Genomic DNA, 72,089 nt, shown 5'->3' with positions numbered 1-72,089 from the left:
GTAAGCACCTCTTTTACGTATTCAAAGATTATAGGATGATCTTTGTCATAACTACTTTTTCTAACACATTTAATCCAACAAAAACAAGCAAACTTTCATTTATTTTAAAAGGGTTTATCAGTAGCATTAGTCTTCTCTGCATACTTTGTAACTCTGTTACCGTAATTATCACAAAATGAAACATATATTATATGTTTTTATATATATATATATATATATATATATATATATATATATATATTATTATATTATTATATGAAATATATTTTATAAAGCAGTTCAGGAATTTTATATGTGAAACAAGGGTGACTCTTGATTTGCTTGCAAAGGAATGATGAGTTATATTATGATGTCATCAATGTACACAATTACATCCCAACTTCTCCAATGACTTAAAGACAAGCATAGTCTATATCGTCACCAGCTGCCCCATACATGGGTCGGGATGTGAGTATTTTGGAGCTGTTCAGTCACGTTTCTCCAGTCCTGTATTTCATGGTTCCATACATCAAATAAACCTATTTAATACGGTTTAGAGGTTAAGATAAGCAATATTTACGTATTAGAAGACCGCATTATCTGTATATCATGTGAGCAGCCATCTTAACTCATGTTCCCAAGACCTTTAAAACTGTGTCGAAATATGTACATTTCCTCACGTTCCATTTTATCTAAATGTCATTATTTTAAAAGGAATAAGCAACCAAACAAAATGTTTCTTGGGGATTTTTATAATGACATCATTGTGCCAGGTATACTGTATTTTAACAAAAAACCCGGTTACTATGAACTATGGTTTATCTTAGGAGACATGTCTGGGGAGATGATCAGCTGGGACGCCACATTTCATGGCCTGAGCCTTTTCATTGTCTTTGCCTCAAAGTTCTTTATGAATTGTTACAATACTATAATAGGGACACATTCCCATCCATTGTGACATCATTGTATCCTATAATGTTTCCTCCACTAAATTTATGGATGAGAACTGCTATAGTGTACCCCGACATCCATAACCGAAGGGTATAGCCGCAATGTATAATCAGGCAGGTTCTAATAACTAAGTGGGTCTTAATCCAAATCCATCACAATACCTTTATTTGATTTGTTTCTTAATCCTAATGCCCTCTTGTCATATGCTAACCGCAACATCAGAATTAAGCCGGGCTGTCATCCCAGCATTTCTCAAAATGACCACATTAAAATAATTCCACTCACTAATTGCCCGAAAGAACACAATGTATGGCTTTTCACCGGTCCGGCATCCGAAACATTAGCATTAAATCCCGATGAGATGTTTGTGTTTACTTATCAATAAGTTACATAGTTGCTGAGATGAGTGTCGCCGGGATTAGTTCTTTTAACTCTCGTGTACACGGTTCATGTATCCTGAGTTCTGCAAGGTTCTTCTTCTTACATAGTAAAAAAGAAACAGATCTGGTGCCAAGGGAGTGACATCCCGTGATATAGAAACCATCAGAGGGACAGTTCCTACAGCAAACAGGGTAAACAAACTAATACGGCTTCTCCGTCACAGCAGCTGCGATTGTAGTTAAAAGGCCAGGCGTTGCTGAGACCTTGGATGCCATATGAATGTTTCTCAAATATAAATATCTCTGATGCCAACAAGTAGTGGATTGGAGGGATAATCTACCAGCAGATGAGTGTGTATCGTCTGGCGTGTTGCATATCTGTGTATTGTATTCAAGGATGCTAGAAAATTGTACTGAACTAGGCTGGTTTTACTCTATCCTCATTCCCTGGGCTCCAGGGTTCCTTCTCTTAGATACCCCGTAGCTTAGACCCAGGACCTATAGATTCCACCCTTGCCAGTAAACCTGCTTGAGACTTAAAGTGGTAATACAGTAGTAATACCAAACCTCCCAACTGTCCCGGTTTCCATGGCACTGTCCCATGTAGCTGCCCTACTGTCCCTCTTTTGCAGGCATTGTGGAACATAGGCCAGTTCTGACCCCCTCTGACTGGCCCAGGGAGCTGTAAAACCGACGGCCATTACAGACCCTGCATGGCCACCATCCTTTGCTCTGAAACTGAGCGTGGTGAGATGGCTTTCCCTGTAAGACAGGTGAGCCGCCATACTCTGACTCTACTCATTTCTAGTGTCGGTCCTGCTCCTGCCTGCCTCTTGCCCCCTACCCTGAATGTTGGGTGGTATGGTAATACAGTTTGTATTTAGTGTTTCCTCTTCAGTCTGTGTGTCAGGATTCAGCCCCAGCCCTGCAAACTACCAGGCATGGCCGCCCCTTTAAGAGGTCTGCCTGGAGTTGCTCTCCTTTCCACAGCGTGCTGTTTTGTGAAGCTTTGCCCTGTTTCCCTTATTCACCTGAAGATCTCAGTTTCTCTCTCTTCTCCCCATCTCCCGTTTGAGATATCCTATGCTTGCTTAAAGGAGAAGCGTCTCTGCTCCTCGGCTCCTCACTCTATCCCCTGTGTTGCTTGCCTTGTTCCCTGTCCTTTGTGGCGTCCTGTGCCATGTATGTCTTGTCTGGTTATGTTTAGAACCCGTGTTCTGTGTATTTATGTTCAGCTGTGTTGGTTATGCTATATCCAAGCCTTTCTCCTATGAAGCCTATGTCATTACCACACCTGACCTAACCAACAGGCTTTATACCCTGCCTCTCCCACCTGAAGGCAATGTCATTAACACACCTGACCTTATCAACAGGCTTTATATCCCTGCCTCTCAGTAACAGAGGTGTGAATTCATTAAGTTACTTTGGGGCTATAGTTTATGCCCAACTCGGGATCTGTTTCTTGGATTTACCATTTTGCCTGCCTGCCTGCCTGCCTGCCTGCCTGCCTGCCTGTTACCTTTTTGACCAGGACTGCCTATTGGATTTGCCCCCTTTTGCTTGTGTCCTGTCCCAGACCCTTTTGGATTCTTACCTGGACCATTCTAACTTTGTACCCCCCCAGCAGTCTGTATACTTGATATGCCTCCTACTCGGCTATTTCTGGTGAGATGTATCTGCTTTGTTTAATATACCTATATTCAAACATTCAGCTTGTGTCTCATTTGTGAAGTGTGTGTCTATCACTGTGTGCCTTCTTACCCCCCTGCCTGCCAACATCCGATAAGGGCTGAGATACGATGAGCCTGACACTGTGCTTCTGCAGAACGCTACTGCCGTACAGAGGTCCATGAGAAGGACCTCGGTGGAAAGAACCTTTATTTTCAAAATCGTTAAGCTAGAGGGCAATGTTACATTGTTAATGTTTGATCGCAGCAGCAACTTCCTAAACTCTGATCATCGAACATCATTTTCAATATTGCTTCAAACAGGAGTAACACACACACACACCCATGTTTCAGGCATCATAATGGAATGAGAGGCATGTCGTAACTCAGGCATAAAATTGAAGTCTGTTGTGTGATAACTTGTTTTATTAAGCCGGAATCTTCTATGTCACAAAGAAAAACATCTGGGTATTACTTTTTAAGGGGAATCTGACATTTATGACAAATTTTAGTATTTGTAGCGTTTCTTTTCAAGCTGTGATTCATACTAAAGATATGACACGGCTAATCTCTTTTAGAACCAGAGGATTCCCTTTTGCTTTGCTTCGAAAGAGGAAAAAACGGTCACAACAGTGAGTTGATGATGAATGATGTTATACATTTAAAAAATGTGAAATAATAGTTTTTTTTTTTAAATAAGCAGTTTATGGAATAAAAGGAAACTTTACTTGGAAAACCATGTTTGACTTTGATGTAAGATTCTACAATTAGACTGTAAAAGGACAGGCTGTTTTGTTGACCGGTGATCCCGTTATTCCAGGCCCACGTTGAGATCCACACAATGCTTCCATCTCATTTGGCCCTCTGGAGTGACCGGATGAGTTCTCTCCTCAATTTCTAGATAGTGACCTCCAAAACCACTCTCCAAAAACATCTATACCTCTCAAGTGCTGTTATTATGGCCAACAAAACGTTGACCAAACGTTCATCTAGGATTTAGTAGAGGAAAAAAAAAAACTATGAACATTCTACTGACGTTAGAGATATTCTAGTGGGTTATCTGTGAGTAAAAGGACATTTTGTTTAAGACACAGAATAAAAGTTTCAGGACGGGCTCCTCTGTCTTGGTCCTATCACTTGGGTTGAGGAGCAGAAGATACAGACCTTGCTTCACCACCAGCAGCCCATTACGGTACCAGACCCACCATAAAGAGAAAGGAAACGCAGAAGAAGCCAACAGGGACCTTGAAGCTAGTTTGATATGTACAGGTGTATGCAGACTTAAAAAATCAAACCTTTTCTAAATACCCTCAGCCCACAGCTACGGAAACTCAAACGAGACAGGAATAGTTTGTTTCCACAAGTAATTGAAGCCAAGGGCCACAAACTGAAGTTGAAAGTTATTCATTTAAAGACCGTAAAGGTTATTATCCTCGGGGAAGATGATCATTCCTCCCATCTACCTGACAGGGCAGCAGATGTTCCTGGGGAGATAAGAAAACAAAAAGTGTTAGAGGTGATGTTTTCACTTCAACGTGTTAATTTGCGATAGTACAGCTTTAAATGACCTTTCGCAAGGCATTCTATATTTCTCTCCACCTTGAGCTTTTTTATAGTTTCTTTAAACGACTTTCTTTGTAGTTTTCCGCTTGTCTTAATCACAATCGACGCTAATGACACTTTTACTGGAAACCCTATGCAACATTTGTTTTTTACCCTCTTTGAATGATCTCAAAAACCCCTAACGCAGAAGCATTCCGATTGTATTGACGATCACTCGTCTTCATTATTCATAATGTATACATCTTTTTGCAGTAATCTCTGTGGCGAGGTGCTGTGTAACGCTGCTGCATTCCATACATGTAAGGACTCGGCCACTGTTTTATTGTGTATTCAACCCTATAATTAATAGGCAAACTGGAGACTTTATGCCTCTCAAGCGTCGAAAATCTAGGTTACCTGGCAATGTATTTGGCCAAGTGCTTAAGAACTTAAATGGTCTGTACAAGAGGAAATTTGAAGCTTGTAACAATGTACCTTTAAGGCATATATTTAAGAAACAAATAAATAATTACAATGGTGGGAAAAATGGAATTATACCCAACAGACACCAGGCTGTTGAAACAATGGAAGGCTAATGCGCTCATAAACCAAGGCAAAAGGTATTAGGGTTTCCCCGTCAGAATATTAGAGGATTGCATATGTTCTAATGTATTTTGGTTGTCAGATGTGTTTGCTTTAGGTTAGGGAGATATATCCAAGCCACGACTGGCCAATGCCTGGTGGGCTGCTGGCTGACGTTACTCCATACTCACCCGATTAGCATTTTTAGAACCATAGGTGCTCTCCATCAATTAAAAGGATTGTAGCCTTTCCATGTAAGATGTAAGGAGAGGGGTCTCTACAGATTCAATGCTAACTCACAAAATGGAACGTTTATTAGTGAACCAATAAAGGAAATAATAAAGAAAAGACAACTCTAATGACTTAAGTCCCCAACACACCATAAAATTAGGGTCCTGCTTGTGACCCTCGAGGACTGGAGTTGGGCAGCCGCATGATAGACCAGGTAGCTGTCGGACAAACGGAGAATGCATCAGAATGAGACAATAAACCAACATCTAATTACGTCAAGAAAACGCAAAGCAAGAAAGGAATAGTCTCCTCGCCGGGCCTGGACTCTACAGGAGGAGAAACGAGGAGCGCGAGATGAAGGCTCCTCATCATCCATGAGTCCAAAGTATGTTGCAGTAAGTTGGCACGTTTCATCTTCCTCCTGCAAGTGCCTTGACATCAACCTATGTGATAGACATTCAGATGAGTGATTTAATGCACCGGGTCAAGTTTCAACATACATGTTTATTCCATCATGGTATTTCTACTGCTGACGCAAAATCGGGGGTTGGCATCTACATAGACCATGGCTTACCTCGAGCAGTTGTACCATGGAGAAAGAAGACACCTTTTAACTTTGCAAGGTCTATCCTAAGAAAACTATTCCGTGGTTGTATCAATCACTTAATTTCTGCTACATTTGTTCATCGCAGACCATGAAGAAAAAACACAATTTGTTTGAAAAAACACAATCTGATTTTTTTTTATATAGATTCCTAAAGTTTTGACAATGATAAACTCACATCCTGATTACTTCTTTGTTAAAGTCAAAGAAGGCGTATCTGTCCATTTATCACCTTCATCGGTGAACTAACTTTAAAGACTGGAAAATGATAGGAATTTAAGAGTAATGTAACCAACAATGCAACAAAAAAAATAAATTCTACACAGTAAAAACATTGCTTGGTGGGGAACACCCAACGATTTATGCCTTGGATTAGACTAATGGCTTCTTGGGCAACATGGGCCTTTCAACATTTAGAATGTTCTTATACACCGTGTTTCGTTAGCTGGAAACAATATATTCATAATGATATTCTTTGTGATGGCGAAAGGAAAAGTATGTACGGTATAACGGTGACCTTCAATGTTGAGTCAACATATAGTTCTAAATCAAGAAGCATCCCCGGCTTTACTATAGATCTACAGCTGCTGTAGAAACTCTGGAAAGGATCATGTATATCTAGAAATAACTCCGCTGATAGCCGACAATGTGCAAAGGCTTTTTCTTTAGGTTAAGTTCAGTCCGGTTATACGTCACGCCTCGTGCGTTCATGTTACATTTCACTTGTGTCTTTATTTTAAAAGCTTACATTTTCACACTGCATATATATATATATATATATATATATATATATATATATATACACACAGGGGTGTAACTAGAAACCACAGGGCCCTGGTGCGAAAATGGCCCCGGGGCCCCTCAGCTTCTACAGCTGGCCATCATTGCCCCCAAACAACTTGTCTGTGCCCTCTTTGCCCCATGCCTCCCCTTCCAACATATACTCTGGCGCACATATGAAAACACAAACAAATTACTCATACTTACTCATACTCATATACATACATTCTAACACACACACTCCATCTCACCCCACCTACACATTCATGCTCACACACACACAGTGACACATCCGTGCTCGCATACATACATACATATATATATATATACATGAATACAAACATACTGTATATTATTTAGCTTTTGAGCCCTGGATGTATTTGCCACCTGGCTAATAGATTACATTCGTTTTAGAGCTTCTGTTAAGATTTTGGGATGAGAAAAAAATAAATAGCCTCTCATATTTCTTGTCGTAAATAAAAGTCGTTTTCCCACAAATGTTTTTTTTATATGCGTTTTTTTTTTTAACACAAGAAAGGCAATCTATACAATATAAATAATAAATAATGGAGATTTCCCCATCTCTATAAACGCTCGGGTCAGAGAAAACAGGTAATAATAATAGATTATGGAAAAAAAAAGGAAAACCACCCTCAGCCAAAATGCTTAATTTTTAAATACTTTTTAGACCAGCCTTGGGACACTGTTTTCCCTTCCCTTAATTGATCGAAATATAATAATTCCCCTGGTACATTCTCCTCTTGAATAGCTCGATCCCAAAGTACGTTAATAAAATTCTAGGAAAACTTCAAAGTGACGATTACCTTGCGGTTTTTAAGTCATCTGAAATTGGCTGGCGCTCCGACAGATATTTTAGCTTTAAACCGCTGGTTTATGCAGCATGTAGTTACCTGCAGACAGAGGTTATAATAAAGGTATTTTAATCGCAGCACGGCAATGGCTCAGCTATTAAATGGTTATTACTATGTTTTCAGTGCTAAAATGTTCATACAAGATGCAGCACGTTCGCCTTGTTACACAATGACTCCTTTACGGGCAGGGCTGGAAACAATGGAGAAAATGGCGGAAAATGAAAATTTGGAATATTTTTCCTTGCTATCATGAAGCGTTGGAGTTCCCTGGCTGTTATTGGACGTTGTACGAAAGGGGTGGAGTCTTCTCAGAAGTAGGAGGTGCTACAATTAATCCGCCAAATATGGCTTGGGTTTAATCTGCATTATAAGGGACCTCAGCCTTGACTGTAAACGTGAGGAGGAACAAACATAGATACTATTATAGTTACAGGATATCCCGATTTGGCTGGGACAGTCCCGGCAGCAGGATTTGTGTCAAGGACTGCTGGTAACAACCTATGTTTAGTGAGACCGATTGATTTTAAACATATTTAGGCCAAGTCAAGAAAAAAAAAACATTACTATGGTTACGCCGGATAAAATTATATTTTTCAGAGTTAGCTAGAGTGAGTTTCAGGATGCCTGTGAGGCTGAAACCCGTTCCGTTTCTTCTACAATCTTTCTCTTTATGTGTTTGTTGATGAGGAGATACACCAACGGCTATCTTAAAATGAACAGAATTGTCTTTTATCTACATGAATTTTAATTACTTGCACAAAACAGAAACTACTTTTGTTCAGTTGATAGGGATAACTTCCTTCCTGCTGACGCACATTTCCATTAAAATTTAACAAGCGTATGAATGAACACGTAGAGCACGGAAGATGTAATAAAGTATATTATTCCTTAACGTTTTCGGTTACTATGTATTTAGATTTATATTGGCCTGTTGATGGCTGTTTGTTTTGAGAGTCTGCAAGGTTAAGCTGTGGCGGGGCACTAAACGGCAAGCCATGTCTCTAGGTGATTGTAAGATAGTCGACAATCTCAATGAGGTGCGGTGAGACAGTAAATTATAGGATAGGTTTTTTGCTTCGTATTGGTGGAGACTAGAGATTTTACTTTAATATAACCATGATAAAATAAACCATGAAATTGTAGAGGGACCTCTCAGCTATCACGTGCATTAAATTGATACGCTGGTTGGATTGCCCTTTTAATTAAGATAACCAAAAGGAACCCTTTAATTTTGTTAGGGGGGTTGCTAAAAAGCATGAAACCCTAAATTCAATAGAAAGTGGGCCATACCAAGACATTTTGGACAATGCTCTGCTTCCAACTTTGTGGGGGCAATTTGGGGAAGGCCAATTTCTATTCCAGCATGATTGTGCCCCCCGCGCACAAAGCAAGCTCCATAAAGACATGGTTGGATGAGTTTTGTGTGGAAGAACTTGACCGGCCGCACAGAGCCCTGACCACAACCCCATTGAACACCTTTGGGATGAACTGGAACGGAGATTGCAAAGCCGGGCGTCTCATCCTTGAACGGGGGGAAATTCCAACAGAAACTCTCCAAAATCTTGAGGAAAGCCTTCCCAGAAGAGTGGAAGCCATTTCATATTAATGTCTATGTATTTATAATGTGATGACATCAAAGTCCCTGTTGGTGTAATGGCCAGGTGTCCAAATACTTTTGTCCATATAGTGTATCAGTAATGGGTTTTTCTTCACCTTCTGGATCGGAAAGATAGCTCCATCAGAAGACAATCAGAATTGTTGGAACCCTACAATAAAATTGGACTTAACAGTTCTGTGTATCTCATGGTATAAAGTGTGAAAGCTCTATCCAGTATGTTGATCAACATCATCCTTCATTTCTTCCAACCTTGTCTTAAACTTAAAATAATTTCGGTCTGATATCTTGACTGCCTGGATATATATATATATATATATATATATATATATATATATATATATATATATATATATATATATATATATATATATATATATATATATATATATATATATATATATATATATATATATTGCAACACTTTGCTCCAAAATCTGCATCTCTGCTTCTGGGAGCAGCTGGTGCCGTTCTTTCATGCAAAAGATGTAATCCGGCAAATCAAGCGAATGTCAAAACATATTTTTATGAATAATTTGAGAAACACTTGTTAAGTATTATGCTGACAGCACATCGTTAGATATAAGGGATCCCCTTGTGTCTCTTAATGAAAGGAAGGTCACATTGAGGGTTCCGTGAGGATAATTGACTTTTTGTGAGGTCCCACAACATTGAGGGAGATGAGTGCATATATGCATCTCAGATGGACCTGATGATTATATACGCTCTGGAACCTGGAAAGGACATGGACGAGACTTGGCCTTATTGTACCATAAGTGCATTACTCATCTCTAAGTATATTTTAAGTATACCTTTTAGAATTCTAATGTAAATATTTGGAACAATATCCTGTCCAAACAACTTTTTCGGCAAAGCAACATGTTGAGAACTTGTCATTGAACTCATCGTAATTTCAAGATTTCCTATTAAGTTTCATAACTGAAGAAATATCTTACTTACCTTAAATTTATAACCACTAAGGGGAAAATGTATTCTGTTATTATTTGAAAAAATGTCTTTTCAAAATTCAATCATGACCTGTTTGATTGTTGCTTAAAAGTCTAGATAAGGTTGGCAACATCTCCTTGTACGTGCGAGGCGCCATCTTTGACCGTTACCAGCAGTGGCTATTCCTTTCTTCTGGTGTTCCTTATTGAGCTGGTGATACCTTCATAGTATTTATCACTTGTTGGGGAATAATTATCACCTTTTAAGTGAGGTCCAAAAGCAGTGAACCCTATCTAAACTAACACGCAGTAGCAATGGACATTTGCCTTTCCTTGCTCTAGAGCCCTTTGGACATAGTTTTCCTGGTTCGTTGACGTTCTCCAGAGGACATCCATATCTAAAATGATATTAGATTAGCACTCCCGCCCACCATTTATACGTTTTGCCTTGGATTTTGAGCTTCTTCTACGAGATTCAGTGCCCTTTATTAGATTATTCAGATTCTTATATTATTCTATGTGGGATTTTATTGAATTAAAACAAAAATCATAAAACAACGGTGATCCCATCTTGTCCAGTTTTAATGCTACTTTGGTAAAAATGATTATTGATTTAAGGTGCAACATGTGTGGGCTGCCGGTAAAGGTTTTGTTCTATCATGTCTGCCGCTCTGGGAAGAAAAAAAAGAGTTTTGGCTAATGCTGAAGGGATAAAGTTCTTTTCCAACACAGTACTTTCAAAACATGAAGAATATTGGAGGCTTGTGGAAAGGCCGATCGCAAACAAGTTGTAACACAAAACCTAGGAATCGTAAGAAAAAGTTCAGTTCCTTTTAGAAAACTACACGTAGAGGAAGAATAAGAAAGATGTACTTTACAGGGCTCGTGGGCTGTTAGCTAGAGATGTCCATGTTCTAAGAATAATATTAGATGCCACTTTACGCCCTGTCCAAACATTCTGTCCCACGTTTACACGACCATATATATATATCACCTGACACGGCGTTAAGCTTATGACACTAACAACGTTTGCCTTGTGACATCAGCGAGTGGATATTTAAAGTTTTTATTCTCTTTTCACGGGAATTCCGGTGGGAATCTCCGCAATAAAAAGGAGATGTCGCTGTTTACCCAGCTCCGCTGTTTGTCTACTGCTTGGTAAAAAAATATAATCATCCATCTCAGAGACTCTCATTGGAAAAAAAGAGTTTCTACCGACAATGACATCATAAGCAGCGTGACACGTGTCGCATCGCATGCAATGTGACTTTGGTGGATGGAAACCTTGGGGTTTGTTCTTGTATATTTCACCCGACTCTTCTACTACTACTGTTAATTAACAACCAACTGGGGCTGAAAACACAACGAAGGTATTGGAGAAATCCCACTATGGCCAGTTTAATGCGACCCACTCGATGAAATAGGACGCCATATGCAAAACAAGGCACATTTAATGTTATCGTTAGTGCTGGACGTTGTTAGTTTTAATGTTATTGTTCATTTTGAGTCTCCCCATATTATAACAGCGCTACGGAATACTACATTAATAAAATGTAGCGTAATAATGAGGGTTCTCCTTAGGAATCATAGAATCCGCCCGTTGCGAGGAAAGATCCTATACAGGCATTGGAACTGTAGGTAAGATAAGAGAGATCGGGGCTGATAATAACACTTCATTTATGTCATCATCCGTCAACTCTAAAAGCCCCCAGCAAAATCATGTCAATTATCACCTTTCCCTTCAACATCAGTCATCCATGACATGTTAACCAGACGGGCAACGAGGATGTAAAGGGGCTGGGAATAACTCTTTTGTACATTAACACCATTTTCTTACACTTAATGAGTTTTTCTATATCCAAAAAGTGTAGAATAATGATTAGAAATCCATAGCCGAAGAAATAAAAAGGATGTGAACCGAATTAACACCTAGAAGAACCATTCAAGGTGCCTCCAGAAGTCCATGTATGACAGGTTTCCAAACAATAAGAGGTCTCTGGGATGTGGAATGATAGCTCCGTACATTATACAGGTGGGTTCTATACATTTAAAGTGATGGCGTTCGTAGTTTGTTACATACATGTTATGTTAGGCACAGAAGGTAGAACAATTCCTAAAAGACCAGGATACAGATTTTCAGGATGGTAGGAATTGAAGTAAAAAACATCAGAAAAGGGCATAATTACTCTAAACTATTTTTATATAATCTGCTTTAATTGTTTCCTTGAAATATGCATGTTTTTCATATTCTAATGGTATGGTCCAGGGGAGGTCAGCAACGTTCAGGTCCACACAGGTGGCCACACAGAAATAAAGCAATAAATACCATATTGTCAAAGAAGGGTATAGTTCCTTTAGATTAACATCCACGGTAGAGAAATCTCAAAAGCTCATGCGACGCTCAACCTTGTTCTTCCGTGAGTATCGTCACCCTTCAAACCCATCAAAAAAATTGAAAACAAAAGCTGTTCCTCCTAAATCTCCGATGTTTGCTTTGGGACAACCTTGGAACGGACCCAGCCTTCTTCCTTCCTGAGAACCTTGTCTCTGAGACCGTTTTAGCTTCCAGCCCTGCATATAAAGCACCGTTTCCGAATATGACCCGATGTCACAATAGCTCATTCTCTTCCCCAAGCTAAGCCCGCGTTCGTTAAACACGCCGGTCCACGGGGGCATAAAATATCTTACTCATTCGAAATAACCGTCTCAGATAAAGGAAAGAACTTTCTTTTTTTCAGTCTCAACGGGCTTTACATGTTATGAATTGACGTATTCGTCCGATGGTCCTCTTTAAAGGTCTAGTTAGCTTGAGCCATAAAAAAAACGTAACAAACTTAATATTCATGGTCTCTCTTTGGAACTCGCTTAAAATATACAAAGAACGGACAGATTGGTTCATTCATCTACGCATCTATGTTTTACAATATTTTGTTTTTAAAAAAGGGAAAGCTTAAAGTTGCTCAATCTGAAATATGGAACACGTCTTCTGAGAAGAACCACAAAAAGTCTTTGTATAGAACGTAAGGTGCGTCCAAAGATCTAGACAAGGGCACTATATTTAGAGGCATGTGAAAAGGTCCGCTTATATGTAAAGGGGAATATCCTGCTCTCCCGAGAAGTCATACAATTGCTCGCATCATACAGGGGACGGCGAATTCCCCAACACTTGTGAATTCTTATCCGTTCCGTCAAGCCGCCGAAGTTCATTGTAAGCGTCCGCGGTTTTGTTTTGAAGGAATGCGAGCACGAAAGTGTTTTTTTGGAGGATTCTTGAAGAATGTTGGGGAATGGTTGCCAATAACCGTACATGTGTTTCCTGGCAATTTGTTTTTCAGGAGGGAAGTTTGGCCGATCGGGGAGACGATAGGACCAAAGCAGACAATCGCAAACTGAATTCTGATTATCACACCAGTCAAAGTCCGCCATTAATAATATAACAATGGGTTCTGCTATCAAACGAATGCCATTGTGCCGCGGTGATAACGCCGATTTGGAAAAAAGTTTAAAGGTCACGGCGTGGTGTGAAATAATAAAGCTTTCACGACTAATTTAACCAGTCGGTTCCGTGAATACACCACTCTCATAACACACAGCCAGTGCCGGCTTCCCGAGCGTTATGGGAATTTGAATCCAATGCAGATGCAATGTGTACAGTCTTTCCGTTCTGCATTGTTGCTTTTGTATGCGCGATGTACATTTTTGGGTGGTGTGTGTTTTGTGGGGGCGTATTTCTACATTTATAACATTTTTTTTGAGTCACATCAAGCATTTCTGGTGGTGGGGGGGCTCTAGATCCAACCCTGCGCTTTGTCGAGCACCATCTGCTTTTTTTTGGGGGGGGGGGTTGGGTTTCTCACCTGGTCTGCATAAACCTGGTGTTTTTGAGTGTTCTAAGAAATGGGTAAATCTAATTTTTAGATGTTCCAGTCTGGATTATAACTGCCCAGTTTAGTTTCGTTCTTTCCACTCGAAAATAAGTTAATCTTCCTGTCGGTTGAAAGATACATATTAAGTGGCCGGAACGACCGGCTGCCTGTATGAAGAAATACATAAAACACCCTTTTCCCAAATCTTGAGCGTGGTTCCCCGTGCAGTCTCATGCTTGCCTGAACAGATACGCTTGCTAAATGCCCACCTAAGCATCTATTGTCTATTATTTTCTGCAGGGAACATAACACGCGCCGAGTGCGTACAGGGGAGACGCGAGAACAAACAATCTGTGGGTGTTACGGAAGTCGTGTCACGAAGTGGAACTCGGCCAGCAGTTCAGAGTAAGTTTGTGCCGTTCCAGGCGTGACCTTGGATTGCAGGAGGTGAACGCGCCGTGTAGTATAACGGTGCCAAGTCTCTGTTTAAAAAATCTTGATAACTATTGACATAATACTAATAACTAATCAAAAAAAATAACGAATAGTAAGATTTTGCATTTTTTGCCCCAATTACTAGTTTTAAAAAAGATGGAAAATGCTGGATGCTTAAGGCAAAATCATACCAGTTTCTTCAGTTTCTATGAAACCAGGTTCAAGAATAAATTAGGCTTTTTGGGGTGAATGATCCCGGAAAAAAAGGTCCCACTCAAATTTTGTTCGAAAATGCTCAGTTGCCCGAAAACGAATGGGCCCAAAAAGGACTGAAAAATCCGTTTGAATAATTTTTGGCCCATCTGCCCGTCTACTGGACACCAATAACGAGGCACCTGTGTAGTAGTGAAGTATTGAGTCCCCAATACTTATGCCTTAGATCCCTGTGTTTTGGATGGTATTCGCTGAATTTGCGCTAAATTCTTGCTTTTTTGTGTTAGAATTCTCAGTCCTCCCTTTTTTAGGGCAATATCACTCGCCTGCGCAGGTAAAACTTTTATTTTTCAATTATGTCTTTTTTTAATGCCTTTTTTGTTCCAAAGACTCCTTCCACAGCCTCCTAATCCCTTCTAAGCAACAAGGTAAACCCGAGAGTGAAATTTAAAGCCACGGAACTGATTGTTAAAAAACGTGTGCGTTATTAATCTGTGTCTCGATCCATCATCTGTTTGCACCATGGTATTTCCTTACTTATAGCTTCTTAATGCTATTCTGTTTCTAGAAGTCCACCTGTCTTTCGCAGGAGGGGGGTCTCCAAGGTTTACGAGGCAGCTGCTCCAAGAAGCCGCAGTGCATTCGGAGACCTAGCGGTCCAGAGTTAACCAAATAGCCACAAACCGGGGGCCTGATCTGCAAAGCTGTGCGCCTTCCATTAGAGTTGCCAGAGCCCTTTTGCCTTTACGGGTGTCATTCAGCACAAAAACAATAAAAAAAGGGACTAAGAAATAAAATACACTCTCGACATTCCTCTTTGTACTAATAATCTTCTTGCCCTGGAAGTAACATTATATTTATTCACATTGCCTTTTATATAGAATATTATTATACGTATTATTATTGTATATTTTATATGTCAGGGGCCGTGGCCGATGAACTATTAGATAATATTATGTTGGATTATTTAGTGTTACTCTTTCGACCCGTACATCCCTTATTGTGCTAATACGTTCCCCTGGTGTTCCTGGAGTTATGAAACCCTCTGGCGGGGGCTCACACTCACTTCCGGCGTGTTGAAACACCTTCCTCAGACTCACATCCTGGGTAATTGGCCCGCATTGCACTAGATATCACTATTGCCCCAGGGGCACAAACACCCACGATGATCTCAGCCAAAGTAGTCATCGTAGCCACTCCGGAATGTCATCGGGCAACATGTGAGGGAAATACAAGCAAGTTTAAGCCACGCTGAACAGTAGACAGAGCAAAATCGGGGCTTAAAAGGAATACATTCCAAGCCTTTTTTTTAATGGGGCATCAACAAACACTTTATCACCCCCTTCCCTTACCATTCTCCTCTCCCACCCAACGCCAACTCTTACATATTTCTTCTTATGCTTTCATACCCTCCATCAGGGCTTTTGGTGGACTCGCATGAACCCAAGCTCCATGTCCTCTATGCAGACCATACGCAAAAACCATACCCAACATACCCTACACATATATTGTATAGGTGTTACACGCACACCCCTGCACATTTATATGCCATACTTGCAACTTCCCTAATAGACCTGAGGCTTTACCCCAACAAACATTTTAACTACCATCACCCCACCACCGTCAACGATGTAACCTGTTGGATTTGGAAAGCTAGCGGCTACGCCGACCATAGACTTATTCTAGACATTCCCGTAATAACTGAAGAGCTATAGGTAGACAAGATCATTTTAGCAAGTTACAGGAATTGATATGGATTTTTTCTGCTTCCCCGTCCTTGTTGTTGTTGGTTTCAACCTTAAAACTTGGACGGATTTCTCAAATCCCAATGAGGCCATGTCACGAGATTCATGCATGCGCCAAAAAGGCAATGTTCAATACTGGCTTCTTCTATAGGCTGGCAGCTGAAGATATATGAAGACCTTTTATGAAAGGGCCGATTAATACAAAGATCGCTTCAGCTCTTTACGTAATTGCCTTAAGTATTGCCTGGACTGGAAATACCCCTAGTTAACTGTATTTTCTTTGGAACGAGGGTATCATAATTAAATTGAAACGTACAAAGTACATTAAAAAATAGAGACCTTGAAACTGTATTCATCAGTGGTAGAAATTTGGAAGAAAGCGTGGCTTTCACAGGCCCAGGACGCGGCCGCATAACAGGGAACTAATCACCCTGTTGGACTATCGGGCTCCCTGTAGGTCCACCGGCCCGGAAACACTATGGAGGACTGTGCCGAGTGAGCAAGAAACAAAAAAGAGGAGGAAAAAAAAAGAGAGAGGAGACTTCCCAAAGGTTTCTCAGCCTGTGGACTCGTATGGTCACCATACCAGAACAAAGAGAAAGGCAGAAGAGAGCCAAGAGAGCCAGACAGAAGAGAGACAAGAGAGACAGACAGAAGAGAGACAAGAGAGACAGACAGAAGAGAGACAAGAGAGACAGACAGAAGAGAGACAAGAGAGACAGACAGAGGAGAGACAAGAGAGGAAAGAGAGAGAGAGACCGAAGAGAGAGAGACCGATGAGAAAGACAGAAGAGAAGAGAAAGACAGAAGAGAGAGACGAGACAAGACAAGGAAGGGATAGAAGATGAGAAGATAAATTAGATACAAGATAAAAAAGGATAGGGCAGAAAGAGGATGGGAGAGAATGAAAAAAGAGTATAAAGAAAAGAAGAGAAAAATTAGGTGCCAGAATAGAGGAACAAAAATTAAAAAAAAGCTTAGAAACTTTTTTCTAAATTGAAATCCTACAATCACCCCGCAGAAGGAAGTCATAATTGGACTGACCTCGCCCACTTAAAATTGGGGAAATCTGTCAGCATTATTTAGCTCAGACAAATTGTTCACCGCTATACAACTGGTTACACAAAAAATAAACATAGAGAGACAAAAAAAAGAGAGGAGTGGAGTGACCCGACTGTCAGACCGAGAGGGTTACCAAGGACAAACGAGGAGTTTTACGTTTTAGTCATCTGAAGTTCACGCGAGGTTGGGTAAAAGAATAAACCAGATTGACAACGTACTAGGGATACAAAACTCACTGATAATATCTTTGCTTCTGGCCCCGGTGTATTTTTAAAATTCACAGAACTTACCTTTAAGCCCCATTTTTCTTTTTCTTTTTTCTTTCTTTTTTTTAACTAGTTATTCAAGATAAGAGAAACAGCAATCAACGTACAATATCAAATTCCACATCAAATGTACAAATGTAAATATTTCTTAAATATCTGCAATAAACACAATGGGGGGAAAAAAATCTAAAACCCGCAGTTGCTCCCTTAAGCGTGATAACCATTAAATGCCTGAACAGCATGTAAAGTACTCGCATACGTTTTAGTTGGGGGAATAAATTTACCTGGAATGCAATCGTTTGATGATCAGCCGAACGTCACGGGCCCCTGGGATGTTTTGGGCTCGGATAGTTTGTTTCCGTTCGTGACATATTCACGCTGTTTCTCCAAGGGTTTGGTTGACAGCGTTACACTTATCCAGTGTTTGACTTCTTTCGCGTCTCTTGACATCTGGTAATTCTGAATCCCCTCATACCTCATCAGTTAAAAACAGTGACTATTTGGGGACGTAGGGCCACACATACGGGTGGTTATGTATGAACAGTAATAGCACCACTCTTCAAACTGCATAATATTAACACAGCAGCCAACAGAACTGCTGACGGGACCGGTTTATTAGCCGATACAGTAATAAGATACGTTTTTATCTTTGCACCAAGCTCATTCTCTCTAGAGCCATCGTCTTGGAAGGCTTACAACTTTACGAGAGCCAAAATCTCACCTGCCCTACGGACTACGCATCGCCCAAGGCTCCTTCTCCTTAGAGGAAGCGTCTGGTGCTGACCTTGCATGATGCGGAGTGAAAGTACTACGATTAGATTCTGTATAAATATAATCCAATAGTCCTTTTTTTTTCTAAGCAATTTCCTTAAAGCTCATTTAAGAAGCAGAAGCTGAACCTGCCTGTTTTACTCTTAAATTTGACCGAATCAAAAGCCAAACACGAGAGGACTCCGGTACCCCGACGCGCCATTACGAAGGCTTTAACGTCCCAGTCGCTGTTTATCCCAGCCTTTTGAAATAAACCGCACAGTAGATTTTTGTTGGTGACCTCGTATTAGCCGATTAACCAGACTGTACTCCATTGACCCCTAAATATCCTTCATCACATCCAACATCTACAGATTCTCTGCTACTAGAGCTTTATTATAACGCGGTCTTCTGATTCTTGGCCGAATAGTAAGCATGAAACTGGGGCAGATTTTACAGCTCTATTAGCAGAAGAGTGTGACCATTCGCCAACGTTCTAAGTCTGGAACTCTACATGAGAATGCATTGAGCTTCCCACGTTCACCAGTTTGCCGTTCTATGACAGTTTAATAAAGCAGGGGCTTGGAAAACAATTAAATGAGCTATAATAAATATATTTGTGTTCACTGGGGAGGATCCTCTTTTTAAGGAGGGGGGGTGCGCTCCTAAGTGGATAACTGAATCTGTAGATTAGAAAAAGCTGCAAGCAATGGAAAATTCCCCTGATATTTGCACTTAAAGAAGATGAATGTGAATGTGGGATATATAAATCCGTGTGATTATCCGACTGGATTTGGAAGATCCAAATCCCTTTGACCTCTATGCTTTGGAGAGATGACCTTGTTATGTTTTAGCGGCGAATATATTTTGGGAAAAGTGACAATTTGGATAGAATATATTTCAAGGTCAATATAATATACTTAAGGTTAAAAAAATAATAAAACCAATAAAAGCTCTATTATATGTAATATAAAATAGAGATAAAATTGATATATTGACACAATAATTCTAAACATAAATCTCAGTCTGTTTAAATTTGTTATTTTTTCTATATTCTAACTCCCAGAATGTTTTGAACCAACGTTAAAACGTGCAGTATAAAAAAAAAATAAAAAAAATAAAGTATTCAATAAACAAAAAGGGAAATTAACATTGTTATAAAATGCTTTAATAAATAGTTTTTTTCTGAAACATTTTAAGAACGTGTCAAACAAAATTCACTAAACAGAAGATCCTGCCAAGCAATTCATGTATAAAATAATTAGTTTCAAGCGTTCATGTTCATTGGCCGAAGGATATATATATATTTTTTTTTCTTCACTGGTTTGCAAAAGGTGTTATATTGACCAGGAAAAAAAAATCCGCTGAAATTAATAAAGCTTAAAAAAAATATGAGGGGGCGGGGACGCAAAGACCCAAAAATTGAATTCATAATTATGAATAACCATTTGAGGTCAGGTAATTCATACTTTTTTAATGGATAATATTTTAGTTGAAGTTGAAGAAAAAATAAAAATAAAAAAACGCAACAAAGAGAAAAAGAAAATATTGTTCCCTTCATCAGGCCATTAGTTTAAGCAAAAAGTACAATGTAATACCACATGTAATCAGCATGACCACAAGGAAACGCAAAGTCTCCCTATGATGTTCGGCTAGGTGTAAAAACGTATGCTCTCAAACATCCAGAACAAAAAGAAAAAAAAGGGAGCGATAAACATCTCTATATAATATTTACATATAACTGTTCGGTGTCACAAGGTATGTACTAATGACCAACAGACTAACATTGATTATATTAACATCCCTTACTAAATGTGGACATTAAAAAAACTATTATATATATTTAATATATATTTTAAATATATATAAACTTTAGGTGGGAGCGAGATTTTTATTGTAGACATAAAATCTCCCTTCTGTAACATAAATTAAAAAGGAATGGCATGTCAAAAAACAAAACAAAAAAAACTCAAATTTTGTAAGTTAATAAATCAAATATACAGAGCAATTCATTTAATTATATACATATTTACACACAAAAAAAAAAAAAAATGTTTCACAATTAGAAAATAAACAGTGTTTCTATGAGGAGGCCCTTTACATGTCTGCTTAGGATTCCAAGCAGAAAAGGTAGTCTTTGACAGTTGCTATAGCAAAGTTTAATCTCAAGGCACTTGTCACATACATCAATACTGCAGTCCTAAAATAAAACCACACAAAAAAAAAAAAAAAAAAAAAAAAAACTAAAAAATTAAAATAAAATAAAAAAGGCCACATTTTTAAGCCACAGTTTAAAGTTCTGGGACACGACGTAAGGCAAATTTGCAAAACGTACATAAACAAATCTAGGAAGAGATGGGTATAACACACATTAACCCCCTATTTACCTAAGATATTTATCACAGTTCCCCTGGAAGAAAGGGGTTGTCAAAAATAAAAAAATAAAATTAAAAAAAAAAAAAAAATCATTTTCCTCAGCCAGGAGGCTTTTACATCCCACAATTAAATTACAAACCAATACGAAAAAGTAAAATACATTCTGTAAACAAAATGCCGTCTTCTATATATTTAACTTTACATTGCAAATACAGATATACCTTTATATTTCCTCTTGGCCTTTTGAAAGAGGGGGGGGTGTGGGCGGTCGTAAGCAAATTATAAAAATAGCAACTATCAAAGAGCTTCTTTGTTTTGTGATCGGTCTCAAATAATTTATAGAAAGGCAACGCAACAAATAGAAAATTATAACATTATATAAAGACATTAACTCCGTATTTTCAGCCCCGACGTGGTGTTTTTTTGTTTTTTTCCTGCCGTTGAGAAAGGGTCTTCCTAGCTTGGCTACAAAACCAATCGTAGACCCCCCTCGAGCAGCCGGAGGGCTAATGCATGGGAGATGAATTCTGTCTCCACTCCGCGGCCTCAGTGTAGGAATAGGGTCCTTTCCCCTGTGTATGGACACAGCTTTTGCTTCCTTCAGTGGGACGTATTCACATTTTTGACGCATCTGTTGTCGATTTTGTCGTGACTTGTCCGATGTGGTTTCTTTACGGGGGAACCTATGGAACAGTCAACATCCCCTTTCACTGGGACAGTTTTTGGGCAAGACAGAGAAGTGTATTTGTCTTCTACTTCCACCTCTCCGTCAAACTCATCCTCTCTCTCTTCTTCCTCAACATCGTGAGTTCTTTTCTGATTGAAAAGTAAGTTTTTGCATTCGTACTGAATGTCTAGGTTGTTGTAAGGCAACCCAATCGGGTTCCTAATGGGATTTAAAGGCTCGAGTTGGTTGTTTGCGTTGCTCTCTTCTTGGCCTCTTCTCTCGCGCTCTTTTCTCCTCTTCCGCATCCACCAGACACAGATTATTATGCAGGTCACCCAGACGATGCTAAAGACGGCACAGAGCACGGGGACGAGGTAATCTGCAAAACACAAGCCGACCCCAATATAAATCAGCAGGCAGACAGCTGTACTGCGGCACGGTTATACACGGCGATATACAACCTATATGCTATGGGGGAGGTCGGCAGAGATCGCAGCGGAATCGTCATAAACCCTAAAGTTTAGCTCTGGGTACCACAGATGAAACATAGCGATGTGCGTTTAATTATAGCTTCTCCGTTGGGTTCTGTCGGGAACTGGCTCGCCCCCCCCCCCCAGATTAAGCAATACCTCCAGCTTTACACAATGTATTCTCTTTAAACACTGAAATCGCTATAGCAACAAAACAAAAAGGAAGAACACCAGAAATACCACTGTTAAAAATAACTGGTATGTTGCCCTTGGAATGGCTGGTGTTTGGGGCAGATGAGTCTTACCACGGCAAAACAAAAATGGACATTTAAGAAGCACCGGCCTCTACGTATGGGACACGGGATAACATGTAAGGTCATCAGGGGAAGCCCCCCCCCCACTTAATGAAGGGTGGAACGTAATGCTTAAAACGTAGCGGGAAGACGGAAATAAATCAATACTAATAAATTTACCTGAATTGTTTTCTACAACCGCCGTTTCAACTTTGACCTCGGTGACAGCCAACATTACCGTACTGTTTTGCCGTTTGGTGATCGCATTGACGATGATGTTGGCAGCGTTCTGAATAAGACTGTTGTCGTGATCATCGGTTTGCGAGACGAACGCCTGAAAGGTGTAGCACGTATATAGTTACTATACAGTTACGTATATATTACACATACATTACACAGGCATACGGCCGACACAGCCCAGAAGATGAAATGCATTCAACTTCTCTCCAATTACTGCTGTATAGAAAGCGCGCCTTAGAGGAGGATGCGAGGAGGCTCCAGTGCTTCTGGATACAGAATGTTTCCGGAAGTAGTTTGCGGAATCGGAGGACACAGAGTTCCGCCAATATCTAACTGGGATCGGTGGAGTTTACGCACAATTAAACAATGTTCAGCCACTTACTATAGCAACCTCGATAGCCTTTTCTGCCGAGTATGACGCGTCGCACAAAACTATCAGCGGCCTCTCCTTGGATACGGTGCGGATCGATGGCAAATATCTGATTTCCGAGCAAATGTTTTCAACTGTAGTTCCCTTTGACGAAAGGTTAAAAAAGTACAGGTCAGCACAAGAAAGAGGCGATTGATTCCACAGGCCCTTTAAACATTAACGTGTGTTAATAACCAACAGCATGGACAACAAACCACAAATACATCATTGTGCTCTCATAAAGTACACCAGGGTGTGTTATTCAGATGAAGGAACGGATTGGTTGGTCTACATTCTGGTTTTCCTTCTCTACAATTCCCATAATTCCCAACAGGGGCAAAACTGCTAAGTGCCATGGGGCAATAGGGGTTTAGCTGAGCTGGAGGCGAGAAGAAACATTTAGGAAGGGCCAACCCATGCAAGAAGCAGAGCTAAATCTTTGAAGGATCTCGGCAGGACCGGCCCATCATTGGTGGTGCCAGGGAGATGAAATGTAGCTACATGTGCGCCAATTAAACAGTCCATGCTCATAATAGGCATTTGGTCCATTCTCACCTGGGGCACTTTGTCGCCGTTAAAAATTAAGGTTATCCGCGCGCAGTTATTGTCCAGGTATCCGGAGTTGGGCAGGCATTTCAGGGCCTTGGGAGAGTTATCCGGAGCATTACATTCTCCCCATTCGCTGCACGGCGGCTGAAAGCACTTCGCCGCGGACATTCTGGGTTCGCAGGACTGGCCGGGGGGGCACTGGTCGCCGTCACGTTGGTTTCCCAGCAGGCAAGGCCTCCGACCGCACCAAGTCTGCGCAAAAAGCGAAAGAAAAAAAAGTCTATGAATGGCGAAACACCATAAATCATAAAAGTGCTAAACATAGATGTTTTTTTATGATTAAGCCTCCAGAGGAAAGAATAAAGCGACAGACAGTATTCTGGAGACAGAGAATCTCATTTTACTAAGTGACGGCAGAAGGGCTTTACCTTCGTGCAATCAGCGACACCATCCAGGCACTGGCAGCTATTGCACTCGTCGTCCCATTTGCTTCCATGCGGGAAAAGCATCCCTCTGAGCCAGCAGGACCTTCCGAACCCGATCACTTAAATAAAAAAGACAGGAAATTAAAACTACCCTATAGACAGCAGAATTTGATTAATACAAGAGCCACTCTTATGAGCCGAGCATCGAGGGAGTTGGTGTATCAGTTAAATATCTTTGTAAATGAATAATATATATATCCCAAAGTACACCGGTCTACCTAACCAGTAATTTTTGATCTACTTCAATACTTCCAAATCAGCAATCGACAATTGGTTTAGCGGAGTCTCGGGGTTTCCGGTTCCGCGGAAGTCATGGCAGAATTCTAACAACAAATCAGAAAGTACGTGGGCTTCACTGGTTTCGTAAGAGTATAGAAAAGCACCTTCTTGGCATCGTGATCCAGCTCTTCCAGAAGGACAGATGCACCGGTAGCCATTTATTTCATCCACACAAGTGGCGCCATATGCACACGGGGAGGACTGACAATCATCGATATCTGCCAAAGAAGAGAAAAAGGAATGGTTAAAAAAAATCTTAGAATTTCATTATATTTTTTTTACCAAGAAAAACGAGCTGGAGGCAGAATTTGACAGCACGAGGTCCCGAGCACAGCCGAAGCACTTAATAGCTGTTTAAAACCTAAACTATTCGAACGCGTCTGCGATGCCCCATATATCACGGTAATATACACATCTCACGGGTGCGTAAGTTCAGAGAGTTTAAAATAATAAACATTTGAGGTTTCAGGGCTGGCACTGGATAATTCAGGGCACGGTGCGCCGTATTGAATAAAACCATTGCCAATTCGCATTCCTGAACTAAATAAATGAGGTCACCGATCGACAGAACAATGCACCCGTCACACGGGGAAGCTGTGAAGATATATGGACAGGTCTAAGGGAACCATATTTAAAGCAGCCGTAACGCGGAATGACTTACTAATTCGACAGTCCGGCCCGGCAAATCCCGGCGCGCACTCGCAGCGAAACCAGTTCACCCCATCGACACAGATACCTCCGTTGTAACTGTCAAGAAACATAAATATTATTCGTTTTAAGGTTTTTTTGTTTTTTGTTTTAAGATAAATCCAGGGCATAAACACCACTGGGACAACCGCATGACGGTAAACCAAGAAAGACCCCTAATTTATCATTCAGGGTCTCATTATGAAAATAAAGCACCAACACTTACCAGGGATAGGGATTGCAATCATTGGTATCTGTAACAGACAAAAAAGTCAGGTTAAAGCAAAGCAGCTTTCATTGTGTCTCGTTCTCTTATCACATTATCCATTAAATACTAATAAGACCCCCGAACTCCGCTCCCCTGGTAAACCCGATGGGCAGGCAGTCAGTGCCTTAATGCAGAAGTGTGGTTCTCCAAGCAGAACGCTCGGAAGCTGTTAAAGGCCAGCGTGAGACGGAAGAAGCTTCTGCTGGCAAGCCTTAAGCACACACACAAAATATTTATACGCAATTTAATTTCATTTTTTTTTTATGTCCTCCGGCTACTTCCCATCCCAAATGAGTCAAACGAGCTGGCGGAGAAATGAAAGGATAGAACACGTTCAGGAGACGCACCCAATATCCTAAAGGAATAAAAAGAGCGAGAGAGACGTGAAGGCTTACTCTGTGTGCAGGTCCGGCCCTCCCAGCCTTCTTTGCACATGCAAGAAAAGGAATCCGCGCTGCCTACGCACGTCCCTCCGTTCGAGCAGGGGTTGGGAAGACAGCTGCTGTTCTTCGCTGGATACACATAAAAAACAAAACAAAAAACAAAACGGATCAAGCCTTGAAAAGCAACTTTTACTTGCTAAGAAAAACACTAAACCTCGGCAGGAGGGAAGCCGCAGAACACAACCTACAGCGGACAAGAAGAAAGCCGACCGGAAAGGGGCGTTTTCGTTAATAAAAACAATATGTTTACCCGTACTGGATTCTCATAGACCCATTCCGCGTGTTTTTACTCTACGAACAAGGATCCGCCATAAAGAGAAGCTGCCGCTACGAGGTTTGGTTTTTTTTCTTACCAAGGTTACACGTGGCGCCTTCCCAACCCGGTGGACAAAGGCATCGGAAAGAGTCCCCGGCGTCCTGACACGTCCCGCCGTTGCTGCAGGTGTTCGAATCGCACTGATACTCGCCTGGTGTGGAATATATAAAAATAAAATATATCAACATAAACCTAATCTGAGTTTTTAACTAAAAAGAAAATAAAATAAATAAAAAAGTCCCCCCAAAAGCTTACGTGAATGGCAGGTCTTTCCTTTCCAACCATTTTTGCATTCGCAGACGAAGTCGTTCACCAGGTCGACGCATCGCCCGTCGTTCTGGCACGGGTTCGGATTACAATCGTTGTAATCTAGGAAATATTTCCAAACAGGCAACCCATTCAAAACTGCTTTATACTCACAGAGCCAATACACACAAAACTAAAAAAAAAAAAATAGAGAAAAAAAAAATAAGGCTTCTGAGCCCGACTTACTTATGTCGCAGAGTTCGCCACCGAAGCCGTTGGGGCAAAAACACCGGAAAGAATCAATCTCGTCGGTACAAGTGCCGCCGTTTTTGCACGGGTTGCCGAGACAGTCGTTGATATCTAAAAAAGAGATAAAGAGGAGTTCAGCTGAGAGCATCAGGAAGCCTCGGCATTGTTCTTCCACCCATCGTACGTTGAATACGTTCAAGAAGCCCGACTCACTCTCGTGGCAGTAAGCGCCCGTGAAGCCCCCGTCGCAGGAACAGGTGAAGTTTCCTCCTGGTAGGCTAATGCAGCGTCCGTGGGGGCCACAAACGTTGGAGGAGATGTAACGGACACCGTCCCGGGTGGCATTAGTCGAAATCGCTATTGTACAGCTGTCTATGACTAAAAATAAAGAGAGGAGGCATTAGCGACACCGAGAAGCTCGCTGACAAAAACCCAGGACTGCGGGCTCCACGTCGAAACCCGAAATAGCAACAAACGAGTAGCGTTCGTACGCCAGAGTACCGTGCGACATACTTTCCCCGGCGTGTATAAATATTCCGGCTCCTCGCATGCAGGGGTGGATTAAGGATGGGGCGAGAAACAAACGGAACTCGCGCCGTGACCCTCCTGCATACATAATAAACATCAAAACCCTAAGATCGCTTGCCTTACCTTTGCAAGGGGCGTCTCTACAATGATCCTTGAGATGGGAGCAATTCTTTCCGTCGTAGTCATCGGAGCATGCGCAGTAGTAATCGCCACCCATGTTATAGCACTTGGCGTTGTTCTGACACGGGTTAGGTTCGCAGAAATCAATATCCACCTGCAAGAGAAAGAAAAAGCCTTTATTTATGAAGAATATAAACATGCTCCGACAAAGCGTTTTGCTTGCAGAGAGAGAGAGAGAGAGAGAGAGAGAGAGAGAACGCACTACCGTCCAGACATCTAAAGCATGCGCGGCTGTCGACGGCGAGGTCTGCTCTTACGTCCCATTAGAAAAAGGAACTGGTTAGAGAAAAGTGCATTTAGAGCACTAATTCGATTTACGCTTACGGTTCAATCCTTGAACAATTAGAAGAATCGCGAGGAATTTTGTAGCCTGGGGTTGGAAGCTCGTCTGCTGCTCCCATTAAAGCAAAAATGCCCAACTTAAACAAAAGTTAAAACCATGTAAACGCGAATGCTCTTATATCCTTTTAAGGCAGACGGGCTTAATAGATGGGCTTCAACTTGTCTTCTCTGCATTTATCCGAGCCAGACACACATCTATCACGAGGTTAAATGCTTTAAGGCATCACCTTTCCCCCCCAAAACAAGAAACGTACAGTGTTCTGCTGACGAACATGAGGTTTCCCTTGGTTTGTATAAGCAAAGTACCAGTGCTGTGATTACATTATATATTATATATACACACACATACACACACTACTGTTTAAAAGTTTGGTATTGCTTAGAAATGTCTTTTTTTTTTTTTTTTTTTTTTTTTAAAGAAAAGCTAATTTTGTCCGTTAAAATAACATGAAATGGATGAGAAATACAGCACAGATGGGGTTAATGCTGTAAATGACTATTGTATCTGGAAACAGCTGTTTTTTAATGGAATCTCTTCATAGGCATACAAAGGCCCTTTTTCACTCCCATCACTCCTGCGTTCCAATGGCCCTTCACCACTCCCATCACTCCCATGTTCCAATGGCCCTTCACCACTCCCATCACTCCCGTGTTCCAATGTCCCTTTATCACTCCCATCACTCCCGTGTTCCAATGTCCCTTTATCACTCCCATCACTCCTGGGTTCCAATGGCACGTTGTGTTCGCTGATCCAAGTTTAAGTTTAAAAGACTAATTGATCGTTCCAACTAGAAATGTACTTGTTTCCCATGAAAAACAGCTCAGTGACCCCCAAACCTTTGAAAGGCAGCGCAGGCACTTTGGGGAAAACCAGAGCTCCCCTTTTTTGTAATTTTTTAATCTTGGGTCTGCGGATTTGCTTCCCCCTCCCTGTAAAGACGGTAGTTTTATTTTGATTCCACGAGGTACCAGGAACACACCGTTTGGTGGCTCATCGATGACGTGCCATTTCCGCAACAGCCAAACAAACAATAATAAAAAGAAAAAAGCAGATGGCCGATTAAGGATTTTTACGGCTTGGCCGGGCTATAAAAGCCCTATCTCTCGTTTGCACAAATACATACTTTCCTCTCTTAGGGCACATAAAAAAAACCCAACAGATCAGAGATAGGAAAAGGCGCTCGTCGGCTTCGGCTGCCTTCCCGTTCCATTTTAAAAGCTAGAAGAGCAAACATGTTGGCAGGAGGCTGCTACTAATCAGCTGGCCGCCGTAACTTCAAAGGAATTTAAATGTTAGACGATGTAAAAACATAGAAGTCGGCCTGCCACCTCGCTGATCGAAAGCAGCCCAGCGGCTCGCACGGTTAATAATAAACCGGAGCTTTCTGAAAACAGTCCCGGCCGTCCACCTGCTCCGACGCACCGCTTTACATTACAGAGCGCGGGATGGAGAGCGCCGCCTCATTTAGACAAAACATTCGTTAGGCTCTATAGCAAATAAACCTCGGGAGATCGGTTACTTTATTATCTCATCTTTTCATTGGGCAGGCGCCCATCGCCGTCTGCGAAGCATTCCATGAAAAAAAACATGATTTATGACGGAATGCAGAGTAGGTGGAACACCAGCTTTAATAAAAGGATTGAAAATAATAATCACTTTTATTCTTATTATTTGTTTCAGAGCCCAAATATTTAGTAGTTTCCCTGAATAAGAGACTCAGATGGGTTCTTTTACTGGAGGGATTTAACGGGGTGGCAATTTAATGTTACAAGGCTCTAGAGAAAACCGAGACTGAGAACTAAATAATGTTTAAGTTCTTCAGCAGGTAGGAAAAATCCAGGCAGACGAGATGGGCCAAGTAGCTCCTATCTGTGCTTGTTCCTCCCCAGAGTGCCGCGGTACCGTGAATCCGGATAGCGTGTTCACATACTAGGGAACCGGACCGTACTTAGGAAAAGACATCAGTTAAAAGTTGTTCCACCTTAAAGCTGGGGCTTTATAGAAGAAAAGCTATAAAGACGATGGAAGGGTTAATAATACTATTTTAGGATTCCCGATTCCCAGAGACACTCATTGTTTTTGCGGTGATATCCTGTGCATGTCATTCCTCGCGAAACAAAAGGAACTTCAATAGCTTCCTTGTCGTCCATCCTATGACATTAGAGTTTCCTACCAGCACGGCTACCCGACCCTCCTTGCTAGTCGCAAACAACCTGGTCCCAAGTGGCTACACAATACAAAAAAAAAAAAAAAAAAAAAAAAAAAAACCTTCTACGGCAACAGCCAATCAGGACCTGCTTTTGTGTCACATGACAATTAAGCGTTCCCTCTTAAAAATGTCAATTTACGGGGAGGGTTTTGAATATTCAGCAGGACAAGAAAAGGCTTTTGTAACATTGTTATACTGTATATATCTGTTAAAGAAGGCAGCTTTGGTGAATCGGCCCCTTAAATCCATAGCTGAGAACTATGCGTGCGTCTATTTAGGCTTGTGAAAGTATTTTTTTTTGGGGCGGTGCACCCTATTTAACTAAAGGGTATACCCTTAATAAATCCCTAGGGCATTTTACTCTGTTGTAAACGTGGCTCGAGCACACACCTGCGTACTCTTACATTAAAAAAAAAAAAAAGGTTTTTTTTTTTTTCATGCCTCGGCAAAACCAAGAATCGCAATATTTAAACAATTAAAGGCTCTCCGGCAAAAGGATTATCCCACAAGCATTGAAATCTCATCTTACTTTTGGGAGTGGTGAAAAATGCTTTTTTTATTATTATTAAAAAAAAAAAAAAAAAAAAAAAAAAAAAAAAAAACATGATTGGAATGGAATGCATAATTTGCAGGAGCATGTATACTTTCTGATGGAAGCTTGAAAACGATCGCTCTGGGTTAATATTAAAACAACCGCACTTCTAGAACGATTGAGCTCAAGGACAGGCACAGCAGCTAAAGATTTCATTTCAATCCAGCTGTCTCTTAAGTTTAAGGAGGAATGTGAGAAAAGCATTATCGGTCTTTAGATGTCTCTCCTATCAGTTGCATTCATTAGTTTCCTTTCTTAGATACATTTCCTCCCCCCCCCCCCACATCCAAGTTTAATGGTTGGTAGTAAGGATATAGACAAAGCGGTCAAAACTTCCACCAATTCATATAGACGTTCAGTAAACCCCTTGATCTTCTACAACGGAGGGGAAAAAAAAGAAGAGCAGTAAAGCTATAGGCAGGACTACAATCAAACAAGTATTTTTCTTTGGATACGTGGGTCCCGGAAAGGGATTTCAGTTCTCACGCTCTCGGAACGCGGTAGATTATTCACAAACCCGTTGAGCCATTTAACCACACGTAGGCAAGTCAATGGTTAATGAACTATCTTACAGGCTCAATGTAATTTATGAGGGGTGAGGAGAGAACACTTTTTTTTTTTTTTTTTTTACAATTAAAATGACATTCAAAAGTCAAGTTATACCCCGGCATTACGATGACCTACACGTAGTGCTACATATAACTATACAACTCGGAAACAAAATTCGTCTTAGCCTCGTGCAACATACCGGGGAGAAAAGACAATAAGCAACCTAAAACCAGGAAACTAAATAAAAAATATTTAAAAAAAAATAATAAAAACCTAGTAAAACTCAAAATAAAAACTATTTAAAGGGGAAAGCATAAAAATGCTGCGAAAACTATTTGTATGTATAAATGACACACAGTACGTGACGTGGTAAACGGAATGACGCAGCTTTAATAGCTTTGCTTTTTTTCCCCCACACCTAGTATCGCACGACAGCCTCCGGCGGCCGTAGTTGATACACAAGCCGGAGACCCAGCGGCCAGAGACTGCAAGACTGGAGCAGGACTCACCTCGCACGTGGCACCGGCGTACCCGGGAGGACACCGACATTGAAAGCCGTTGATTTGATCGGCGCAGACTCCCCCGTTTTGACACGGATTGCTTGCGCACTCGTTCACCTCCTTCTCGCAGTTTTTGCCGATAAAGCCGCGCGGGCAGAGGCAGCGGTACCCGTTGGGCTTAGCCTGGCGGAGAAAGAAAGATTTTTTTTTTTTTAATTGTTTTACGTTGATGCCATAGCACACCCGACAACTGTGTAGAGACAGGGCAGGGTGATTTACAAACATACAAAAATAAGATCGCTAAAATAAAAAAGTATCAACGCAACCCGGGAGGTTTCAGCGCCGGCAGAGCGATAGGATGGCGTCTTCATTTTAAAAGAATCGATCCTGGTCTCTAGGAGAGGCACGGAGTTTCTAGCGGGAGACTGATCTGGCCGCATTACACAGCGGAACGCGGCCGAAGTGCGTACATGCCTTACGCCGTATATATAAACATACACCAGCCCGGAGAGCGTCTGCTCTTTCTCCGACTATACCATGACATCAGTGCAAACAGAGCTGGTTAACCCGACGATCCTGAACACTATTAGCAGAATAGTGCGGATCTAACCTAATTGTACAATTCATTTCAAATCAATAATTGCAGTAGTTTGACTCCGCTAGATCGTAAGCCCTCTCTACATAAAATGGGGCGACTTTAAATTCCGCTTTGGAGCACTTAGGAAAACAATAGCAATTTCTAAACGAGAACAATCGTTCCACAACCTTATAGGTCATGCGTGACACAGAAAAATATGCTCGACGTGTTGCCCAAGGCATAAAATGTATGCTTCATTGGAAAACACCTAAGGGATCATTTGAATTGATTAATGTATGGATAGACCCACGCTTGTGGAATATAAATCATAAAGATCCTACTGGGGATGAGGCCAAAAAAAAATAAAAAAAAAAATACCCCACACATAATGAATACACCAATTTACATTAAATATTTCCATCTAAATAATAATAATACATAAATAAAAAATTAAAATAAAAAAATAAAAATCAATAAATATTAAACAAATAATAATAACAAATAAAATGTCTGGAATGTAAAAACAAACACTACATACACAACAAGAAATCCCAGCAAAAACCCACCTTACAAATGCCCTTATTCTGACACTGCCCGTGACATTCATTAACATCTGCAAGAAATCCAGAAGAAACATTTTTATAGGATAAACACGCATGGGCGACGCTAGAAGAGGGACTGCAAGTGTGGTCTTTAGTTGAAAACAAAGTTTGAAGACAGGGGGGGTGGGGGGGGGGAACACTCAGATGAGGAAGAACGAGTAACAAATCAGCGCAGGATTTATGACGAGGATTCTCGAATATGGTCAAATCAGCAGAGTTTTATTTATTTATTTTTTTATAAATTTTTTTTTATTATTATTATTTTTTTTTAGAACAGATGAGGAGGTTAAACTTTGAAGTTGACCCTTAAAATACTAACTGATGTGACAATTTACGCCTGTCCATCCTGGAATGCAGTCACAGTAATATCCACCAATCAGATTTCTGCAAGAATAAGCATTAAGACAGGGGTTTCCCTCACATTCATTAGCATCTGCGAAACAAGACAAAAAAAGGACATAAAGAACACACACACACAAAAAACATTACCCAGGCACCAAGCAGAAAACACCAACGTCAACCGGTAGACTTCTATAACCATAACGTGTTAGGCGCATGCATGCTGTACGATGCTCCATGCCCCATAACCCGTTATCACGATGCGGGTCTCATGCCATGTTAATTAACCCCCACGGGGTCCAGGTATTAAAGGACGTGAAATCCGTTAGTTCTACTTGCTTTGACCACACCAGAATTTCCACCACCAATTTAGTAAAATAAACGTAACCAATACACTTGTTAAATAACAAAACAAAAAAACATAAAACAAAAATATATAATCAGAATTAGGGGGGGTAAATAGCGATACTTAGAACTGCATCTAGGATTGGACTTTTCAGTGTCATCAGCTTTTCAGATCGAAATAATACCTTTTTATCTTTCTACAAGCAGGGTTTGTCTAAGCAATTTATTGCCCCCGTCTTATGTGAAAGACCATTTAAAAAAATATATTATATATATGAAACGGCTGTGTGGGCGAAAAAGTCTTACCAAGCTGACACGTGGTCCCTACCCATTGCGGGGGGCAGATACATTCAAATCCGTTTATAAGATCTTTACAGATTCCGCCGCGTGCGCAAGGGCTGGACGCGCATTCGTCAATGTCTGCCAATCAGGAAAGGGATTAAGAAAATAATATTATTAATAAACATATATATTTAAATATTAAATTAAAAAAAAAAATTATAATATATATATATATATATATATATATATATATATATATATATATATATATATATATATATATATATATATATATATATAATAAAACACCCCACCAGCGATAACTTCATTAGCGTGGTTAGTCTAGGTTTGTAAAAGTTTTAAATCAGTTAATGGTCGATATATACCGCGTCTTAAGTCATTGTGCAGCTTTGTAGCCCGGATGGTATGGATACCACGAGCGGCGTATCCTCACAATGCCATCTTGTAGAGATCTCGCTGCACGCGATGAGTAGAAACGTAACTTACCGACTGCACAGGTTGGTCCAGTCCAGCCTGGAGGACAATGGCATTCAAATCCAGAAGAAACTTCGTGACAGATGCCATCATTTGCACAAGGGTTGGACGCGCAAGCGTGCTCCGCTTTACCAATAAAAAATAAAATATATATATATGTATATAAAATAATAAAATAAATGATCTTAAAGTAAAAAAGTAAAATATAGGAATATATAATCTGGAGTCAGTCCACAATGGCTTTAAAGAGACATTTAAACAGACTGGGTTTGCTTGTTTTCATTAATTATATATCTTCGAACAGACGGGGTAAATATCGCTAAAAAAAGGCAGCGTACGTACCGATTTCGCAGTTCTTTCCCAGATAGCCGTCGGGACATGCGCAGTGATATTTATCAGGCTCCGCGTTCATACAGGTGCCGCCGTTTAAACACGGGCGATGGGTTCCGCAATAGTTTAGATCTAAAAAAAAAAAAAAAAAACGAAGATAAATTACCAGTTAAGTGGAAAATGACCCCGAGACGCTTTCACGCCCTGCAGCACCGAGTAGCAAAATGATAGAATGGAAATAAGATGGAATTTAGATGTAAGTCGCGTAAACTGATCGGTTGGCCCTGAAATCACCATATTTAAACACCAAAAGAAATCAACGCAGCAAAATAAAGATGGGAATGGGTATAGCTAAATATATGACTTGGAGTCCCATCGTATCTAGGAGATATGCCCATCACATAAGGCTGTTATGTTATAGAACTATGACTGTATGGGGGGGGTAATGCTAAATAAACCCAGTAGACACGTGCGTCTGCTTGCGAATAGCTTTGAATTGTAGGCCGACAGCCACACACCCGTTTAGTGCTTTCAAAGTAGCTAAAGTTACGCAGCGGTGACCTCGAGTTCTCGTCACCAGCCGGCTGGGCACCTTAACTCCTTTTCATGTGCGCAAAGAGCACCGGCAAACGATAGAGGTCCAGGGGGGGCCGACAGATGCTTGCCCTTGGCATTTGCTGGGGGGGCTTCATCTGCAACGTGTTACGCTCCACTTGGGCCGAAAGAGGTTAAAGCAACAGAGCTTTAAAGCTGCCGCTAAACCAAGGTGCATCTCGCACGGCTGTTATGACAGCCCTTTAAAAGAACCCAGGGCTCGTCGGGGGGATTCCCTAAAAATAACCTGTCTTGACCTGCCTACCTTTCCAGTATAGACAAACCATTCTGCTTTAGTAAATGCCACTCGGACATGACCCCGGTGTTACCGGAGAGGACACACGAGTCTAACACACGAGTCTAACTTTCAAAGCACTCCTTCTGCCGATACTCGCAGTAAGATATATTCCTTTAAAGCTTGAATGCTTGGTACCGACCCAATTCCATTTGTTTTTTTTAAATGTTTCTAGAGAGGCTAAGACTTTCTTCTAGCGTTATAAAAACCGTTCTGTAATAGTCAACGGAGGTATCATCCTTTACCAGCTTACGCCTTTTCTTTCCATAGATGCTGTACTATTTATATATAAAGGTATTTTATTTAAAAACAAGCATACTGTTTCGCTACAAAATAGTATAAAATAGCAAAAAATTCACAGCACATACCTTTGTTGCAGAGCAGGCCGCCCCAGTTGGTCTCGCAGTTACACTGCCAAGGCTCCCGGCAGCTGCCATGTACGCAGCCGGGGTAAGGAACGCACTCCGTACAGTACTGGCCTTGCCATCCGTAGTGACATCTACGAACAGAGGGAAACGGATTAATCTTCACGGAGGGTGCCATTCTTACGGCACAAGTAGCATTCAAGGGACGGAGCCTCAAAATAGGGGTGGTCGAGGGTTAATGTAACCTCTTGCTGCAGTCCATGGTCCATGTAGTCACCAGCTGGTCAACACAATCTACTCTGCGGGACCATCCACACCGTGACCTCTACATGCTACATGTGAAGAGTAACGATAATAAACAAAGGTGCGACTGCCCTATAACACACGTCGCAAACCACACACGCATCTCCTTTATTTCCGTGAGCTTTACAGACGCCTTCAGAAGACGACGAGGCAAGAAAAGGCTGCGGCTATCGGCAAAGCAGCCGTGGCAGAAACGTATGGGCTGTAACTGAGCGAATCACTTAAATGGAAGAATCCTCTCGATAACTGCTGTTGGAAACAAACATCCAGCATTGGAAGCTCTTAATTTGTTTAAATTATTTAGATTTTATATACATTTTTCAGATCCAACAACATATCGTCCTCCACCAAGAGGCACAACCAGGACACTGTATGCAAATTTCCCTTCATTTCCCATGATCCCTTTTGGGTGAGGATGCGTCGGAACCCTACAGTCGGTACATGTCGGAAGTATTCCGCTTCCTGGTATTCTACACGCATTGTTCTAGCCAACCGCGCGTCGGGCTCCACCGCTCCGGATTATTTAATCCTCCGTAAAGCTGCTATCACGATCTCTCAGAACACAAAACTGGGTCGTTTTCTAAGGAATTTCGGCAACATTCAGCACATTCAGCTTTGGTCAAGCGGCTGGCGAGAGGTTAGCCAATTTGTTGTTCTAGAGCATGAAAGCGTTATTTCAAGGCTTGGGGGCGGGTGAAGACACAGCTGTCTTGTCAATTTTCTCAGGAGTTATTTTGGGATCCTTTTCCATACAATGAGTGTTATGTATTTATACTGCGCCGTTTTAGAGTACGTTCCCGGCTTAAAACCTCCTCTCCGTCCCATTATTTTAAAGAGACGGATACGGTCGAGATACTTACGTCATTAAAAAATTCCGACACACAAAGTATAAAATTCCTCTCTGTGCGCAGGAAGCAGAATTATCGGTTAACCAAAAGATTTATTTCCTATAGATTTCCAGTTATAGCATAAGCCTTTTTTTTTTTTTTTTGGGAGAGGAACCCAATGTTTATGAATCAAAGGGTCACTACGTGTTAAATCTGGCGGCGCTAACATTATCTAGGAAGAGTAAATCAAAACTTCCTGTATCACGGGAAGTCTGGTTCCATCCTAACTCCGCAGGTGATGGGGCAGCTTTAATTTCATTTCCCTATCGGAAGTGCAGAAAATGTTAACATGAATCTTATGACAGATCGGATAGGATGTCATACAAGGCCACGTACATGCTTAGCATTTTGGAGTATTCAGACATCTGGCTCTCTTATAGGTTAACTATAAGTGCCTTATTAACGGGATTGCACTTTATATCCCCCCAAAAAAAAAATGCTATCAAAGAAGGAAAAAAAAAAAAAAAAAAAAGTAAAAAAGTGAAGTAAAAAATAAATAATAAAATTACTGTAAAATGAAAAAGGCAATCTAGCATTTCCTTTGATTTATTTACAGCTCTCCGGAAAAGTTGCGGATACAACAGGACGCCCCACAGGCAGATCAACCGCTTCAAGGCCAAGGTTAAAATAAATGTTTAATTAAAAAAAATATATATAAAAATAAAAAAAACAGCTTCATTCTATTCTGCAAAATCCGTTTTTTTTTTAAATTTTATTAGCATTTTGCAATGGATAGAAATTTCAGAAGGCAAACTGGACAGATGAAACGGGACAAAAGGTCCTCATCTGCTGCCATTTCTAGATATTTATGGCTTCAACTGGTAGAAACTTAATATAGGAAGAACAAGTCAACATCCAAAAGGAAGCAAATGTTCCCTGACATTACAGTTAAGGATGGGGGTTAAATGTCTGAACTGCTGACTATTAATGAATGAGGAGAGAAGAACTTGGTACATTTTGTAGAAGAACCGAACCCTGGAGAGAGACTTGCGACATCCTTTTGACCGAGACATTAGCAAATCATAGAACGCGGCAGAAGGGATTGGAAATATAAACAAGTAGAGAATGTGTAGCCGGGGTAACCTTATCAGCCTCCAAACCTCCATGTCTGCACCGAGGCAATTGTTACGTGGAGGATACGGTGACCTTGCAAGACAGAGGATGAGGCTCAAAGGTGGAATTTCATTGCGGCACAAGGTAATTCTTTGAATTGCATCCAGAAGCAGCTGGCACCGTTGGTGTCGGGAAAACACACGGTACTGTAACAGGCCACATTGTGGCTTTTTGATTTTCTTGTTTGAGGATGATCAATTCAATTTCGAAGTCCTGGCATGAAATGAATTCCATATTCCGGATGAAATAAAACACAGAGGACTCATGAGTCGCCTGCAGACACAGACACTACAGAACCAATAGGGTATTCATAGAAAATACTAGAGAGATGGCGCCGTAGATCTTAAAACATTTTTTAAACACATTGAGGAGCTGACGGTTTGAGGGACCCTGGCTAACTTTCCCCTGGAGAGGAGCAGAGTTGGCCTTTCTCATGGGGATTGTTCATCTCTGGTGTCTCCTTGGGTCAACCTGGGACTGCGAGAAGAGATCCCGCAACAAGTTCTTGTAGACAATCACACAATAAGCTGGGTATTTGCATTACTGCCAAATATCTTGAATGGCAATATTATTTAGCACCAGCATATTCAGTAGCGCTCTATCAACTTCAATTCAATAAAATTATAAAAAAGTGTTCTTTTATGGACCAGCAATTCGAGTTACAATCTACTTTTATCATCGGGGCCAATATTTCCTCTGTATCAGATTCCAGGCTGGATTCCATGATCGTATTTACCTTGCCATCACTATTCCAACACAGAATAAAGCAATTTTCGGTTAAAGGCTGGTTTTGCCAACAACAAGGAAAGGCAGATACAGAACAAGCCCAGACTGAAAAAATTAATACATCACGATGGGCAGGGGGGCTGGGGGGGGTTCGGCAGCTCAACCAAGAAAATGTTAAGAAATGTTAAAACACAAAGGGATTCATATTAATTTGGGCAGATAAATATGTATAAATAGAACGGTGAGTGTAGTGGCATTCTTAAAAGTTATTTTTCTCCAAGCAATTATGCACGTACCAAAAACAATTAAATATATCCTGTTATTCATAGCTGGAGACATCACTAAATTACTTTCCTGACGCAGCCTTCACAACATACAAAAAAGCCTTCAATAAATAAATAAGCGATAGCCTCAGTAGAGGAGTAAAAGCGGCAATAAGACTGGCTTTTCCATGGGTAGTTGGTTTGAGTTGAGTCTCCATTGAGAAGGTTGGTTATGCGAAGAACTTGGTAGGACTTCCAAGGAGCTAATCAGATAGTTTCCAGGGAGTTCAGCAACCGACCTCAAGCCCACCGAGGCATGGTCCGAGCGTGGGATTTCGCAGCACAGTCCCCCACGGCGAACGCTCAAACCTTTCAAGTGCCAATCATCGACGACGGAACTCAAGTGAACCTGGATTAGCGAATGAACCTCTACGGGGTATGAAAGCATGCGACCAGGCTTCCTAAACAGGTGGGGGTAATAATCTGCCTCCGCCTGCAGAGTAACGCCATATCTAAACAGGCTTATACATCCAAGGCAAAAGGAGCGGTGACCGGGCAAGAACATTTCCACGTTTTCCTATGGCGGCCAAGAAGGGACTAGACGTGCGGCCTATTGAGATTTCTGATTAGGATACTGCCATCAGCCAGTTTAAAGCAGTAACTCTATCCTATTATGTACGAAGGTAGCGCGTGAGCTTCGGGGCATAGCAACCACAAACAACTCAAATAAGCAACCCCCTTATTACTGGAAATGGACGTCGTTGCGTAGATTGCAGGGTTAGAAGGAAGCAACGTGAAAAAGCCATTAAATACAAACAGTTACCACTTAAAGATCAGCAGCTATTGAAGCAACCCGTAACAGGAGTCTAGAATGAGAAATAAAACGCTAACATCATCAGTTCCTATAAAGAAAAAGGATTTAACCATAAAGATAACGGAACCACTTGTTGCCACGAAATTGTGTTTAGGTAAAAAGTTTGCCTCGTTGAGAATTTTGGCTGCAAAGGCATAATCATCATGCAACACAAGAGCAGGCATTGTTGTTGCCATGGAAACTGGAAAAAAAACGCTCCTTAAAATGTTTGCGTGTGATTTCTACTACTAAAACGATTAAGCCGGGCTATCGACGCTGATCAAATGTAGTATTCGAAGTCTCCCGTGCAGAGATAAAGTGCTTATCACGCTACTTCTGTGGCCGGCCAGATGTTAATCGCTTATTAGGAAAGTCAAAAGGAAGAACCAAGCAGGACGACGGACATCAAAGGCCCGCGGCTGACATTTGCTGTCAAAGCTGCGGCGGTTAAGACTCGGCAGGACTTTGCTTGCCGGATAAGGATTCTTTGATCACTGAAGGTATTTCACGGCTTCAACTCAAGGAAAACTGAACATTTCCGAAGCGAGCGTCCGACCGGCTCAAGGAGCATCCAAGGAGCAAAAAGCCAGAGAGCATTTTATTTATTTATTACTACAAAGAATTATAAGCTGCATTAGAAAAACTATTCTGTAAAACCTGTTTAAGTCAAAATTGAATATATATCTAAAAAATTATTAAATCTCAGGTGGCATATTCCTACAAAGACACGGGAAAATAAAGAAGCCAAGTAACAAAATGCGTAAGAAGGGTCACTATTTTACTGTCCTTACTAGAAAAAGGATACAAACCTAGCGGACCACCGTGAATCATTGTAACGGCGTTTACAATCCAAGTCAGACAATTGGCAGCGAGTGACTTTTACTCGCGCCCATCCTTCTTCCTTTTATCCCCCCCTCGCTGAATTAAAAAGCAGCCTTTGTTTTTACCTGCTAAGTGAAAGGTGGCACCGCTCCAAGAATCCCAAGCAGAAAACTCGGAATATTACTTTAGCGCTCCAAAAACACAAAGCCTGACCTACAAAGTCAAACATCCTAAAAAACAATGGTCCCGTTCCAAAGCATGCGCGGCGTGTTGGCTTACTGGGAGGGGAGCTTTGCTGTGCTGCCTTCAAACTGGAAAGTTCATCTACATGTTGAGACTAGCGATTCCTGGCACCCTTGTCATTTTGAAGCGAAATCAGATGCCAAGGCATATCGCCCGCTTTATATAAAAAAAAAAAAACGCCTTGCAGTTACCGGGGGTATCCGATCAGGCCGGGTCTAAAAAATGACGTTTCGTGGACATATCAGCTGGGACAATCCATTGGTTTCCATGGCATTTGCTCTGCATTCAGAACTGAGAGTTACCATTTATGAGCATGTCCCTAAATGCTCTAATAGGGTGGGTCGGCAAAAAATAAAACAAACAAACAACGCAACAGACAAATCTAATAAATCCGCTTTCTTGATGAAATAAAGGCGGCGTGCAGATACTCACTTGCATTCCCCCGGCACGGCGCAGCTCCCATGAAGTAAATCGCATCCCTGTTTGCATACAGCTGTGGAAAAGGGGAAAAAGGATCACATTACAGGAACTGCCTCATCACAAATTGTATCATACAAAATAAAAAATAGAACTCTTAGTTTAGCAGAAATTGTTAGGATTCCAGAGTGTAAGGGGCTGCGTTTCTGGAACTTGTTTAAAGGGGGGCTCCAACGCACAGGATAGCGGAGCGGCCCCTTCATATTGTAATGTGGTCTCCACGGCCGGACCCTGCATTTGCCTCCTTTTCCTACCCCTGGTGTGTTCGACCGAATAAAATCTCCCCTCGCTACCCCATGTGATATACTCTCCGCCAGCCCGCTCCGGCGAGAGTCTAAATAAAGACTTTCCTGCCGCTGATTGGCTGCTTAAAGTTGACCCTCAATAAGGTCCTCCTACAAGAATGTCTGAATCTGCCCTGTATAATGTATGGTTAAATCACAAAGTTGAAAATGTCTGCTACACTGGCAAGCTCCCGGGTCAGGGTACACAGCCCTACATGTAAAGCGTTTTAAAGCCATTCAAGTACCAGGGATGTTCCCTAGTCTGTGACGAGCCACCAGCAGTCCCCATTACCAACGCTTCCACCCTACCTACGCATAAACAAAGATTGTTGTGACGCTACAGATCTCGGAAAAGCAGGAATGTAGCGGATGCCCGGATGAGAAATGCCTCGTTAGAGCATCCTTCCTAAGACACCACAGGAGAGCAACTTAGGAACAATGCTTCGAATAGAAGACAACACACAAAGGAACGCTTATAATAATAATAAAAAGGAACTTCTCATATACAGAAAGTAACAAGAAGCTAGAAAAATAAGAAAAACTTTTTTTGTGATTCTAACTCGCATTCGGAAAGATCACAGCAGTCAGATTAAGATATGCGTACCTTGTTTACACTCTTCTCCCATCCAGCCTTCCATGCAGGCTTTGTTTCCGTTATGGTCGCACGTGTAATGTCCCACAAAGTCATCCCTCGGCCTACATAACTTGTTGCACATGGAGCCATAGTAATTCTCATCGCATCTGACCCTGATCTTCAAGTCAAAGTGGGCAACGTGTCCGTTCAAGGGTAAAGGAGTCCACTGGTCGTCGGGGTTGATCACTCCTGCGTGGGCAATCCGGTCAATCAAGAGTTCATCACCTACAGGGGAAGAGAGGATTTTCATCGGAAACAAGTCAAACCCCAATACTGTATAAATTATTACTGATGTTCTTTAGGATGGGCCACCTCTGGTATGCCAGTAACTAGAACCACTCATCTCTCGATCACTTGGAAGACGCAGGTACCCCAGCAGGAACCCAGAGTCTACATGTGCCAGTGTCTTCAAGAAGCCACTGTTTTATAGTTCAATATAATGAACAGAGTTTTATTAAACACAAAATGGGAAGGATATTGTCTCTTGGTCAGGAGCTAAAGGTTCATAAAGTTGCAGCCTAGTCGTACCGCAGGGGCTTGTATAAACCAAACATATATATTTTATTTCTGAAGCTGGGACATTTCTCCTTTTCTTAAGATATTTTTTTTTTCCCCCTCTTCCTTCTGAAGACAAACCGCACCCAAAACGTTGACAGCAACAGATCTTTAGCTGAAATCTCTGCGAGTATTTAAAATCCACAATTCAAGAAAAAAAAAAAAAAAAAAAAGGCAACGGGACATTTCCTAGTCAACAATACGAACAGGATACAGAGCGTACATTTCATTCCTGCATTCTCAGACTGCCCTGCTTGCCGAGGAGAAAGAAATCGCAACAAAAAACAATGAATCAGGGGCTTCTCGAGTTTAATATGTAAACATGGAGAAAGAGGAACGGAAGGCGGGGGGTCAAAACATATAATCTAGAGAAAAACGCATAAAATGTCACTTAAGACTCAAAACGCTACTTCTAAAAAAAACTACTTTTTGTCCTCTAAATTCCGTATTTTTTTTTCACAATTATGACCCAATATGTCCTCATCCGGACAGTCTTGCTGCCTCTTGCTTTACAGTATGAGATAGCAGAGAGCAAAGTGTTCAATTACTGCTGCCGCAAAAGCAGACGGCCATCTGCACAAACTATGGATATTTTCAGCAACATTATCACAATGGTAAGTACACAAACACACGAAAAAAATGTTGGCATTACCGTCATCCCAGGAAAATGACATAGTATAATCAGACCACAGATGTAACGAGGACATTAGCTATTCTGATCTGCATTGGTTTGTCAATCCATCGATTGGCCTGGAGCTGTATTAATCGTGCCCTCCGACAAAACGAACGGTTGGCATCGCCAGCGTTGGCTGAATGGCACGGCCCATCGAGTTTTTCTTTTTGGGCAAAGGTATTTCGGAGCCATACCTCAACCAAGATTAAAAAAGTAATATCATAATGTTAAGAAGCTAACATCAGGGTCATTTCCGGCAGCGCTTCCATAAGAATGAGGTAATATCCAGTCTACGACACAATAGAGTTTCTTAAAGTCTCTCTTAAGAGCTGGGACAACGTCAACCACCACTTTGAACCATGAAGGAGAGTTTATTGGCAATGGAAATATGTTCCGTGCTTTGGTCTACCTGCCGATGCCGAGCACCCCGAGTCACTACGCCATGTACAGAAGTATGGTAAATCCCGTTATAACTAATTCATGCATAAAATCTCAAAATTACACGGAATCTGTGCAGGTTCTATGAAGCACCGCAAGGAGTGAAGCCTCATAAATTACCTTGACCTAAGGGTATTATGAGGAATTCATGACATTCCCAGAAATACTAACTTTCCAGTACAGAATTGGTGACTAAGAGGATCCCATGGATTGTCACAGTGTATTTAAGACGTAGAATGCGAGAAACAATGTTCACGGACTAGACTACAACAGATGAAGCGATATCATTCCATCTGTTAATCTGCGTGTGTCCATTGAGCCATGATGGACGCTTCATAAGAACCATTCTACTCATCTAGGCCGCCATTTTTCTTCCTGTCAGAAACATGACCCAACTAATGGTGGCATTACCCTCTGGGCACCAAGAGCTTTGCATGGGGTGTGTATTTTTTTATTTTGGCAATTGGCAGGCATTTTGCTGTCAAGTAATTCAAGATAAATCCTTGCTTTTTGGTCATTTGTAGCTATACGAAGTGAAAGTCTGCTACAAAGAAAGCTTTTTAATGCACAGGATACAATGTATCAAAAGGTCAATTCACGGCCCAACTTTACTTTTGATTTTTACATCAATTCTTTGAGAACAGGGAGCTCGCCATCGCATGCTGACATAATCCGCTATTTTACGTGTTTTTCCCCTCTATACAGCAATAAATAGATTTATGCTAGTGATTTCCATTGAGATAAAGATTCTCGCTATATCTACCAAAGATCAAAACGTGACAAAAAAATGGACGGTACCGACAGGTTGCTGCCGTAAAAGCTGAAGAAAACCTTAATAGCTCGTGTTGTGTTTAAGCGATTAACCCTCTAAAAGAAAGAATAAAAGGACAGATCTGTTCGGGTTTTTTTTCCCAGTTTAACCTACTAGTAAGTTCAATTGATGGTTCGTGTGCACAACAGATCGTAAAGCAGACCTTTCCTCACAATGTAAGCTTCTTCTACATTTTTTAACAATATTTATATCAACTGTATTAAAAAAAAAACCAAAAGGATTCTAAAATCTCTGCAGGGATCAATGCACACAAAACAACTCCGCAGAGATATAGTCCATTAGTTTTCTTGGGGTAACAGCAGGTAAATGTACTTATCCATGAAAACAAAGTTCTAGTGCTAATCGCACTTCAGAACGCAGAGAAGAGAATAAGGTATTTCATGAAGACGGATCAAAGAAAGCGCGACAGGAGACACTATTCCCACGGAGGTCGCGAGCTGCCCGACCCCCTGTAGTTTGCTGGCTGTAGGCTTATTGAGCTTATTTTATTCCACAAAAATCTAACGGGATATATAAGTTAACGGTTTCAAAGCCTATTCACCCGTTTGTTTACTGTTTGCACCTATCAGAAAATGCTAAAATAAATAAATAAAATATATATATTACAAGAACATGCCAAACCTACACAAACTATCCCTAATTGGATTACACAGAAAGTTATTAGAAAAAGGAGACACCTCATGGACTTCGCAAACAGATTAATGTCAACAAATGTAACTAATTAAAAAAAAACACATCAAGCCACTGCGTATACGCACACTAACACAAACCATTCTGCTAATGCTGTCCTAGGACTGCTTCGATTTCTTAAAAGGCAGTAATTAAGGGACATTATCTGGGTCGGCATGCACCCAAGAACAGACTCTTCTTTCATTTATAGAAAAATAAATATCAATTTAGGTTTTGGCTTACAGGATCCAATAAATAAATCATTCAGAGCAGCAAGAAAGGACTAATGGAAAGCAAGATCCGAAATCAAAAGCAGCATCATGGTAACGGCCGAAAGGTTTGTCCTCCCAGTCAGGTCCGACACACCAGATACACCTCACGTCGGTCTTACGACGGAAGGACGCAGAATGTCTCAGGACTTGTGAACACAATGAGAGCACAGAGACAGACAGTTCGAAAGAACACAATCAATAAACCAGTTCCTACACGTAGCTGGGCAAGACGCACAAGAGGAAGAAGATACGCCACGTCCCTCAAAGTCTCAGCTTTGGTAGCTTTTTTGTTACCGTATATTATCATAGTTTTCCCAAACACTAGTTTATTTTTCCAGGGTTCCAGTATCTCAGTCTGGTGGTAATCCCAATGCTCCATTAATGCTACAGAATCCAGTGGAGTTCAAAGTTTGCCAGCTCGCAAAAAGGGACATGTAACATTTCTTAATGCGGAAAATTATTTTGGGGCTGGGATAACAAAAAAACGCCAGTACTAATCAGATATACTTACCAACTTTGGTCTCATTGTCCCAATCCCAAGCTTCCACAATAAGAGTAAATGATCTCTGAAAACAAAGAAAAGATTGCTGTTAAAACATGGAATTTTAAGAAATAAATGTCTCAATTTAAATGAAAACAAAAAGTCATCGGATGGTATAGGTAAAAGACCTAACTTGTGCATGTGGTACCATACAAAAACGGTATGAAGAGCATTTCAAAGTCAAAATGAAAAAATATTAAATTACCATTCAGACCAGGGCTCGACAAACAAGGTGGCTAGAAACCACTCCTTGGCTCCCAGGGTTTTGTAGGACAAGGGGGTAAATACTAGCCGGGCTGCCATCTTGAATGAGTGAGTGTGTGTCTAATGCACTGTAGTGCCAGAGTCAGTGTGTTTGTGTCCGTAGTGTTAGAGAGTGTACTTATGTATAGCGTAAGTCAGTGTGTATAAGAGTGTGATGCATGTTACAGCATTAGCAGGAGTGTGTAGGTCAGCATATAGTGTTAGTGTGTATTAGTGTATGGTGTTAGCATGCGTGTACGTGAGTAAGTGTTAGGGCGTGTGTGTTACTGTACGGTGTTTGTAAGGATAATAGTTAAACATACAAGCTTGAGCCTTATGGTGTAAAATACCCCTTGTCATGAAAAAGGGCTTCCATAGAAAACAAGGACATTCCTACATCATAATCGCAAAAACGGTTTTCTAACAATCAGCCTTTTAAACTTGGATTAGCGAACCCAGGAGTGATGGGAGTGATAAAGGGCCATTTGAACCCAGGAGTGATGGGAGTGATAAAGGGCCATTGGAACACAGGAGTGATGGGAGTGATAAAGGGCCTCTGTGCGTCAAGCTATAGTGTTTTGTTTCAAAAACCAAGGACATTTATAAGCGACCCCAAGCTTTTGAACAGCAGTGTACATTTTTTATTCTAGAAGCGTGATATGCAGTAGTGAAGGCTATTCATATAAGTGCCGTGGAACTAATAATGGATGAGCAGCTCCCTTTACACAAATCTGTCCACTACAGCACAATAAATAAACAAATAATAAAAAAAGAATTTTTTTATGCTTTTTAACGTATTACTTTACATCTCTGTATGACTGGAGAGTATTTATTCTCCTTGTTTAACGTGTTCCTATCATCACTCTGCTAGTATGGTCTTGTAGTCATTTGGCTTTTGTCTTTTAAATGCACCGAGGTTTGTTTACTGATGAGTTCATGCATTGAAACGATGGGGTCTCCGAGGCAAATCATCAGATAACTGCGGTGTAATAAAGGGACAGGCAGGTGACGCTTATTGCATTTCAGAAGACCCCCCACGCATAATACAAAGTTAACATACAGATTCACCATTACTTGGGGGGGGGCCCTCAATCTTTTTGTTTTGCCAGAGCCACCAAGACCAATTTTTAACGCAATACCATAGACACTGCACATGTATGTTAAAGAACACGTGTTAGGCTATTCTTTCTGAGAGTTAATACAACAAAGTGGTACAACTGGTTTAGTTCAACGACTGAGCATCAGCCTCCCTGGATACACCACCTTTGGCCGCACGTTTCCATATTTCGCCCAGACTGATAGGTGGTCTATTAACGTTTTAAGAGAGGACATCTAAAGTCACCATCAAGAGTCACAGCCCATTACAGCATTATTATAGCATCTGTCTAACAAACACGCCATTGGTTTCCACAGAACTCACTGCATAGCAGGTAACCAAAAATAAAACCAGACTTAGCTCCTGGTTTCGCTAAAGAGAACTCGATGGAATCTCATCTCCCGAAAATTGCAGGAAAAAAAAAAAAAAAAAACCACCAGGGCCTCCATGCGGCACAATGTAAATATTGAGTCTACATATAGAATACACAACTTGGAAAGGAGGTTAATTAACCCCCCCATGTTTCTACAGACTCAAGCTGAGCATCCGGGCATTAAGTGACATCAGCTGCAACTCACCGGAGCGTTAGATATCATTGTTATATCTCTGGAGTTCAAGCCGAGGACACCTGCACTGCTCCAAAAGCCGACGGCAGTAGTTTAGAATTATAAAAAGCCTCGTTAAAAAATTCTGGCCCAAACTGAATAAACGAGGAATGGAAAAACCATTGTTTATGTGCACCAGTCAAGAGACAGTGGGAACTCCACTAAATCAGAAGTATTGCGTGAATCCAAAAGACTTCTTAGTCTGCCGGATCGCTTCACTAAGAACACAACAGTAGAACGTTGTGGTTCTCCAACTAGGATTGTTAGTAGTGCCCCGCAAGTCATTAAAAGCCACCGTGGAAGTGGTTACTCTTGCAGTGAAGGTGTTGCCATGCCTAAAGGTGCACTCTTGTTTAAAGGACATGTGGCTTTCAGAATCTTGCATAGTCATTTTTCACAAAGACACGAATACCAAACTATTTGTGCCGAAGCACTAACAACAGGGAGCCAGGCGTTGGCAGGAGCAGATTTGTGGGCATTTCTTGTATTACCGTCTTAGTGTATAAACTTGACTATGGCTTCTATTGACTAAATGAAGTGTGGCCGTCTGTATAAGAAAAAAAAAAAATACAAAACAAAAACACATTTGTGGCTTCCTGAACATATCTTGTACCGTTCATTGTTGAGACTTAACTCTCGGGAAACCAACGAGATCAACATTTGGCCAAGCAACGTGGTGCAGTAATGCTAATTTGTACTTGGGCCACTGCGAGACACAAAAATCGCAGCCAACCATGCAGTCCTGTGGGTACAAGTACAGGCCCTCCAGAGGAGGAGGAAAAAAAAAAACCTAGTCAGGCTGAAGGACCCAGGTGGAAAGACCATCCATTTGTACCGCTTACCAAAGTATATTGTTCCACGTTCGGAGAAAATAAGCGCTGAACATGGTGTCTTTATATTACAGAATGTAAGATTCATCAAAACAGAGCGACGGAAAACAAGCATGTCTTCCTTCAAGTTCCTACATGTTCAAGAAGAATGCAACCACACACACACACCATTTGAAGATGATGACAGAAGCGATACTTATTTTGAACAATAATCACTTTCCAAAAATCTGTACCTCAGCTCACTGCTTCCACATTTCAAAATACAAAACAATAAAAAATATAACAAGTTCTGAACATAAAACAAAACCATCACACTAAGCAATAGCTGAAGCTGGTTAAAGGCTGCGGAACACCAACATCCTAATTAACAATGAATACAACTCCTTCATAACCTCACGTGAGGTTACAAGAGGCAGTCACAATGGTTTGGGAAGTCTGGTGGGTCCCCCCCCCCCATAAACCTCCTCTGCATTAAGGTGGAGGGAAGTCAAACAGACACCACCGCTGCAAAGGTGACCATTGGACATCCAAATTGCCCAGAATGTGCCATCCTCACATGTAATAAAGACATGGAATATTTTGGGTTCTGCCATGGAATTTAGACATCTGGAAAATAATGAAACCCTCTTCTATTTTGTTTAAATATAATGTATGGCAGGTGACAGGCGGCATCACACGCACTCCTGTAACAGCATTCACGCTCAAGGTTAAGTCGTCATTCCTTTCGGATTGCGTTCCTCGCTCTCGTTTCTAGCCGCTCGCAGGCTCCAGTGTAGCCGGATCCCACCAGTATCAAATGGCACGGCTTATTCCTGGCAACTTTTCGGAGAAAATAAACACTTTCATGTCAGACTCGGGAGCCCTTCTGGATGCCTCGCCTCGTTATTTACACACACAAACCTTCACGAAAGCCAAAATCAGTACATAAACACGCATAAACGGTCTGTGAATTGGGCGACCGCACGCCCTTGATTTCATCATCCATTCTGCTGGGTCGGCAGATCTAGCGGAAGCATCTAATGCATACAGATCAATAGCAAATATTTTAATATTTTAGAGTGCGTCGGACGAGGCAGGGTCACAGCTAAACCGCTGTCGGTTCGTATCTGGATCTCGAATGTTTATACATACCCCCCCCCGCCAGGGTATCTCATCTACAGCACCGATACTGCCCATTAGCTACATCTTTCCGTTAGGAAAAGGATGCCGGCCTCATGTTTCTTAAACCCCCCCCATGCCAAATCAATCACGTAACAAAATGTAATCACTCGTAAGTGCGCTGCAAGCATTACATGACAGAAAGGGGGTTAAAATCAGGAGACCCGAGTCCTTCCCCCAACAATTACATCACTTCCCGAAATGTTGCAAGTGCAGACACTTTGTACGGCTGCCGAGTGCCAAGTCTCCCCCCCCCACCCCCACCCCCCAGGGGTTCAGGTGCTTAATAAGAAAGATTTGTACGAGGGATGAGAGACGGAGGACAAGATGAAACCGATCGACGGCAGAGCTCGGTACGTTTAATGATGGCATAAGAGGAATGGTAGAGATAGTAAATATATCCATAGAAACATAAAAAAGCAGGAATATTTCACCTAAAATAAAAATGTAGATGGAAAGCAATGACTGTCCGAAAACATAAAAGGGTATTATAAATAGAATAGACAGGTAAAATAAAGAAAAGCGGTGTTGCCACCTCAAATAAAGACCACCACAACCCCCTTACACATCTTGCTATCCCTCGAAGCATTCAGGTCTGACCAGGACAAGGAGCACCAAATTTTAACATTGGGGGGGATAAAGCAAGTAATACAATACAAGGCGCACGCCGGTCATACAGCAATGCTCCAGAATTCCTACTAGAACACATCCATGTGTCTTACGTGTGACCTAATTTGCGTCCCTGTCATAAAACATGAGGGAGGCGAGGGAAGGACAAGTTTTAGTGACCCAGAAGTTCCCAAGTCAGAATAAATTGATATCGCCTCCAGAGCTTCGCCAACACAGCCTCGACAAGATAGACCTTCTCAGCCCATGTCTACCCCTGGGCTATGGAAGGTGGCATGATCCAACAGTCTGAAGAGTACCACACGTGGCATATATTATTGTCCTTAGTCATCAGCAGACCAAAGCATGAAGCACTTTAAGACTAGACAGGAAGGAGAAGAAGAACCACCAGCTGTCTCGATACGGGAGACAAGCCAGCACACGAATCCCGTATTTGCAGAAGTACAATGTAAATTACAGGACTCGGGGCTCTCCTGCAGCCGTTCTGTTTACCATCACCGCGGAGCGCGCAGACCATCACTTATAATATTAAATCTCACGTTACATGTCATCGTTTCAGTTCTGGAAGATGTTTTTTTTTTTTTTTTCTCTTTCAAAAGGTCAGACCAGAAGAGATTTGGGATCCCGTGCGAATGAAACGAGTGGGCTCTGAACAGGATAAAAAGGGCTTTATCCCGAGTCATAATAGCTGAACCTAGAATGATTGTTACATATACCGATGGTCAACACCATCAGTCTGCTCCAAGGACACACATACAGAGTAAAACCCAGATATTCCTTATTCTCAAACACGTGAACTATCACTGCGACTTTGCATAACAGACATGATAGGAAAAAAACTAATTTGATTCTCAAACACAAATGAAAAACTTTGCACATCGTCGACTTCCGAATCATCAGTAAACCCGGCCATCTGTGATGTTTGGTGGAATCCGATTGGCTGGGATCGGTTTGGGAGACGTTAAAGGAAAGATAAAGTAATTAAATTATGCAGGTTCTGTAGCCAGGTGGCATTGTACTTGGGGAGCGCCCTACTTGTAAACCAATATTAAAGGAAAATATATTAAAATAAATGACAATGTAGAAGAGGACACCAAGGATTTCTACTGAAGTATTTAGATAGATACCTACCACAAATTCGTTTTCCCCCAAGTGCACCTGTTACTGCAACCATCACCGCCCCCCCATTCTGTGCCGATAAACCTGGGTTTTGTAATAGTGGGGGGGGGGCAAACCATCCCCCCCCCCCAGAAATGACAGGAGGTTCTGAGATATTTCACAGCTCTGCCATAATCCCTCTGCATTTGGAAAGTAAAGCACATTCTGGCTTTTAACAGCTTATTGATGCCTGAAATAACATCATAATACAGCGGGACCGAAGACATCATGTTGATTAACAGGACAGAAGGAGGATTCCGAGAAACGCGCAAAGCCAGATTCCTAACAAAAGTCAACATGGTGAAATAACCTGCTACAATACGGCTCATCTAAGGCAAGGGGGTGGAAAAAATAAATAAATACACGGCACGCAAGGGAAATCTATATAAATGGGGGAAATCGGCTTTTTAAACATCACCAAGTTACCCCTTTCAAATAAGGGGTTCACATTCAAGCAGGGGGGTCTTAAATCCTTCAAATGCTTGCTATGTACCTTCAGCAGCAAACTCTGTTGACGCACAAAAATAAGATATAAGGGGATGTGTTAAGCCTGAAATAAACAGGCATTCCATCTGCCACAGCCTGGACACGGTTTTAGAAGTCTGCTTAACCCTCTTAAGAACAGAGCGTACCGGATCTCCAAATAACCCTCGGAGTTGGTCAAAACCACAGCCAAATTCTACGTTGTGGATCGCAAGATGAAGAGCGCAGAGGGGGGGGGGGATTCTGCGCAAGGACAACGCGCGGCTTCAACGTTTCCACAATTACCATTCGAGAAGGCTTGCTTTGTCCCAAAAATATGCTGGCGGCGGCCCTCTGAAGCTAAAACATGTCCCTTTAATGATAGTAAATTGTGCCCCAATAGGGTAATTGTGCAGATACTGATAAGTGCCCCCCTTAAATGTTGCTATCGTAAGATACAGTAAAATAATGGACTATAATTTTTAGAATTTACTTTACATTTACAATAAAAATGTTAAACCTGTGCCAGAAGGGAGGACTTGATCCTGCTTCACGACAAAAATATCTCACCATGAAAAGTCAGGACAATACATTTGGTTACAAAAGTCAATATAAGTGTAAGCTGGCCGACATAGGGATCGATAGACACCATATTCTCTTAAAAGAAAACAAATATTCCATGAAATAAAACCTGGAAAGAAACTGCAAAAAATAAAAAAAAATAGCTCAACAAAGTCCATCTTTAATTTGTATTCTTCCGCAAGACACGTGTTGAGGAATGACACCTCTGGTACCTCATTCACTCACTGATGCTAAAGAGTTCCTTGGAACTACCAATCTTTTCCCAAGCTGGTCACGTTGGCTCAAAAATCAAGACATAATTTTCTGCTCAAAGCTTATTGCCTCAGCAGCCGTACGCATAAAACATGGCGGTGTCCGACGCTATATTGGCAATGACTGCAGGGAGCAACAGAACGCGGTATTATGGGTAGTGAACAGAGGATATAACCACTCCAACCACGGTACAAAGCCGTATTCAAACAGACGCAACGGTGTAGCGGGGGGCACTGGATAAGCTTCATTCTTTATGGTCTTTTTTGTAGCATGCAACTTAATACATACCACCCATTGCCTTGGACATGTACGAGTTACACATATAGCATGGCTCTCAACTGTCCCGCTTTGCATGGGAAAGTCCCGCTTAAAAAAGTGAAAGAGTACAGTTCTATAGGTAGGGCAGCCCAAGAAATCTCACTCTTAATACAGCAGAAGACAACTATACAGCCAAACTGGTGAGATGAAACTGCAACTTCCCTGCCAACTACAGAAGACAGAAGTATGCGCTACATCAGGGCAATGCAAACCCCGGAAGCCAGGTCGCCATGGCGACTAGGAACCATAGGGTTCACCATGACTCCGGTGTAGAAGCCGGGTCACATAATGCCGCTGGGTGTCTCCCGTCACTGGCTTCACATCGCACCCACATGGAAGCAGAAGCGAGCATGAGTGCTGTGTATGTCAGAGTCAGTGTGTAAATGTAGCGTGGTGCTTGCGTTACAGTACGGCATTAGTAGGCGTATTTATGTCAGCATATAGTGTTAGCGTGTGTATTAGTGTATGGTGATAGTGTGTGTTTGGGGCTGGCCCCTAGATTCAAATTCAATTTGTCGATCCCTGCTTTACACAATGACACGGACCCAAGACTAAATCCTGTACGTAGAACGCAAGCTTTTGAGGAAAAGCGGCCCGGTGACGACACTACCTGCCTCGCGCACCAAAAACGTCCACTATAAATAAAACAATATATCACATTCTGCATTGAGCCCGGGAAGCCGGTTTCTTGGAGTCACTGCCTGCCGTCGCTGTACAGTGTAAGTACAGTACACGTCTGAACCGCATGATTTATACAACACCAAGCGTATTACGTTTCATTTGGTAACAGAGACAAGACAGCAAATATCGGAAAGCCCTCGCTGCGATCTACAGAGAGACACAGGGACACTCGTAATACATCCCCAATGCCGTGGGGTCCATTCAGCACCATGATGTCTGCCACACACGGTACAATTACATGTTACACGCAGTATGCTTCCCTTCCCGCAAGAGTATTTTTAGCTATGCATGTGCAGTACACGGTAACACGGATGGTTTGTTTGCTCTCCGGAGAGAACGATCGCTTCCCAGAATGGTCACCGGGGGAAATATATTTGTGTGTGCATTTAAAGTAGCTTTTTTTTGCCACCTTTTGCCCGACCGTCATGCTTTCTGCTCTAATAGCCTATTTTAAAAAAAAATCCCCTTAAGTCACCTGTCCAAGAAAGTCTTCCTTCGCCGAGCAAAACGCGCGGGAACCAATCCCGTGCATTAAAACCTTGAGAAATATTTTGGAACCGGCTTCTGAGCTTAGTGATTAAAATTAAATATAGCATTGTATAGGGACCATAAAAAGAGGATGTGAATGATTTCGCAGCATTTTATTGCCCAAAATGTGGATAATTACTATAATTTGACTTGATCTCTGCTCAAGCGGTAATTAACACTGGCAAAAACATGGCGTTTCCTCTTCAAATTCCATGTGGCAGGAATACTATGTCCGCAGGGCGTACCAAGCTGTGTGTCTTCTTTCCAACGAATGCATAATGCATAAGGGAATGAGGAAGATGGCCATATAGCTGAAGGCCCCATAGCTGAAGGCCCCATAGCTGAAGGCAACATAGCGTGAGGTTGCTGGAGAAAGACCCGCACATGCATGCAGGGCAGACACATGTGCATCCAAGGCTCATGTATGTAGCCAGGCTCACCCTTGGGTCATGCATAACCGTCCATGGGCCCTTACGTGACAAAAACCATGTAACCAACCCAATCAGAGAGAGCCAGGATTCCCCACGTATGGAACACGACTGGTAATCAATTGAACGTACAGGCAAGCAAACATGTGCATTAAATGTATGTATGTATGTATGTATGTATGTATGTATAATATATATAGATTGGGTGAAGAAAATTGGGCAAAGATAGGGTAGCGTTTGTAGTAGTTTTGTTTTTCCACCAAATATAAAAAAAGGAAAAAAATAAAAATACATTAAAACTGGCTCAACAATTTGCGGAGGACTTTCTCTCGCCAGGCTCCAGGCTAATGCTCTGTCTTCCACGATCAGCCCCAAAGGTGGTCATTTGGAGGGTATTAGTTGGAAGGGATTGCAGAATCCCCTCCCCCACACCGCCATCATCAGCATTAAAATACATACAATGGCTGCCGTGTCCCTTTAAAGTACTCATTCATGACGTTTATAATACAGACACAGAGTATAAGACGTCCACGTCGTCCTGAGCCACACTCACCCCCATCACTCACTCGGCCAAGTGCTTCCGCGAGCCTACCTCATACGCAGGTATCGGACGCGTCTCGTTCTGTCTGCCGCACATCGGGGATTAAAAGTTTAATCCTGTGCATTTTCTTGTAGGGATGACTTCATTGATTCGTCCTTCAGATGGTGGCAGCAATTTACATTCCTATTTTTAGCCGGGGAAGATGAGTTTCCACATTGAAGGCGGCAGCGGCCCGTGTGCCGGTGGCATGCAATAAATTTATCACATATCTTAGTATCTCACCCATTAAACGTACCATACAGAGCCCATGAAACAGATTTATTTAGGATTACATGGACTGGGGGGAGGGGTGGGGTCTTCATTGTACTATTACTAGAATATTTTTTGTTGTTTTATCTGTTCTTGGGCGAGTTCCAGCTTTCTAGCATCTAAATATAGCTTCAAAAATGCATAACGTTTTTATATATAAACAATAACCGTTTGACTGGCAAGTGTACACAACGTAGAGCATTCCTGCCCATGGTATACCTCATAGAAGACAAACGGGGAGGAAAAAAGAAATAAATAAATACAAAAAACACAATTACTTGGGAAAGAGTTAAGTCTACCTAGATTTTTATTAAACTGTGCGCCCCGTATCATGCATACGTGATTTATCTTTCTCAATCTCATCTGACAATCCCCTCAAGCTCAGATTTTTTTAATTTATTAATTTTTTTTTTTTTTTAATTAAAAACACTTTTGATCTGATTAGAAGAAGAAAAAATATGGATTTCTATCACTTAGCGCATTCTTTCAAAATGCGTATCGCAAGAGAATTGTGACAGACCACCTTTGTGGGGGTCTTACGTGCTACGCCCTTACTATGTAGAACAGGGCAATAGGTTTAAAATCATAAGGTAACCTTCAGAACATTTGGATCACTTTACCGTATCTAGTTATAAACGGAAAATAAACGCCATTGGTTCAGAGATACTTGTGTCTATTTAACCTCCCCGGGGCTGCGTTCATTGGCCAGAAAGTTCCGTGCCTGGACCAATGAGCGATCATCAGCAACTTCATATTAAAGCGGAGATAACGTCACGGGAAGGAATAATCACGATAAACAAAGTGCCGCGACTTACAGGCTAATTAACAAAAATATATAAAAAGGGGCCGTTATGGCTCAGATGGGAATTGGCAGGAGAAAACTGCTACATTATATCATATGATCGTTCCTTTTTGCTTAAGGGGGTGAGTCCACATGGTTCGGTTATTTTGGTAAAGCATAAATATCGAAGAGGTTTATTTTACAACAGATTTGAAACGCATCACAAGATACCGGAGTTATTCACAGATGGCAACTCCAGGAACGCAATAGGAAGAAAGAAAAGCGAGCATATTTAGCTTTCCCAGGGAAAAATAAATAATGAAAGGAGAGCTATGCGACATAATATTGATTATATTATCATTAATGATAATAAAAAGGCCAGGGAATCGCTGGACTGAGCTTCTGAAGTCTTATCCGGCGTGAAACCTGAACAGGTGTTTGGTTTCTGGAGCTTCTATCCATAGGGCAACTAATTGGTTACTTAAAAGACTATTACCAGTTCCTAAGCAACAAGCTATAAGCTTCTGAACCGACTGACGGGGACTGCCGTTTAGCCTTGAAATTCTGCACACCCCCCCCCCCATCCATCGCATAGCTGAAGATTTTGGAAGCCGGTTAAACAGAATGCTTCGTGTTTGAGCAACCGAAGCGACACAAAATCATTTGTTTCAGAGAGAGAGAAGTAGATTCTAAAAGCAACGCGACGTTCCGATCCAGAAAAGAATGAATTTGGGGATGGGGAGGATAGCAAGAAGGGAATGAGGATTTTTTTTTTTTTTTTTTTGCTCTTTTGTAAGTCTCTCCCAAAAGCAGTTCTTGTAACACCTGCGAGATTCCCACGCCCGGGTGTCGGGACGTCACAAGACAATACGCTGAACTGAAAACAGGACGGTCGGCGACCAGGATGATGGGAGGATAGAATAATTCATCCTCAGCAGCAACAATAAAAGCCTCTCCAAAACGGTACAAATTGAAATTCAAAGATAATTTTGCACACACAATCTCACAAAGGTTCTTACAGAAACACAGACTTTGAACGGGTACAAAATAAGCGAGAAAACTGCAAATGAATCCCAAGATTCCAGACATTAAGCATATTTCCACAACTACAGGTGCTTAGAATAGACTAGAGATCAGCAACAGGTATCCTAGAAGCAGGACGCGTGTTGACATGGTTTCTGAAGAGCGCCCCCTACAGACGCCTTAAACGTGACGCAATAAGCTCATTCAGCACAGAGTCCACGGCCGTTCCCCGGGAAGCCTCCTCATCAGCCACATCTCGTTTTGAGCGGCCAGCGCTAACCATGAGCATTTTGCTGGCGCATGCGCAAGAAGAGGGCTATGGAGAAGAAGCAGAGCTACACGAGCCACGTGGGTTGCCTTTTACACATCACGACACCCGACAGAAAACCTGATCCCCGCTGCCCAGCACACACACACACACACACACACACACACAAACGGGAAAGTACTTTGCTCTACTTCTTAAGTACTGGTGTAAATGTCATACAGATGGGTGCACTATATTTAGAGCCATCACTAAATTAAAGTAAACATACATTTCCCCCACAAAAATCCACCTATACTCGAGAGATACAGGAGCTTGTGAGCAAAACGGAAGCGGGATTCAATTCAGTCCCTGAAGACCCCGTTATTTTAATTGGTGGTCATGTACGCATTTCATTTTCTCTTCTAAAACATGACATTCTAAAGGAACAGGGGCCATATCCACCATTTAAATATCTAACCTATGCATTCCAAACAACACACACATACACACACCGTTCTTGGAAGAAGGAAAATATCACCCAAAAACATGTTTCGAGCTCAGAAACGTTAAAGCAAAACACAACACCACTTGGCACAAACCTACGCGACACTCCCGGCAGCGGAGTCGGCGACCTCTTCCCACCCATCGTTACATCGCACTCATACGCCGCTTCCATTCGTCTCCGGTCCCCGAACAATCCCTCCCAAAACCCTTTTTTTTTTTTAAAGCGTAAGAGGAGACGGCATTCTGCGAAACGCAGACGTTTCATCAACGCTCGGGGGGTAAATTTAGACGAGTGGATTTGTGCAGCGCGGAGCGAGGCCGGTGATCCCTGCTGCATGTGATCTGTGGCCGGGTACACCTGTCTCGGTCCGAGGGAAGAAGAAGGGGTATCAGAGGGATTGGGGGAAGGGGGACGTTACATGAGCCATTGGTGAAACCTCATGTTTAATACGCTTTAATCTCGCACAGAGCCAGCACTACTGACATGCCACACACTCACACTCGGATTGGGTTTCTAACAGTTAGAGGAGGCCACTCATCCTGCGTACGGTAACGGGGCGGATGACCGCACGGAATGGAATTTCGCGTACAGTATTTCAACATGTACTTCTATACCAGCACGAAAAATTATAAATAAATGAAGAATAACCTGTAGAAATAAAACCGTCGAGAGCTAGGAATTGCGTTATCTCAGAAAACAGAGCTGTTACTTTTGGTCGTGAAAATGCAAGACGGAGAAAAACAAAACAAATAAACAAAATAAAAAATGAGCCCAACATCCTCAGCAAAGGATTCTATTATCCTGCGGCGTTTGACGGGGAATCCTAACGAGTAACGATCCGTACATCAGCAGACGGAGCGACAGAAGAGCAAAGAGTCACTTCGACCGAGGCTGCCAGGTGATTTAACCCCTTCGGTGCCAAAGACTCAGGCAACAAAACATTATTATTCTCCCCTGCACCGGAAAGGGATAATTACCTCCCATGGTTTGATCTGTAAGATTTCTCAGACACCTTCAGCCAACCAACACGGATCGAACTAAAGCTGTCACGTGTGCTGACACACGCACACACACACGCTAGGTCCGCGTCATCTTCACAGACCCCACCTTCTCGTAGCCCGCAGCGGACTCGGAGCCCAAGCGTGCGGCACACCCCCAAGGTGCCACGGCAGTCCCCGGAGGAGTCTCCGGCACGGAGGCAGCCTCCTCTCCCATAGCGCCGGCTGAGTGTAATCTGTCTGCCACCTGTAGCCATGAAATAGCAGCCTCAGAGCCCCCAGGACTCAACCGGGTATATAAACCAGGCTGCCAGCCAACACATATATAATACATACATATATTATATATCATCTAAACGCGGCACAAGGACCAGAAAGTCAGCGCAAGATGACGGCGTTCGGCAGGACATTCCAAACGGGAAACATTTCTATCGAACGATTTATCTCGGTTTCGACACACGGTTTATACAAGGATGGAATTCAGTATACATGGGAACACTGCGGGTTCGCCCCGACATAAAGGGATTGGCAGCGTTCTCGGCCGCACGACGTACAATGAAACAAGAGTCAAACGGCTAAGGCAGGTGTCACAGCCGTAATTAACGTTCTGCGGCCGCTCAGAGCTGCACCCTGTGCAAACCCACGGTTACAAGACGCTCAGGTGCTTGGTATCCATGCAGAGTCAGGTGAACAGGTAATACAGCGGCTTCCCGACCAACCCGAGGAGGCTCGCTGGGAGGCAAACCCAACCTCGCAGCTCCTCCAAACACCCACCCCCCCCCCCCAAAAAAGGGGAAAACTCACCGAACGTGCGAGAGCCAAACCACAAACCCTTTATTTTACACCTCGCAGTAAACAAAGCCGGCAATTATATTCAGATTTTAGGGGGGGGTGGCACAAATAAGCTTTGCAGATAAAGGAAGCTGCAACTCGCAAGCGGTAATGCAGCAGCTGCAGCTTGTACTGCACGATCTGGTACAGAGCCAACAAATCAAGGTATAAAGGGGGGGGAAATCATAGCCGTTTGTCCCCGGGGGACCCAACTGCATGCGTCGGCGACAATAACATGAGCTCAGCGTAACCTGGATACATATAAAACGTGGAATTTTGGGGCAATTATGTCTCGTTAGCGATGCCGTTAACTCATCGCTATCCGTATACCAGAATCCAAACATTAAATCGCTACCGAAAAATACAATGAAGAGGGCGAGGAACCTACCGGCCATGCAAACTGGAACGGGATTAAAATCCTGCCACCGTCGCCGGGGCCGTTCTTCCCCTGGTGGGTGTATTTGTTGTTCAAATAAAAAGTATTTCCACCAAGCACCGCAGTAGATCCAGAGCCATAGTTGCACGGGCCAGAAGGGGTGATTTTGGCCTGGAACTCCTTCAGGCAGACCCGGAGATAGGTGTCGCACTCGTCGCTGCTACAGTCCTGGTTGTACGGACTCTTCACGCCATCGCAACATTCCCCGCTGGACAATTCTCCGTTGACATTCTTCAGCGAGTTCAGCTGCAGCTCGAAATAACCCGTGGACTGGGAAACCTAAAAATAACACATCAAACAGGGGAGAGACATTACTACGGAGCCGGGCGGAGGGGGAGAAGGGGCATGCAGCAGCGGGGAGCTGCACTTAGTCGACGACCACCACCACAGGCAGGTCTCGAGCTGCACGTACTGCATGCGGCGAACGCTGCGGCCCCTTCCCACGCGGGGACGCTTATCGCATGACTTAAATGCAGAAAGAGCAGCCAATCGCTAATTGGAAATGCAACAGCGGCCCCACGGCACCCACCCAGATCCACGGGTACGCAGCGTGTGCCTCACCAGCACTGCATGCAACGTGCATACAACATATAGAATTACACCCGGGGGCAGATATACAGACCCTCGGGGGAGACATCAGCATGCATAGTATGTAATATATTATATATATATATATATATTATCACACACATACTATATATATATTTATATATATATTATCACATACATGCAGATAGATAGATAGATATATATACATATATATATATATATTACACACAGAGTAACTTTGGATGATGGAGGGGATCTCTAATAAGTAGAATGCATTTTCTCTTGTATGTAACACGCAGGTTGCACATGTGCCCTCCTGGATCCATGTTCTGTGTGCCCTGCGTACATGCCATGTTACATAAGACATGTAAGTGAAGCCGGTGAGGGGCCGGCTGTTTCTGAGGGGGGATCCCCGGGGGTGCAGACCGTTAGCCCTGCACCGGGAGGCAGCCTTACCTGGACCCAGAAAGTTAGCAGCACCAAGCCCACCGCTGTGAGGTGAGCGCGGCTCCCGGAGACACCCGAGCGCATGACGGCGGGCGGTATCAGAGCTGGCCGGAGCGGTGAGAGGCGAGCCGGGATACAGCCATGGAGTGAAGGCATACGGGGCTGCGAGCGGCGGCAGCGAGCACACATGGGCTGTCAGGACAGCTCCCAGCCGACTCCTCGGGATCACTGCGACCGAGCCCAGGCAACCAACATGTAGCTGACAGACTGACAGCCGCGCCAGCCACTGGAGAGCGCCGCCGCCTCATTCCTATTCATGAGAGGGCGGGACTGGGGGCGGGCCCGGGGAGCAGAAGGGAGGGAGGGAGAGGGATGCAGAGAGAGCGCAGCCGGAGGGGAGGGAGGCTGCAGGTGCTGCGCGTGGAGAGCCGGTGCGCCCACCTGGAGACATATACGTGACCTGTGACTCCATATAGTGTCTCATAATATCATTCTATGTGACACATTATTACACATATATGTCCAGGATTATGTGTGATATATTATTATATAGAATATCGTATAATATGTATATAATATCTTATTACACACACACATATGTATAATCTCTCATAATATGATTGTATATAATATCGTATTACACATATATACTGTGTATATATATATATATATATATATATATATATATCCATGATTATGTGTAAAATATTATGATATAGAATATTCTATATGTACATATACAAGCACATATACAATCTCGTGTATATATATATATATATATATATATATATATATGTCTCTGGATGTGTCTATTATGTATCAGTGCTATTATTTATTGATTTATATAGAGCCATCATATTCTGCAGCATAGAGCATATATAGAATATTTTACATGTACAGTTATATATATATAAATATATATATATACATACATAATAAATTATCTAATTAGATCACACCCAGTTAGCAATGTTTACAAACAAATCTGTGTGTGACAATAAACACGGCTAAAATGTTGCAGTTTTTTGTTAAAACAGTAAATGGAGAATTTTTTTTATTTTATTTGTTTGTTTTTTTTCAATTTCTACCAGGTTTTTATTGGTAAATAAAAGTGAATTTTAGAATGCGGGGTTTGACGGACCTTTGGCAGGTGCTGTCCACACACCCGGTACTGGAAAGATGCCGCTTCCGTTGAGTTACGTTTATTTTTCCCCCTATCCCAGGAAATCTGGATGAAATAGAAGACTGACCGACTTTAGCTGCTGCAGAACGGCATGGAAACCTGGGCTGTCAATCATCAAGCCCACCTAGCCCCCCCCACACACTATTGGTGTCATTGCCCATAGCTGTTTATTCCTAGATTGTTAGCTCCTATGAGCAGAACCCTCCCCACCTTTTGTCCAAATTGTTATGTGATGGACTAATTGCCTGTTGTACAGCGCCGCGGAATATGATGGTGCCATATAAATCAATAAATAATAATATTTTTATTAATAGTGTTTCAACGGCATGAGGTGATCAGTAGTAAAGAGTTAATTCTTTGACTTCACCGACGTAACGCATGAATTTCTGCAAATATGATTTGCATTTTCAATCCCCTGAGCTCCCCCTTCTGTTTAAACAATGCAGAGCACAGAGCGCAGGCAGTGTACACCACCCGCTAGCTGTACCCTTTACTCAATTATATGCATATCTCCACTTCTCGACGCTCTACAGCTGCCGTACAGCTACGGGTCTCTCGATGCTTTGCTAAACATAGAGCGCGTTCCGTTAAGGCCGCTGGCTAAGCATTGTGGGAGTTGTGGCTCTACGACCGACAAAGGACTCTTTAGCTGCCCCCCCCGCTCAATGCAAAAAATAGGATTCCAGCTCAGAGTTAAAAGAACGCATTCTAGAACAGAGCGCCATGTAACAGCACAGCGATCCGGCAAACATTAATAATTCATCGAATTCTGTCAAATTTACATTTAATTACAAAGAGTGTAGTAAGATCTGGAATCTGCAGGCGCCTAACGGTCCTAGAGGTGCTGGTCATCGCACGGCGCGGTAACGAGAATGCTCGGCGCTCGCTATGGTCTGTGTTTGGAGTCCTAATCTGTTTTATAGTTTCGCAGTAATTTAATTATGCTTGTTGAGCTAACTTTGCTTGATGGAAGCCATTTTTGGGTCATGTCGAAGGCAGTGTCCGGGCTCTGTAAACCCGCGTGTTCCGGGTCTTACAAGCAGTTCTAAGGTTCCGATCCTCCATATCCAAAGGCCATGTTCAGCCTAGATCATGCGTAGCTTGGCAAGGTGGGCACAGAGACTCGGCTCTGGCCGGCTTGACCATCTCTAGGAAGCAGCACCAAAACTGTGATCCGAGGAGCCACCAGTCCTCTTCAAAGAGGACGATACAGAGAGTGTGTGAAGGAGAGTGTGCGTCCTGAAAGAATGTGTGTGTCTATTTTAATATTCGTGTTTTACATGCGGCGGTTGCTAATGGCACAGTGTGGGGAGGCGATGCCTGGTTTCCAATGCCCTTCAAAACTGGGAGAAGCAGTCTACTTAGTCGGAGGGCAGATGGTCTACAGAAGATGCTAGTTTACCCACTAGTCATGCGACCTACTAGTTGTGAGACCCACTAGTTGTAAGACCTACTAGTCGTGAGATCTACTAGCCGTGAGACCTACTAGTCATGAGACCTACTAGTCATGAGACCTACTAGTCGTGAGACCTACTAGTTGTAAGACCCACTGTCCTACGGTGACCTCGGGAGAATGTAATGACGACGGGAAAACCACATAGGAGATTGAGCTCCTGCAGAGACCCAGCAGATGGAGCATTATCTGGGTCTACGCTGTCTCAGTTTTATGGAGGTTCTGTGTCACAGCTCCGATCTTCTGGTACCATCTTTTGTAGGTCTTATCGCTGGTTCTGGAACCTTTTCCCCATTAATTGAGCTTTGTGCAATATGCATCTTACACATATATATAGCTTATGATGCTTACACCCAGGTGGGGTGGGGGGGTCCAACAGAGCCTTAATATACTTGGGATATCATCGCTAAAGTCAACGCTTAGTTGATGAGCCTGGGATGGAAGGGGATACCGAGGCGGCCCTGGCACCTAGTGACGTAAGCGTGACTGATGGTTCCAGATGACGGGTTGCATGTTAGGTTGTGACGCTCACATAGCATGAGGCCGACATATCCAGCCGCCGGCTACACTGTTTGGCAAGGTCATCCAAGCAACTCATCAAAGAGAAGAACTTCTGTTTCAGTGTATTAATTATACATCTAGACGTCTGAATTTCACACAACCATCATGGAGCCAGTTTAATGTCAACTAACCAGCATAAAAACACCAATCCTTGGAAAAACCATTGAGCATTTCCCAGAGTAAAGACATTTTTAAGGAAAAATATATTAGCTGAAAGCCTATCATCTCTTCATCCAATGGTCCGGAATATGTGATTCTCTTACTATTATTTAGCTCTTTTAACGCTCGGACGCTGATGTGTTGGCGTTTGTGCTAAGAACGCTCAACATTATACAGACGTACAGAACATAGTGGACAGCGGAGGTGGGGCAGGAGAAACAGGCCACCTAATATGGCAACTTTCGGCCACTGTTTATATACTAAAATTTACATTTTTTGTCATTGGAACGTGGAAGGAAGGGTCGGGGTGATTTATGTACCTGTGCTACTTATCTGACTGCTTGAGATAAAGAATCGCACGAAAACATGCATCTTTATGGTCAAAAGCACACGCGGCCCAGGAAGATAAATGGAGAAGGGAATTATCGGTTTGGCCCACACAGGACTCTTACATGTAATTTATATTTGTTTAAGTGTCCACCGGCTACAGCCTTTAACAACAGACATTCGCTTCCCGCAGGCTCAACAACTCAAAGTAAATAAAGCGTTAGGTGAGTGTTATATATACATTCAGATGACTGGAGAGATGAACCATCCCTCGCTCTCTTTCCTTCTATCTCTTTCTCGCTCTCTCTCTCTTCTCTCTCTCTATTTCTCGTTCTCCTCTCTCTTTCTCTTTCTCCTTCTCTCTCTCTCTCTCTCTCTCTCTCCCTCACTTTCTCCATCTCTCTCTCTCTCCCTCACTTTCTCCATCTCTCTCTCTCTCTCCCTCACTTTCTCCATCTCTCTCTCTCCTTTCTCCTTCTCTCTCTCTCCCTCCCTTTCTCCTTCTCTCTGTCCCTCCCTTTCTCCTTCTCTCTTCCTCCATTTCTCCTTCTCTCTCTCTCTCCTTCCCTCTCTCCCTCCCTTTCTCCTTCTCTCTCTCTCCCTCCCTTTCTCCTTCTCTCTTCCTCCATTCTCCTTCTCTCTCTCTCTCCCTCCCTTTCTCCTTCTCTCTCTCTCTCCCTTTCTCCTTCTCTCTTTTTCTCTCCCTCTCTCTCTCTCTCTCTCTCGTTCTCCTTCTCTCTCTCTCTCTCTCTCTCTATATATATATACTGTATATATATATATATATATATATATATATATATATATATATAAATAAATAAATTTATTTATTTATGCATAGTTGATGTTAAAAGTCCACTGTTAACCAGTAGATAAATTCTCAAAGTGTTGAACAATTATTCATTTATTTCATAAATATTATTTATTATGGATTAGGTATATCCATAATAAATATTGCGGTAATATACGTATATTATTATATTGACGCAGCCAATCACCCGGTATGCTCGCTGAGCCAGCGCTGAAGCTGAGTGGTAGTGAGTATATCATGCGCAGGGACGGCATGGAAAAGGGCAAATGCATATAGGGGGTGCTGAAGAATCCTTCCATGCGTTTGCAAAGGGGAGCCCACAAGAGAATGAACAGGGACCACTCAGTTATTATGTGCATTAAATGCATACATTTTTGTAGGCATTGTTTCTTATAAGACACGTATGTAACGGTTCCGGAGGGAAGGTGCATTGAATAATAAGTATTAATACATACATGTTAATACATACACTAAAGGAAAACCATGTTCTAGAATACATGTTTTTAGCCCCGTATTCTATCTCCGTTTCTCTTACGTATCCAGACACAACAAGAACACACACGGTGGGGCCGAGGACAGGCAGGGTATGGAATAAACCCGAGGTCTGTAAAAATAATAGACCTGCAAACGCAGGAACCGTAAGAGTGCATTATTTAAAAGAGAAAGTCAGGGAGGTCAAGTGGAGTTGGAGTCAGCATTGCAGACATAAATTATTTACAGCGACCTGCATTTAAGAGATGAACATATATCAAAGGAAGAGTCCGGTATTGGATGTCTCTTGTCACGTTCTATAGTTCTATATGTTTGAGTGTTCTATATGTTTGAGTACGTATGTATGAACGATCCCCCCGATTACTATCTGGTACTGGAGCTGTTCTTAGAAACAGTAGAATAATGGCGATTCAGATAGAGAGGTGGGATATTTGTAGGTTCCATAAACTAGAAGACCATAGAATGTTGGATTTTAGGTTTCTCTCCTTAGAACCAACCCACTAGGTTGCTTGAGATCTGTAGGATACGGGTCTTTATTCTTCATTACCTTCCTCCAAGCAGGTCCTAGAAATGTATAATCTTCCTACCTACTCCTCAGACGCACAACTGGATCAACTTCAACTTCTAGATTTAGACCATGGCCTCTTATTTTATCATGCCTCCTGATGTTTCGAACCCCCAATCTGTGGCTCTTTTCTTTAGGGGTGTAGTTTCAAGGCTTGCTTGGGGGAAGAGCTTTTTATGTGACTTTGTGACCTATTGATATACAATATTTATATATTCACTGAATAACTCATTTTCTGTTGTTTCTATACACATTATCGGGGCTTTTAGGGCCGTAGAACCCTGTAATACCCTCATACCCAGCCAACATTCTGAGCTCATAGAAAAGAAGGGCATCAAAGGAAGGAAAGAAAGATTGGGTTCCCAAGAGGGACTGTCCCTCCTGTAGAGGGGTAGTTTGGCAGGTATGTCTGATAGAACAGAATTTTACCCCAATTTGATTGCAATATGCATGCCTGGGGAAAAAAAAGACGGAAGGGCCAGTTACTACTCACTGGGCCGGTTTAAAAGGGGGATCACTGAATTCCCGAACTGGCCCATGTTGCACTCTGATGTCGCACTATGATGTCATATCCTGACAGCAGCCCGGAGGTGTCGGCAGGCGGTAAATAAAGGTATGGGAATAAAATGCTTGTACTTGTTTGTAAGTCGTCACACACGAGAAGGACAAGTGAAAGTCGTCATACTCGGCCGTACACACAACACCCCGAATTCTCGTCATCTTTATTATTGCTCTCGACTGTCAAGGTTTCTAACCCAGTACCACAGAATTTGGTAACCAGTGACACAGGCAGGACACGTTAGTCTCGTGGCCTTCGGTGATTTACTGTCCAAAGCTCCCGTAGCCCTAACAAAGAAAGATTAGGGATCAGGCTTTTGCCGTAATCCTCGTTCCTGGCATCTGTTCTTGTTTTCCTTACAATATATACAAAAGTGCTGATAATGGTTAAAGTAATAGGATCCACAGTTCCTCTACATTTTTTACAAGAAAAGAAACGCTTTTTTCCTTTTATGGGGTTCTGGAAACTTCTCCCATTTGTATATGTAATTTTACACTCCGGCTTTGTGCGTGTTTTACAATTACCTGTCTATAGATACCTACAGGCTCGAGCTTTTTTTTTCATTGTTAATAGAGCCTTAGATCTCTTGAATTGGTTTTCTGTATTTATGAGTCTCAGAGAATATGGAAAATGTTTTTTTCTATAAAAAGAAATGTCTTCTTGTTTGGTTTAACCTTCCGCACCATTCCAATTAAACTAACTTTTATTTGGCATGAATAGGGTCAGCACAATGCCTTCTGCTGCCTGTCAGTCTAATTAGTTCCACTGGACCAGTCAGTTTGTGTTTTAGTAAAATTTGGGCAGAAATCAGAAAATCATGTTTCATGTAAGAGATTTTTAAATGTCATAAATAAAAAAATAATAAAAAAAATAAAATAACAAATAACAACTGTTAGTAGCCGTAGATGAGATAATATTTTAACCATTATATATTCAAAGGACATATTAAAAATATTATTTATTGCATCTTTAAATAGAAAAAGAGAAGCATAGAACTTACTGGCAGATCGGCCCCATTCGGCCCATCTAGTCGCCTGTTTTTCCTGCTGTAAAGACTCAGACCGTAATCAGTCGTTGGTTAAATTACCCTCACTGTATTACCCTCTACCATTTCTGCTAGGAGGCTGTTCCATTTATCTACTACCCTCTCGGTAAAGTAAAACCTCCCTACCTAGAGGACCTGCATCTTAATATATCCAGTATTTTTTTTTTTCATGATGGTCTCACTGTGGCCACGTATGGAGATCCTGAACAGCATCCGTGGGACTTGAGAGGACCTACATAGATCTTGGACGTATTGTATTTTGTCATGGCGGCCATTTAATTTACTAAATTGCATTATCTTTTCCAGTCATTTGATACCAAGCAGTGACAGGTTGCGAGGCACACGTTAGTCATTTTAAATAATATTTGCATTTTTTATTGTTCTTGCTTCGGTAATCCTAGAGCGTGTGCCGCTGGCCTCCAGAGAAAGAACAGTACGTGATCTCCCATTTCACGTCTGGGCAACTGTTATTTCCAAGAGATCAAACGCAGGAGGACATTGTCTCTCCACCTGTAAGTCGGTATCGCTCGGTTCCTAGAAGAAAGGCTGCTTCTCGAATCTCTTTTATTTATTTTTTACATAATAAAAAAGAGAAATACTTGGTTTCAATTACCGATCTTTCACAGCAGAGAGGTTGCGGGTATATCCAACACCCAGCGTGAAATTCCGCGTTGTACATCTGGTGTAAGGCAACATGTTAACCTTAGTATACATTCATTAGGATTTAGACAGGTGTTGTGTGCTTCTCCCGTATTGTACCTGGTTTTCATCCTATCTCAGCGCCAGATGACGTCTTCTATGTATAGAATGTCATCTAGCGCTTACATTTCCATAAAAAATATCTGTCAATTGACATTGTATACATCATACTCATTGCAGGGAGTATGACTAACAATAATCGTTAGTTCAGCTGAGCAATAATGTTAAGCTGCACCTAAGTGCTGTGCTTTCTTTAGGTGGAGGAAAGGGGCGGTTCCTATTTAGTCAAAATGGCTCCTCGTTTCTGGAGCTCCAGGGCTGAATTTTGTGTCATCTCGTAGCGGCACAGAGAGAGATTAGTGGGCTCTGCTTAATGTTAGCCTACCCAGTCCTACCCTGGTTACAACTTACCCCCTTCCCCGGTTTGATCTTGAACCGAGAGGTGTCTGGTCAGATGTCACAACCGCCACTCACCACTCTTAGTCCCCATGCAGAGCTCCTCAAAGACAGTTTGATGAGTTAAAACTGAATTTAACAGCTTACATAACCTTTAAACTTTACTTCCATGCAAAACAGGGTGGTCTTAGGAGCCAAAAGGACCCTGACAATTCTCTAATCGCCATATAAAGATTTCTTAGCTGTCTAACCGGCTTCCTCTAAGCCGATCGTCATGGATATTCAACCCTGGATAACTTGGAGAAGTTTGGACATTCGACCTATGAATGCACCAAATATCCCACAAAGTGGAACAAGTGTGAGTCGCATCTCAGCTAAGGTTAAAGGATTGCCCACTGTGTATAAGAGAAAATGGACATGACTCTATAGCTTCTGTTAAAGGTATCGCCTTGGACTTAAGACCCCCATGCTGTACGTTGAGGAAAAAAGAAAATGGCGGCTCTACCAAAACGTCTCTGTTCAACCTGCTAGAACTCTGAGCATTGTCTAGTTGAAGCAGCACTTTTAAGCTGTCCGATGACCTTTCCTATCCATTTCCAATCTCATAACCATGTTTTTAAATACTTTGCCTTTAAAAAAAAGTGTCAAACAAAAAAAAAACAGAGGCATTGGAGGAAGATCCAGGAATCGCGCATGGGTTTTTTTTTTCTTCCCCGGCTCGCAGCTGTTAGGACTGTTTTCTTTAGCTGAAGTAACAAACCACTTGCTCTTAAATAACATATTTGATAGGGATGCGCCCCTGTTTACTTAGCGAGGTGTGTAAGAACTCCAGGCGGCGTATGTTTCTATAAAAAGTTTACGCAGACATCCAGAAAACTCAATCAGTACTACCCGTGTGTCACGTGGACATCAAATCTCCCCAGTTTATTTTTTTATTATTTATTTATTTTTTAGTAATTCGGTACGTCTGCTCCTCTGCCTAAATATAACCGCGGACGGGCACATTCTAATGTCTCCTGTTACGCTTTCAATCTAGATTATCGTGTTTTCAAAGAAATAGAGGATCAAATGCAGTTATCACAAACGTATAAACTCACACGCAAATACATTTAAATAAAATTTCTTTTTTTTATTGCAATTTGACCGTATTGTTAGAAAATGATGTGTATTTTTTCCGTTATCCGTTAGTGATAGTTGGTTTACTTTTTTATTTTATTTATTCATTTTTTTAAATAAATAAAAAAAATAAGTAAGTAATATGCAAATAAAAACGCAAATATATATATATATATATATATATATATATAAAATCACTTCCCTTTAGGAGAAGCTGCAGCTCCCAACCTGCAGTGTTTTCACTCCACACGTGGCAGTGTGATAGAATAATTCTTACGGAGCAGCCGCTTGGATGTATTCGGGTATTTACTGGCACCCATCTATTGTTCTATTAGTCTTTTTTTTTTTCATGTCAAATAGTTGTTTTGAAATAACTCAGCCGAGGGGAATTGAAGAAATTGTTATTTTAAAAGCAGCTTTTGTATTTTCAGGAAGTGAGCCACTGAGATCTTAAACTATAACCATTGAAATATTTCTTTGTCAAATGAAATAAGAAATAAAAAGAAACAGGAAGAGGAAACAATGGGCTGAATAAATCAACGCATTTTTTTTAGAGCTATTTCTAACAATTAACATAACTTTGATAGAAAAATGTAAAATGTGCATTATTTAATTAAATATTAAGGTAGACAGAGATATATGATTGCCAAGATACTATGTAGCAAATTTAGTATATATATATATATATATATATATATATACATATAATATATATACAGTATACTATATATATATATATTATATATTTATTATTATATATAGTATATATATATATATAAAAATAATAAATATATTATTATATATGGTATATATACAGTATAGTATATATATATATATATATATATATATACCGTATATATATATATATATATATATATATTCTGTTTTTTTATCATTAAGGAGAGTGTTGGCAG

General features: G+C 41.8%; 1 protein-coding gene across 2 annotated transcripts; it reads right to left on the bottom strand.

Moving 5' to 3' along the window:
• Nucleotides 1-20,623: 20,623 nt before the first annotated feature.
• Nucleotides 20,624-62,049, bottom strand: JAG2 (jagged canonical Notch ligand 2). 2 transcript variants are annotated; one of them, XM_053475731.1, is made up of 26 exons: nt 61,819-62,049; nt 60,766-61,092; nt 46,145-46,199; nt 42,165-42,419; nt 41,232-41,292; nt 35,593-35,723; nt 34,348-34,467; nt 34,018-34,131; nt 33,535-33,648; nt 32,864-32,977; nt 32,509-32,555; nt 31,375-31,548; nt 27,116-27,266; nt 26,678-26,842; nt 26,462-26,575; nt 26,225-26,338; nt 26,007-26,120; nt 25,606-25,722; nt 25,169-25,196; nt 24,917-25,002; nt 24,360-24,473; nt 23,920-24,035; nt 23,498-23,743; nt 22,916-23,047; nt 22,474-22,627; nt 20,624-21,909 (listed from the first exon to the last, which is right to left on the bottom strand). In XM_053475731.1, exons 1-26 carry the CDS (start codon nt 61,996-61,998, stop codon nt 21,464-21,466), a joined length of 3,789 nt encoding a protein of 1,262 aa, XP_053331706.1. In that variant the 5' UTR covers nt 61,999-62,049; the 3' UTR covers nt 20,624-21,463. The 2 variants fall into 2 exon arrangements, with proteins under 2 accessions (XP_053331706.1, XP_053331705.1); XM_053475730.1 differs by lacking the exon at nt 32,864-32,977.
• Between the last annotated feature and the right edge of the window lie 10,040 nt (nt 62,050-72,089).

Source organism: Spea bombifrons, chromosome 9, assembly GCF_027358695.1.
Source record: "Spea bombifrons isolate aSpeBom1 chromosome 9, aSpeBom1.2.pri, whole genome shotgun sequence".
Classification (NCBI taxonomy): domain Eukaryota; kingdom Metazoa; phylum Chordata; class Amphibia; order Anura; family Pelobatidae; genus Spea; species Spea bombifrons.
The sequence above is the reverse complement of the archived record's forward strand: the minus strand, read 5'-3'. Positions and strand labels throughout refer to the sequence as shown.

Excerpts from the sequence above, each read along its gene's own strand:
- JAG2 (XM_053475731.1), bottom strand. The coding sequence starts at position 61,998 with ATGTGTGCTCGCTGCCGCCGCTCGCAGCCCCGTATGCCTTCACTCCAT. Across the intron at positions 46,200-60,765 it reads CGTTCCAGTTTGCATGGCCG|AGATCATTTACTCTTATTGT; the intron begins GTAGGTTCCTCG and ends CTTTGTTTTCAG. Across the intron at positions 42,420-46,144 it reads GGACAATGAGACCAAAGTTG|GTGATGAACTCTTGATTGAC; the intron begins GTAAGTATATCT and ends CTTCCCCTGTAG.